Below are 72089 nucleotides of genomic sequence, written 5' to 3'. Positions count from 1 at the left end.
TGTCCACGCGTCTCTGAACGAAGAGCTTGATAATAGGAAATCTTTGATGATATGTCCACGCGTCTCTGAACAAAAGAGCTTGAAAATAGGAAATGTCCACGCGTCTCTGAACAAAAGATCTTGAAAGAAATGTCCACGCGTCTCTGAACAAAAGAGCTTTGAATGAAATGTCCACGCGTCTCTGAACAAAAGAGCTTTGATGATATGCCCACGCGTCTCTGGAGCAAAAGAGCTTTTGATGGAAATGGTCACGCGTCTCTGAACAATAGAGCTTTTGAATGATATGCCCACGCGTCTCTGAGCAAAAGAGCTTCAATGAAATATCCACGCGTTTCCGAACAAAAGAGCTTTGATGATATGCCCACGCGTCTCTGGAGCAAAAGAGCTTTTGATGGAAATGTTCACGCGTCTCTGAACAATAGAGCTTTTGAATGATATGCCCACGCGTCTCTGAGCAAAAGAGCTTTAATGAAATGTCCACGCGTCTCTGAACAATAGAGCTTCGGTGTTTGTCGATCTCTGAAGCTCGCCTGAACTTTATTCCGCTAAAACCAGTATGTCGGTGTTTCCGTAATGAGCCATATCTTAAGCGCTTTAAGCTAAGTGAGACGATCACTTATTGCAATTGTAATCAAACTGACTACTTAATCATGTCAAATTGCTTATAGGGGCTAACTGGCGTACCAAGGAACCCGAAATTGTTGTATGAGGTCGAAATCACCTTTCTGAGAGGCTTCGAGCTCTGTCATTGCTGAGATATTTCTGGCGCCAAGAATTGATTCTGTCGCCGAACGCTGTGATAGGGTCTTCCCTGTTCTGCTGCACTTGTATTTATTTTGACTATAGAACTTTGCCAATCTTTTTAATTATCTTAGGGTTGACCTAAGGCTTAAAATTATCTTAGGGTTGACCTAAGGTTTAATGTTGCTTGACTCATCGACTTGACACGACTCAAGATATAAACTTGACTCGCTGATTGACTAACTCGAGGTTGACTCGACTCGAAGTGTTTGACACATGTGTTAGACTCAAATCAAAGTGATATGACACGACATGACTCAATGTGTACATGACTCGTGTGTGCATTGTAATGTGATCGTGCGACTCAAAAAATGCAAAAAAGCAAACATTTTCCGTCAATTTTGTGGAGGGTACCGACTTTCTCCCGAAAAAGAAAGACGCGAAAAAGAATCGAAAGTTTGAAGATGCATGTTGAATGAGCTTAGTCAAATGTCATTCGATACTATCTCTCAAGGTGCAAGGATTAATTCATCCTAGGCTATCTCAATGGTTGACTCCATGATAAAAGTATTTGGGGAACTTAGGCACGGAGGCTAAGCACTTCATACTTTGTGATGCAATGATGATTACGATTGATGAGCGATTTTGATATGACAAGGCATGCATGCTTCAGCGTTGTATTAAGATTTCATGACAAAGGGTTCCTAAGGGAAGTATATTTGGTCATGTATCTGTGCAGTGTGTGATAGTGACACTAAAGTTAGGCCGCAAGAGCTAAGTGTGTGGAAAAATATATTATTGAAAAGAGTTAAATGGTGGTGACTCTTAGGCTAGGTAAGCTAATGATGTAGGGATCAAGCCCCCAAGTCTAGCTCTAAATGAATAGGGATGAGCATTGGAGATTCCTTGATATGATTATGGTGTAAGTGTGTGAATGTGAATATGAATGCATGTTTATTACGGCCGCACCTCGATGTGGGGTTGCCTACGTATCCGTTAGGAATCAGGCCGAACGTAGCTCTAGCCAAACCTCGCACAAGTGTGTATACCTCAAAAAGGTCTTTTTAAGGGTTGTAACGTGGTTAGGCTAAAGGTTTAAAGAAGAAGGGGATAAAGGCTCAAGACCCTAGATAAGCCCCCAAGGTATGCAACCTTGCTTTTATGCTTGAGTTTCTACTCTTTTTAGCTCTTTTTGCTTTAGCAATTATTTTATTTTTATAAGTGTGAGCAATCTCGATCATGTGGTCTATCACTCACTTGGCATTCATGTTTCTCAGGCACGGTATCGAGCACTCGATAAGAGACGCAATCTGAGACGTGTTCTTATCGAAGATATTTTCATATCAAAGACATTGGAACACTTGCCCTTTCGTACACTTTTATTTATTTATTTTTTGCTTATTTTTGCTATTGCTTTCTTTTGAATTTGCTCAAGCTTTCTTTAGAATGGCATAAGTTGCACACCATCCCATCCCTAGGTTAGATAGATGTAGGTTGAAAAAAGAAAGGTTTATCGTTAGACGAGGCTCAAAGTGGTTTATGAAGAAAGGATTTGTAAATTAGAAAGGCGAAAGGAGATATGATGTGGCTACAAGGGTGCCTCAAATCATTGGTATACCTTGTGCTTAATTCGACATGGTTTTTTTTTTTTTTTTTTTTTGTATCTTTTTGTATTTGATGCAATGCAATGTGATGATCATGTGCAAGGAAATAAATGCTCATTTAATTAGAAGAAAATAAAGAATCTACAAAGTTAATCTAAGGAAAGGAAAAAGGCGCCTATTCTAGACTTATTGGGGAAAGAAAAGATGAAAAAGAAAAGGCCATGAAATCTTGTCGCTGCACCTCACCTCTTGTCTTGTGTTTCTTCCCTTATCATTACTCGCTTTTCTTGTTAACTGGAGGTATGGGAAGCTTGTTGTTATCAATCAAACACTGAATGGCCTCCTTTAGCTTCCAACAGCTCTCAGTAGTATGACCCCTACCTTGGTGGTATTTGCAGTGTTCGTCTGGATTCCAACTAGGCGATCTTTTCTTAAGTGGGGGATCTTTGGTAGGTCCAATGGGAGTAATGATTCCCTTGGCATGGAGTCGATCAAAAGCATCATCGTAGCTAATTCCAATAGGGGTAAATTCCCTTTTTGGTTGTTTTCGATTATCCATGGCTAGGATCTCAGTAAGGTCGAAAGTACCAACGCTCTTACTAGAGTAGGTGTTTTTGGAAGAAGAAGGATAGTCGTTCTTCTTCCTTTTACAGCCACTGTTACCATTGTTGCTAATCTTGGCCTTCTTGTCGCGTGGAGGAACATGAAGGAGATTTGAATCAATGAAATCTTGAACACGATCCTTGAGGGCGAGACACTTTTCAGTAGTGTGACCGCGACCTTTATGATATCGACAATAGGAATTTGGATCCCAATTAGGAGAACGTTTTTCAGATGGAGGTTCTTGACTAGGACCAATGGAGTGAATGAGACCTTGATCGTGAAGACAGTCAAAAGCTTCATTGTAAGTCATTCCTATTGGTGTGTATTCTTCAATAGTCCGTTTTGTTTGTGGCTTAGGAGCATTGAGTTCTTCATTAAACTATTCGCGAGAATTTTGTTCGATGGCCATCACCCGATTTGCTAATCCTTCTACCACATTCAAGAGCATGGCAATGACATCTTGCAGTTTTCGAATGTCCTCTTTTAGACCTGACGAGTCTTCCTTGGTATTATCTAAGAAAAGACTTTCATCCTCCTCGATTATGGCCACTTCATCGAGAGAGTTCATATAAGCTGTCTCGATCATAGGCTCTCCTACAGGTGTGATAAGAAGTGATGGGTCAAAGGATGCTTGGTCATCTTCGATGGCTAGAATCTCAGAAATTTCATTGTCATCGATCAGATCTTGAATAGCTTCTTTGAGTTTCCAACACTCTTCAGTGTCGTGACCCTTTCCTTGATGATATTTACAGTGCTTATTAGGGTCCCACTTAGGTGGTCTAGCTTCTGGAACCGGATCTTTGATGGGCCCTATGGGCATGACTAGTCCTTTGTGATGTAGCTTCTCGAAAGCCGTTTCATAACTTATACCAAGTGGAGTGAACACCCTTTTTGATCTTTGGATTCGTGGTTTAGAGATGTTTGTAGCATGTACCTCATTAGAGGAAGAAGAAGGATGGTCGCTCTTCTTTCCTCTCGCACTATTATCTTTCAGAAGGTCATCTTCAATGTCAATGCCTATATTATAAACAGCTTTGAAAGTATTCAAGTTGTGTTGGTACTTTAAGTGCTTTGAATACTTCCCTTGGAGATTCTTGATAAACATCCTCACAGATTCTTTTTCGGTAGGAGCCTTGACCATATTAGCAGAAGCTTCCCTCCATTTATTGAAGAAGGAAGTGAACCCTTCGTTTTCCTTTTGTTTTAACATCTCAAGTTGTCTGTGGTCTGTTTCATCTTGGATGTTGCACTTATATCTATCTATGAAAGCGTTTTTTATCGACTCCCAAGAAGAGGTTTTTTCTTTGTCGAGAGAAAAGAACCATTGTTGACAAACGGTCTCGAGAGATAGTGGGAACAGAGAGGGAAAAACCTTCTTATCGATACCCTTAATATTCATTATTGTTTCAAAAGCTCTTAGATGGAAGTAAGGGTTATCTGTTGCCTTGAATTTAGGGATGTCAGTGGCGTTGAACTTATGTGGAAGAAGTTCTTTATCCAGCGAGACCCCTTGCGAGCTTATGCCCTGAAATTTGTAGTCACTAGATAGCTTGCTCAAGCTTTCTTGCATGAGGTCCATCCGTTGTTGCTTCACGGGATCATCAACTTTGAGTGTGAGGAGCTTCAGTGTTTCAGTCATGGTAACCAATTGGTTCCTAAGCTCATTGACTTCTTCTTGAGTTGCCATTATCTTTTTAGCCTTCCTCTTTTGACGAATCGGTTTATCAAAAAGCGAGACTTGAATAAAGAAGTTGTCCTTGATTAATCGCCCTTCTCTCCTCGACCAAGTACTGTGGAAAAGGAAATTGGGGATATTTATTGTTAATTATTTGACTCAAACTTTATTCAACATGCAATGGATGGAGGAGGTGAAGAAATATTGGAATAGAATGTGAAGAAGATTTAGGTGGAGGGATGTGAAGAATTAAGAATAGAATGTACCCCCTCAACTCAAATGACGGAAAAAAACCGACTCATGCATGAACCTAAGACATGGCCATGGTGATGTATACTCAAAGTGTGTGCTAAGACTAGTGAGTGTAGGTGACATGTTAAGACTCGTGTGTAAGACCATGGGACTTAGTGCCTAAACTCGAATATTGATTCAATTAAGCAGAATTAACCGAATTAAACAGGAAACTGAGTAATTAGACATTAGGTGATGACTCGACAAATAATCCGAACTGTCGGCCAAGCGACAGGACTGGCGTCACAATATGGTGGTTGGCGCCAGACTTTTTAGTAAATGTCTGGCGCTACACACCATACAGTGGCGCTACAGCCCAAATTTTGGCACCAACATTGGAGCCTCGGTCTGGGACTGTTTTCGATATTATTAGTCAACTTGGGTATGCCTAAAGTCGTACTAGGTCGATTCCGATTAAAAGAAGAAAAAATTTTATTGACTCGAATTAATTAGTTAATTAATTAATTTAGGCAAAGTTCTTTAAGTCATTAATTATAATCTCAAAACAAATCAACAAACGGTTAGGAGGAGCATAGAAAATATATGCACAACAAATAATGCACAATTAGTCAAGTAGGCACAATATGATGCAATGAGTTCGCAACCTAACCATGGCTCTAGTTCTCTAAAGTTCGGGATATGGTTTAGTCAAACAGGGTCCATGGTTAATTGTTCAGATGCACCGCGTAGAAGCCTAACCGTGAAGGGTTAACGCGTGTGGATAGAACACCGCAAGTTTTTAGAAAAAACTCGCTTCCATGGTTTGGTGAATTCAACCTCTCAGATGTACCCTTTGTTCCCAGGAGCGTTCAATCGGGTAGATAGAGCATGAATTCCCAGAGGGTTATGTCCATATGTAAAACACATATGGGTTTCAGAAAAATGAGAAAAAATTCAATCAGGAAGTAGGATCGAGCAAACAATACGAAAAACCGGTCGAAATTAGAACGCATATTTCTGGCTCGGTATTGGAGGAAATTGGCGCCAGCAAACAGAGACTGGCGCCAACTTTTAACTGTAGCGCCTGGCGCCAATACTGGCGTCTGGCGCTACGGCTAAAAGTTTGGCGCCAAGCTCTGGCCCCTGACGCTACTTCCCACATGCCTCAGCAGCTTTCTGTGCTCAATAAAATCATCCAGTCTCGCGCGGTGTTATTTCAGTCCTAGTTGTGAAAGACATTTCTCAAATTTCCTACGTATAAAATCCTATGTTTTTTACTCATTACGGATGGTCTTTCCAATGAGAACCTTTTTATGCATATGACAATAATGTTAATCAAAATTACGCACATGAAATACTTAGAACTTTTCGAGTCTCATCCACTCATTCTAAATCATTGCCGAAACAAATTCAGGAATTAAAATAGAAATCCTCCCCAGTGGAGTCGCCAAAAACTGTAGGGAATAATTTCAAGCCTTAAAAAATCCCACTAGCTTGAACCCCACTGTGATCATACACTAAAGTACGGTGGCGTCCAAAAGGGAAGAAGATAGAGCAAAAGAGTCGCCAACAAGTTTTTAAGGAACTTGTAAACCGTTCACGAGGTGAAGGTTACACCCCTTAACGATCCAAGAGATCGTCAAATCCATAAGGTCATGAACCAAATAAGGGTTCGGGGATGATGGTACAAATCCAACCTAAAAGAGATTGAACCTGCCCTAATAATAGGCCTCTACTTTATTCTGCTCGTATTCATGTGCGCTTTCTGATTAACATGCAATCAATAGGTTAACCCTAAACCTGTTTAATCTATGTTGGTTGAACACTAATGCACAAACAAATCTATTATTGGCGATCACTTGAAATTATAATCACAATAAACCCTAAACAAGATTATTAATTATCTTATTAAGCGTGATTGCAAATACCAATTCCCTTTAACATGCAATAAAGGTGATCAAGCAATAAATAAATATCAAGCAACATAATAAATAATCAATATCATGAATAATAATAATAATAATAATAATAATAATAATAATAATAATAATAATAATAATAATAATAATAATAATAATAATAATAATAATAATAATAATAATAATAATAATAATAACAATTATAATCATAATCATGTTCATGTTAATATTAAAGCATAAAAAATAGCAAGATCCTAGGCATGATACTAACAAGATTAATAACAAACCCTAGCATGTCACTAAGCAATAAAAATCAAATCTTTTACCCTAACATGATACTAACATGAATAAATATTAGGAAGAGAATAGGAAGCATCGCAGGAATCATATTTAATATTAAAGTTACCCTAAACATGATACTAGGAATATCATAATAACGATATAAACATGATTTCTACATCATAATATCAATAAAATCAATTAAAGTACTTACTTGGATGCCTCGTACCTCTTTCTAATAACAAAATACACACGTTAGTAACTTCAAGGAAAATAATAAACAAAACAATTAAATTAAATAATTGAAATAGAGATTTGGGACCAAACCCTCAGAAATTAAAACCTTTCACGTCTAGGGCGAAGGCAACTTCGAATATGGCTAGGTGTTTCTAGATCTAATGAATGCGGAATTTTGTATGAAAACCAAAGTTTAGAAAAGAAAGAATGAATGAAGAGATGAATGAATTCAAAGAATTTGATGAATGATTGAGAGTTGATGAAGACTTAAGAATAGAGAGAATTGTTGAATGATAGATGTAGATGATGAAGATAGTTGATGAAGACTTAAGAATAAGGAGAATTCGTCAATCAAAATGGAGTTTTTGATACGATATTTATAGAGAAAATCATCCAAAAAAGATAATTTATCAAAACAAAGTATGAAGACCACAAATCCACCTTGGCGCCAGGAACTGTGGCTAGCGCCAGGCGCCAATTCTGGCGTCTGGCGCTAATCTTGATTCCAGGCGCCAAGGCCTGGGGTTGGACGCCAAACCGGATTTTAACGCGTTTTCGAAAATCTGATAATTTTACCGTACTGGAAGATAAAATAATATAATTTCGGTCGAAAATGCTATTTGATCTAATTAAAACTCTAAAGAATCTTAATTGAATTAAAAATGATAAAACCTTCTAGAATGTTCTAGAAGACCAAAACCATTCCTAATTACATTAGGAATGATAAATCATATTAGGCCCTCCCCTAGATCATTGGGCCGTACTTAAAACTCAAACCGGGCCCAGTTTAGTAAATTGGCCATAAATTCCTCAATGTTCATCGGAATTGGGCTTATAATATATCGTTGGAAAGGTCTTTGCAAGCCCCATCCAACTACACCACTATTGGACCCATATTATGGACCAACCAAACTGGATTGGCTGTTTTCTTAAAAATAAAGTTTTCAAAAACAGGGAGAAGAGAAAAGAAAAGAAATAAAACTTTCGCAACACTAGACCTTTCCACACTTTCGTTTCATTCGATTATGATTCAACGTGAAAGGTACTCATCACTGGGTTTGGTTTTGGGGAGACAGAAATGGGTGTCTATAGTTACCTCTAGAGACGTGTGCTCGACGGTGAAAGATACGCGTTTCTTAACTCTTTTATCTGTTTAACTAACGCTAGTTTGAAGGTATCGACGTTAAAAGAATGATTTAGGATCGCAGAACGTTCTGAATCATTCTCCGTCCCTATCGATACTTTGACTTTTGTTTTCGAAACCTGTGTTTCTCCAAACTCAGTCAAAGTGGGGGCTTCTGTAGACACCCATTTGTGTCTCCCCAAAACCAAACCCGGTGATAAGTACCTTTCACGTCGAATCATAATCGAATGAAGTGAAAGTGTGGAAAGTTTAGTGATGCGGATAGTTTTAATTTCCTTTCTTTTCTCTCTGTTTTGAAAACCTATTTTAAGAAAAAAGTCAATCCAATTTTGTTGTTCCATGATATGGGTCCAATAATAGTGTAGTTGGATAGGGCTTGAAAAGAGCTTTCCAACGATATATTATAAGCCCAATTTCGATGAATATTGAGAAAGTTATGGCCAAATTACTAAACTGGGCCCGGCTTGAGCCTTATGTGCGGCCCAATGATCTAGGGAGGGCCTAAAATAGATTTATCATTCCTAATGCAATTAGGAATGGTTTTATTCTTCTATATTCTTCTAAAAGGTTCTTTTCAATCCTAATTCAATTAGCATTGATAAATTGACTTTTGTTGACTTTTTAGAGTTTTAATCAGAATAAAAGAATGTTTTTGAGGAAAATACGATTTTATCCTCCTATACGGTTAATTTCTATCTGATTTAAGAAAACGTGTCAATAATTTAATTAGCGCCAAACGCCAGCATTAGCGCCGGACGCTAAGCTTGGCGCTTGGCGCTAGTGTTAGCGCCTGGCGCTAATGTCAGCGTCTGGCGCTAACCTTGTTTTTGCGTGTCAGAATTCTGTTTTGATTTTTTATCTTTTTGGCTGATTTTCCCTATAAATAGCCTTCTAAAAACTCCGTTTTCATTCACCAACTCTCATCAAGAAATTCTTGATTATTCTTCTCTCTCTCTTTCTAAACTAGCCTTTTCTCAAATACAAAATTCCGCACTCACAAGAACTAGATACACCTAGCCATATTCGAAGTTGCCTTCGCCCTAGACGTGAAAGGTTTTAATTTCTGAGGATTTGGTACCAAATCTTTATTTCAATTATTTAATTTAATTGTTTTAATTATTATTTTCCTTGAAGTTATTAACGTGTGTATTTTGTTATTAGAAAGAGGTACGAGGCATCCAAGTAAGTTATTTAATTTATTTATTGTTATTATGATATAGAAATCATGCTTAGGTTGTTATTATGATTTCTAGTGTTATGTTAGGGTGTTTTGATCTTCCTAGTATCATGTTTAGGGTAACAATTATAATTTCTATTATCAAATATGACAATTGTGATTCCTGCGATGCTTCCTATTCTCTTCCTAATATTCATGTTAGTATCATGTTAGGGCTAAATATTTTATTTTTATTGCTTAGTGACATGCTAGGGTTTGTTATTAATCTTGTTAGTATCATGCCTAGGATCTTGCTATTATTATTATGCTTTAACATGATTATGTTAATTATGATTATAATTGTTATAATTTATGATCATGATTATTTTAATGATTATTATTATGATTTATTATGTTGCTTGATATTCGTTGTTATTGCTTGATCACACCTTTTATGCATGTTTAAAGGGAATTTATACTTGTAATCACGCTTAATAAGATAATTAATAATCTTGTTTAGGGTTAATTTGATTATAATTCAAGTGATCGCCAATAATAGATTTATTTGTGCATTAATATTCAACCAACATAGATAAACAGGTTTAGGGTTAATCCTATTGATTGCATGTTAGTCAGAAAGCACACATGAATACGATCAGAATAAAGTAGAGGCCTATTATCAGGGCAGGTTCAATCTCTTTTAGGTTGGATTTGTACCTTCATCCCCGAACTACCAGTCATGGTTCAAGACCTATTGGAATTAACGATCTCTTGGATTGTTAAGGGGTGTAACCTTCACCTCGTGAACGGTTTACAAGTTCCTAAAACTTGTTGGCGACTCTTTTGCTTTATCTTCTTTCCCTTTGGACGGCACTGTACTTTAGTGTATGATCACAGTGGGGTTCAAGCTAGGGGTAATGCTTGAAATATTCCCTACACCTGCTTGTTGGATGATGTTTGAAGGAAATTTCCCTTGCAATTGTTCATACTAATATTATTGAGTTTGATTTGAAATGTGATAATTGTATGACATTCTTCAAGGTGAAGTAGTAAAATGGTAGATTGATTTCTTTTGTTGGTGAAATTTGGTTTGGTTTGTTACCTTGGTAATTATATGGTTTTCATGTTGCTTTATCACTTGATTTTTGTATATGATAAATCTTCGGAAGTGGTTTTGAACTTACTCATATGTTCACAATTTTCCTAAAATTAGTTATGGATTAGTTCTTATGATACCATATGATACCTAATTTGGGTAATTGATGTGAATTTAGCCAATAGAGATTGTGAGATGAATTTTTGAAGTAGGGCATTTGGTTGTTTGTAGGTGCTTGTTTTACAGAGGAAATTTGGATAAGTTGTCTATTGTTTCTATAACATGTCTTATCGATTAAGAGATTTGTTGCCGGGTTCTTCTTCCTGAAACTCACAAAAAGCTTCTTCTTCCCAAGAACCATCCAAGTCTACTTCAAAGCCCAACCCTCCCCAACCATACACAGTTCAATTTGATTCTCAATTCCAAAGCAAATGTTACGATGAATTGTCTAAGCGTCATGTTCGCTCCACAAGATTCTACGACAAATCCCGTTGTCAAACCTTAAGTTTTTACGCGGATATCCTAGACATGGTGGAATATTTGGGTTGGGATTCATTCCTCTCTATCACGGCCCCTTCGGCATTCACCAATACTCCCGAGGCCGAACCTAAGCCTCTTTGCACCAACCGCGAGCTTACATTGGAGTTCCTATCTTCTTTTCAACTCCAAACTACTGAGAGGTGGGGTGTAAATGAGCTCAAGCTTCATTTTAGAATGTTCAAGAAGCAAAAGAAGGTCACTTTGAAGGAGTTAAACAACATGTTTGGGTGGGATTTGAAGAGCCCCGTCCATAGGGTGAATGATATAGCTTGGAAAGGGTATGGGGAGCAATAATGGTGGAACACCATCACCCAAGGGACTACAAAATTCTGCTCACACTCGGCAAAGGCGTCGGAAATCATCCATATGGCCCTTCTCTACTTTCATAGGATAATGGCGTATGATCTTTTCTCGCGACAAGAGCATAGAAACATGAATCAATAGGAACTCACTATTCTATGGTTGGCCACCGATGGATATCTCAACTATGATCACGAGGTAAATTTCGGTGCCATCCTTACCGATCGCTTCCATGAAACAAATTTGGGAACTTCTCTTACCAGGGACATTCAATGCGGCGGTATGATCACGTGGATAGCATATAAGTTCGGATTTAGAGAGGAGTTAGCTAAGCTAACCCCATTCAATGAGCTCTCTTACTTAAACCTTTGCACTCTCCATAAGGCCAGGATTATACATGAGGTTACTTGTCGTATTGATATAGATGCGCGGATTTGGATGGTCCGCGAGGTATCATGGTGCGCACTACCTAACCCTTTCATCTCCAAAGAGCAGCCAGAGGGCGTGAATCAATGGCAAGGTCCCCGCTCTAACATTAGTGAGCTCCATTTGTTTTCAAGGGAGCAAGATCCCTAACATTCATGTCAACAGCATCAGCAACAACAACAACATCAACAACAACAACAACAGCAACAACATCAACAAGATCATCATCAACAACATTTTGAACATCGATAGTTTCAATATGGGGAAGGATCCCGATCTTTTCATATCCCCTCCTTTAGTGTGGAAGGTATGAATTCTTCCACTTCCCCTTTTAATATTGAAACTGCATTTCAAAATCTTAGCTTGCAAGTAAGCCGCTTGGCGGAGGCCGTCGATGGTTACGGGGTTTACAATGCCAATATTTATGATTGGAATGTAAACCAAGGGAATTTCGACCCTCCCGTGAACTATCCCTATTATCCTCCCCAACAAGGGTCGGTTCCTTCTTATGAGGAACCGCATATCGACGGGACTCCCCGTCAACTGGCTTGGCCTTATTGGCCAGGGCCATCTTCTCAAGGTGGCCCTCGTGTGGATTACCCCACCTCGGAGGGGTATGACTATCGGGCACCGGGCGGTTGTGATTATCGTGAGGACAACAATTACCCCATGTACACCCCGGAGCCCATAGTGATGCCCCCTCCTTTTGACCCTCTTATGGATTGGCAACAAGAGCTATATCGGAATCGAGATTTCCAGTGGGTTATACTGGTGGATGGGATCCCCATGGCCCTCCTATCGACGTCGACTATGAATGGCGTCCGAGTAGAAAAGGATCTAGCTCCCATATGGAGGACTAGAGCCTTCAGGCTTTTTTTTTCCCTCCCCCCTCCCTTTTTTTTTACCCATTTTGTTCCAACCGAGGACAATTTTCTATTCAAGGGGGGTGTCCCATTATTGTTTTATTATGAGGGCATGTTTAATGGGGTATATTCATTGCCAATGAGCGCTTATTGCAATTTTTTCTCATCTTTGTTGATGTTCACTTCCTTTATTTTTTCAAAAATCAATGTTTTGATGATGGTTTCATTATTTTGGCTCCCAAAGCGAAATATCCAAATTCCGTTTTAATCCAAACCCTTTTTCTTTTCTTTGTTTCTCTTTAGTAGTTTCTTACTTTTTTTATTTATTTACTTTGATCTTTTTTACATAACTCTTGCTACTAACCAAATATTTTCCGAGTTATTTTGGATTATGTCATTTGTGTAGGGATTATTGGTGCAATTCCTGGAGTGATATAAGCAATGGAGCTTCATTTGTTATGGAAATGTGATCTTATGCGCTTTTGGTTGACAAATTTCCTTCTTAACTCTTTCAATATTTGGATTGGTTGTTTAGTTTAGGTTAATGTAGGTTGGAGTTGATTGTTCGAGGTTATATACATTTGATTCTACGGAATCTGGTGATCGTTGGTATGATGCCAAACGATCTTTGTTTGTCGATTGGGAATTAAATGTTTCCTTGCCCCCCTATGCTTTTATTCTCCTTCCTTTTTGAAAAAAAAAAAGACGATTTTATTGTTTCAAGACAAACCATGAAAACCTTAGTTGTTTCATCTTCATTTTGAACATAATAAAAGATAACTTGTGTGATTGAATGTCTTTTTTTATTGAGTGTTAAAAGTTTGCATGCTTCAGGGTTGCCATCGGTTGACATTAGGATAGGTCATGCTAAGGTAGCCGGTCTAGAACTTGTAAGGCCCATCGAACCCAATTTCCACTACTACCAATTTGGCCAAAGAGACCCAAATTAAGAGACAGGTTAAGTGCATAACAGGTCTCTTATAGAGGAGAGACCGATTATCTTGAAAGACAGGTCTCTCGAAATATCAAAGAGACCCGTCATTTAAGAAAACATGTCTCTTGGAATTTTTTTTTTTAAATTGAGAAAAATAGAGAGACCCGTCATTTTAGATGACAGGTTTCACGTAATATCCAAGAAACCGGTCAATTATAATAATCGGTCTCTTAAATGTTGTTTTTTTTTTAATCTGAGAAATTAGAGAGACCCGTTATTCTATGTAATAGGTCTCTCGAATTGATTCTCCCATATATGTAGGTAGCCATAATCCCATTAATTAAGTCCCAAACCCTAGAACCTTTTCATTTTCTCTTGTCCTCCGCCGCTCTTCATCACTCTCATTTCATTTCTAGTTTTCTTTCTCTCTCTTCTCCCTCCTCACATCTCGATCTATCTTCCTCACTCCTCAACTCATTTTTTTCTATTTCCCAAGCGAATCTCCCACCAAATATAAAAAATAATTACATCATTCACTTCTTTCTCAATCTGAAGAAGTTATCTTCACTCTATAGTTTCAAAATTTCAAGATCTTTGGCCATGGTGAGTTTTGTTTTTCGGTTTTTCTTAATGAAAAATCTAAATTTCTTAGAATTATTGCTTTTCAACATCTTTTTTATTGTTAAAAAACAATAATTTGTCCGATTTTCCGTTTAGCTATGATAGTAGATTGTTTGTTTACTTGTTAATGTTTTCGTTTCAAATGCTATTTTTGCCATTTTATTTATGTATTTTCATTTAAAAACACCTTTCACAGTCAGATCTAGTAATTGTCGTCTTTATTAATTTCGTATTTGATTTTGTATTTCTGTTTCTATTTGATTTTTTTTTTATCCCTTTGAGAATTTCTTGACGAATTGTTCTTTAAGTTGTCTTTGAAATTAGTATATTTTTTCTTGCTTTGATTTTTTATGTGTTCATTGTCATTTAAATCGAATTTTACTTTAGATCTCGTATTTCATTAGTTAAATTGAACAATTTCTCATACATTTTTTTTATTGTAAATAAATTTTATTTTATATCTCGTTTTTAAAATTTTTGTTTTTTTCTTTTTCAATCTGTCATTTTTATGATTTATTTTCGGATAATAATATTTGCTTTGTGAATTTTTTTAACATGTGTATATTTGTGGTTGTAGGTAACGATCTCTCAAGTTTCAAGTTTGTACCGAAGAAATCTGTAATTGAAGATCTGGGAAGTTTAGTCATCATTTTCGGATTTTTTTTTTTTATGTATTGAATTTTCATTCATATCTGTATTATGTACATAATTTTTGAGGTATATGAAATACAAGAATTATTTTTTTACTTCTGATTTTATAGTGGCGAAATAAATAAAATTAAATAAGTTATTATTGATGTTAATATCGATGAATTGTAATTATAAAGAAACCTTTTTTTATTTAAAATGAGACCAAAGAGCCCCGTGAAGTTAAAAAGCGGTCTCACTTTTCTCAAAAAAGAGACTACTTATTTAAATATGGGGTCTCAATTTTCTGAAAATAGAGACTGCTTTTCTTATAAAGGCAGTCTCAATTTCCTAAAAATTGAGACCGCTTATATTTAAGAGGTGGTCTTAGCTTTCTCATTCTAGAGACCGCCTCTAATAAAGCAGTCTCTTTACCAAAGAGACCGCTGCGCTAGAGACTGCCTCTAAGGCAGTCTCTTTGGCTATTTTAGACGGGTCTCTTTGGCCAATTTTGTAGTAGTGTTCACTTGTTTGTGGTAAGCAGGTGTTTCTCTCCTTTGGGGAATTGAAGCCCTAGAGGTAGTTTTTGTAACCTGATGTGAGTTTCATTGTTAAATCCTCCAACATTTCTTTGCATGAGTGGCGTAGGATCCTTACCAAGGCATGTTTGAATCTAGAAAATGGCGTCTAACTCCCAAGATCGCGACCAAACTTACTCATGGATGATAAAGAACATTCTTTCATTCGATGACTATTTTGTTTTCTAGGTTTAGATTTTATCTTATTGTATTTTTGGTTGCATTTGTCTCCTTTGCTTCCCATGTTGAGCCTTTCCCCTCCTTGATTTTAGCACATTATAAGCTCATGGCATTTTATTTACTTTCACCCTTAGGATCGTGAAATTCAAGCCTAGAAAGCTTATAGATGTTTTTATTGAAAATGTGGAGGGTAGTGGTTCTTAATGGAAAGTGAGATTGTGATGTTGTGAATATTTGTTCAATAAAAGCAAATGCAAATCCTAGAAAAAGTCGTCCACAATTATAAAAGGCAAGGACTTTGAAAAAAAGAAGTAGAATGGAAATTTTGAAAAATGAAAATAGAGAATAAAGAGTTGTGAATGATGATGAAAGGAAAAGATGAAGGTTCAAAATTTTTGGCAATGTGATTCAAAGTTGTGGCAATATAGTTTGAAGATTGGTAGAGGTATAATTTTGAAAAAGAGGCTTGATCACCCTTCGTATCAAGATTAGGCTAAGTACCATTTCTAAAATTTTCCACACCCTTACCCAGCCAACGCTACAACCCTTTCAATGTTCTTTTGACTTAGGTTGGTTGAGTCTCTAGTCGGTGGCGGGAGGGAAATTTCAAGTATAGTGAAAGGCATGACTTGGTAAGATGTCGGGTTTCCCCCCTTAATATTGTTTTGATTTTTGTTTCGGCTCCTTTGAGGAGTCATGAGATGCTACCTCCAAGGGTGGATTTGAATCAAGATGAGGGAACGCGGTAAGAATGTATGGGATGCGGGGGGAGTAGCGCATGTTAGAGTTTTCTATGCTTAGCATGGTTTATCCTTCAATCAACCATTATACCGCACCTAAAACCACCATCATGATAGATTGACCACTTATACAATGGCTTCTCTGCCAACCATTCATGTGCTTCCAAGTTCAATTCACAAATCCTGTTAAAGTAGTGTATGAACTTATTCTCTTAATGTGCATCCGCGGCACGACCAAGTAGGTTTTTAAAGTGAGCATTCTTAAATTTGGACTCGAAATTTGAGGCTAGATGACGAATACAAAACCTGTGATGAGCATGTGGTTCTTCCCATCCACTGCCCACAGCGGTCATTGTTTTCAAAATCGAGGCATACCTATTTAAAATACACAAAGACCCTCTTTTTGACTAATAAATTGTCGTATACATAACATGAAACATTCCCATGCATCACCTGTCTCACCTTCAACAACGACAAAAGCAAGAGAAAACAACTAAAAATTAGCATCTGTGGCCATGGCAATGAGAAGGGTCCCCTTGTATTATCCATAAAGATGGGTGCCATCAATGGTAATAACTAGCCGACAATGATTAAAGCCGTCAATAGGTGGCTTTAAAGCCCAAAAAAACTCTCTAGAACACATGAGTAAAAGTTTCTAATGTTGGTGTCATACACTAATGAACTAATGTACCCTCATTTGACTATTTAAAGCTTGCATAAATTTGGGTAACTCTTCATATGATTTATCCCAATCCCTAAAAATAGTAGTAATTGCCTTCTACTTGGCTAACCAAGCCCTCTTGTATGTTATGGTATATAGAAATCGATCTTTAATAACTTGCACTATAGCACAAACTTTTAAAGAAGGGTCGGCTCGTATAAAATCAAGTATAACACCACAAGCAAAATCACAAGACAAAAGGGGATGGTGAAGATTATTAATTTTACCTACACATGTGCTTGCATGAGGTCTTTCGTACTTCACAATTCTAAACGTGGGAAGGGATGGTAACTTGATTGCACACAACCTCCAAAGACATTTGCTCTTTTCCTTTCTTATGCACTCAACACATTTTTCAGGCTACACTACCTTCACTTGAAAAGTTTGATTTTTGGCTATAGAATACTGTTTAACAGCGTCTTTTAACATCTGCAAAGTATCAAACTCTTGACCAACTTTAAACTCAACCCAAAGAGAAAATTTGTTATTCCCCATCCAAGTTCTCCAAGAATCACTAGTTGAAAAAACACTATTAGACACTGACAAAAAGTGATTTTTAGCAATTGGCATGTAGGGCTGCTATTGCGGGGGCTACTAATGCTTATATTATTAGCAAAAGGCATTTGCCAGTTGCAAATAAGTACTATTAGCAGCTGGCCTAGTTCTATGCCAGCTGCGAAATAGTACTTATTTGCAACTGGCGTAGAACTAGGCCAGCTGCTATTAGTGTTTATTTGCAGCTGGCATAGAACTAGGCCATGTTCTATGCCAGCTGCTATTAGTGTTTATTTGCAGCCGGCATAGAACTAGGCCAGCTGCTAATAGTCCATTTTTTTAATAAAAAAATATTCTATTTGCAATTGGCTAAAGACTACACCAGTTGCGAATAATCATTTCTCTAAATAAAAAAAATGAAATTTTTCCAAATTAATATAAAAGCTATATTATATACTATTATATCAAAATCTATGTTAATTGTGCAATATACATTAAATACAAACAAAAACATAAATTACAAGGCTTCTAAAGAAACACAACAAAAGCATCCAAGAACGGCATTTATGAGTAGCAATGAGCAGCAACACTGCCAACACAAACGTCTCAAATCGACTAAATTAGCCATGCATTTTCCTTCAAAAAAAAACACAATAAATAAAATATTAGAAATTCATCTAAATATTATTAAAAATCAGCAAAAAATAAAAAAAAAAATAAAAAAAAAAAAACAACAAAAAAAACCGATTTTAACGAGAAACCATTTAGATACTTGAGTTTCCGGTTTTAACGAGGGAACCATATTTTTTTCATACTTGTATTAGTCCTAATTAAAGCATAACCCTTTGACACTTTTGACATAAAAGTTGATACAAGTTCAGAACCTGAAACGTTGCCATAGTGTTCAAAAATGTTATCACCGCTGACAACACCTTGTGCTATGACAACTCTACTGCAATATATAATAAATCGAAATATAAAGATTAAAAAATATGCAAGTGTATACGATGTGTCTCATGCGTGAAAGGTATGCTATTGGTAATGAATACTAGTTCTGCAAAGATGACAAGCATTGCATGGAAAAAAAATAAGAAAAGAAAAAAATACATGTAAAAAATGTACGATGGAAAAATTAATAATAAAGGAGAAAGAGAGCTACTGAACCCCACCCCCACAAACTGAAAATATCCAAATCTATTCACATTGTTTCAATATGTAATCAAATTCAATCCCTCAATATTCAATGTCCTTATCCTGTTGCAGGTTCAAATGTATGCTACATTTTCATTTAGCTTCAGGTGATCAATATCGTTTGCCATTTGAAGATGTGAGCCCACAATTTAAGTTATCAAGTATCAAATTGTAGTTCATTCATGAACAACCAAATATAGATATGCAATTATGTTACCATCTCTTATAAAATTCAAGTAAATAAAGAATTGATCCATGAATTCAGCATTGATCCCAAGTAACAACATATAGACGATATCATAAGTTCAGCATAGCCTACTGTTGTTATTAGTATGAGTTGTAGCCTCTAATAATATAGTTGTATTAAGCTAGATAAATACATGTATAATGCAAAAGAATTCAAATGACTAGCCTTCTCCTAAAAGTATCATGTATAGCATATGCTTTGAAGAAATGTAATCTCATTTTGTACATGTGTAACTGATGATTCCATTTAGAAAAACAAGTACATTTAAAATGTAAACCACATTCTCAAGCACACTTCTACTCTAATCATAATAGGAAAAGCCACATTAGTTACTGTTAATTCTTATTCCCATATCAAATGCCATATATGATAATCTCAGACATACTATCTAACAATATCTCAAAAAATTCCACATCAAAGTTAACTTAATGACAAATGCAATCGTTACCAATTTTTTTGAAACAAGAGGAAAGGCACTAGGATGCACTACATTAAAAGTTTAAAACACTACCAGTCTACCACTAAAAAGTGAAGAGCTCAAGAAATGAATAAACCGTATATAATGGAACTCAAGAAAAAGGTTAAACATACTCCTCCACTCGAAAATAGTTGACATTGTTCGTGTAAGTTAAAATTTTAGACTAGGAATCTGACAACTAAATCCAACCCGAGACTTCAACAACACATACATACTAGGAATTATATGAAGCAAGAATAATACCTGTTTGGGAAAGGAATTTGACAAATTAGCTCTAGAATTGAGTGAGAGATTTAAATTGGGCATAGAAAAAGACCATGAAAGTAAAGTGGGTTTGTTCATTCGAGGTGGTAACGAGTTTGGTACCTAGAATTTAAAGTAAGAGACCCATTATCAATAGCAACAAGTTAAAAAAGAATGAGAACAAAAAGAGAAAAAGATATGAAAATACTTATAATAGCAGAGTCATAACTAATAAAATGATCATTGTTAGAAACAAAACCCCTAAGGGAACCGCCTTCTTCATAGCCTTCAAGAACTAACAAGGTTGGCATGGGGAATTGTATAGCACTTTGCATGCATAATAAGAAAGGAATCCTAGCTTAGATCAGAAGAAGAATCTAAAAAAAAGATCTGTAATATTAAGAATGAATTGTAAAACTGAAATAATATTGATTTTAATCATTGAGCTTGTTGTCTTGGGGAGCATTGAAGCTTTCTTCTTCTCCAGAGTTTTCTTGCTGCAACTGCTCTTCTTAGTTCTTACTAGCACTACTGATCCTCAAATAAAATTCATACCCAACAAACTAATACATCAGCAAAAACAGAAACTTGAATTAAAAATACCCCCCAAAAAATCAGACTAGTTAATCATCATTTGAAAGAATTCGGACAAATTAAGAAATTTCTTGCTTAAAAACAATCAATTCAGCAAAACCTTATCCACTCAAACCAAAATTACCAAAAAAAAAAAAAAAAAGAACAAATTGCCACCAATCAGATCTGATCAACAACCTACAAAATCAAAACCTAAAACCTAAATAAAGCACATGTATAAACCAAACCATAAATCTACAACTAGCAAATTTAATCGATGAAAACGCGGATAAAAACCGAAAAAATTAAACATAAAATTCAAGAAAGAGTAGTGATTAAAATACCTCATTCCGGGAAGCGAAAGCCATTGTTCAAAGAGGACAAACCCTAGACGATGAACAACAACAATAGCGACTTGGTGAGGAATCGCAAATCTCTTCGCAATTTCTTAAATTAACACAAACAATCAATAATTGATTCTCAAGCATTAAGACCCCAAAATCATTATCAATTTCGAATCAAAATTTAGTTCTGCGGAACTCAATGAAATTACAATTTGCGACATTAAAAAAACACCCAAAAATCGTTAGATCTTGAATAAACCAAGAATCGAAAGTAGCACATTACTGAGGATTTTAGACCTCTTAATTTGAGCCCTAGGAGAAGACGAGAAGAACGCAGAAGCTAAGGAGAGAGAAACCCAAGGAAGTTGAGAGAAAATAAAAATGAGCAGCTAGAAATTAAAGTAAAACTAATTAGTGAGCCTTTTAAGTCCAGTGACAAACTGACAGACTGACAGTCACGGAGTGTTACGGTCAATCTTTATTTGACCGAGTATTGTAGCTGGCGTCAAATAGGCCAGCTACTATTAGATTTATTAATTTTCAGTTTAATTATTATTTGCAATGTACATTGTTACGCCAGCTACAAATGCTTTAGTATTTGCAACTGGCATTAGATAGGCCAGTTGCGAGTATAAATTTTAATTTATACCTACCAAATACTAGCAACGCACATTTTCACGCTAGTTGCTAATGGCATATTATTTTGTAACTGGTGTTATGGGTAAAAAACTACAAAGGATAGTCAACGACAGTCAATGAAGGTCAATGACGAAGACTCTTCTAGACGAAGGCACAAGCTCGACGACGCACCATCAGCATTGACGGAAGACGAAGTCAAGTAACAACCTCCTATTTTTTAGGAAGAGGATAAGTAAAGACTTAGTCCAAACTTAGCCTAATCAGTCCGTTGGAATTCAAAACAGAAGAAGGAATATTTTCAGCAACTGAAGTCCGAAAATCATGGGCACGATTCTATCTCCATGCAACGGCTAGAGTTTAACCTAGCAACCATCTATATAAAGGGCAGAGCAACGACGAGTAGGACACATCCTCGTCCAGTAATATACACATTGTATCACATCTAGTAAACTGAGACAATTATTTCTTGCATAGTGAAAGTTTGGTAGATCCTCATTCTACCCGCGGTTTTTACCTTCATTGGGTTTTCCGCGTCACCAATTCCTTGTGTCGATTATTCCCTTTCTTGCCATGTTTTATTTTCTTGATTTTGCTTAGTTGATCCGTAGCCTAGATTTTGATATTCAATCCCACTTAACAAAAATTAGCATAAACAATTTGGCGCCCACCGTGGGGCTACAACTAGGTAAAGTCTAAAAATCCCTCGTTAAACCCTTCAATATGTCAGCTGACGAAATGACCCCAGAGCAGCTAAAAGCCGCTTATGAGAAAATTCAAGCCGACCTCGAAGCAGCTAGGGAGTCCAATGAGCGCCTCAGCAAGGAGAAGGAGGCGTCAGAATCTGATGCAGCTACCCTCCGTCAGCAATTGGAATCCACCCAGAGCAATCGTCGTCGTCAGCCTATAATGCCATACTAAGACGACCCTGGATCCACCGATTGAAAGCCATTCCTTCTACCTACCACCAATAAATCAAATTTCTCACCCCACGGGGAGTCTAAGAAATTAAAGGAGAACCCCATGAAGCCAAACACTGCTACAAAACAACCCTTAAACCAACCATCAGAACCGCATAGCAATTACAGCATGGCCCGACACCAGACAATCCCAACGACCTCGAATTTGACGAGATACCTTTAGATCCCAAAAAGCCAGATCAAACCATCCGTGTCGGAGCCAACTTAACACCTGAACTCAAAAATTCCATCCTAGCCTTCCTCCGAGAGAACAAAGATTGTTTCGCCTGGTCTCACAAGGACATGACTGGCATAGACCCAAGCATCATCTCGCATAAGCTGAACGTCGACCCAAATCATAAGCCCGTCAAACAGAAACGTCGAAAGTTTGCTCTGGAAAGAAATAAAATCATCAACGACGAAGTACAGTAGCTTATCGACACTGGAAAAATAAGAAAGGTCAAGTATTCAGATTGGCTCGCAAATGTTGTCGTCGTCAGTAAAAAGAACGGCAAATGGAGAGTGTGCATCGACTTCACCGATCTCAACAAAGCATGCCCTAAAGATTCGTTCCCGCTCCCGCACATCGACGCTATGGTAGACGCGACAACAGGTCACGAGCTCTTGACATTCATGGACTACTCCGGATACAACCAGATCCTAATGCATCCCGACGATCAGGAGAAGACGGCCTTCATGACTGACAAAGGTATATATTGTTATAAAGTCATGCCATTCGGACTAAAAAAATGCAGGTTCGACGTACCAGAGGCTAGTCAACAAGATGTTCAAAGACCAGCTAGGAGATACGATAGAGGTATACATCGACGATATGCTAGTGAAATCTAAGAAGTCGAAGGATCACGTCGATCACCTCCGACCAACCTTTGAGGTATTGCGAAAATATGGTATGAAACTTAACCCTACTAAATGCTCATTTGGAGTATCTGTTGGAAAATTTTTGGGCTATGTAGTAACACAAAGGGGAATTGAAGCCAGCCCTGACCAAGTCAGAGCCCTAATAAATATTCAATCCCCCCGAAATGTTAAAGAAACCCAGAAATTGACAGGACGAGTGGCAGCATTAAATCGCTTCATCTCTCGATCGTCAGATAAATGTCACCTATTTTACAAAGTTTTGAGAAAAATAAAGGTTTTGAATGGACTGACGATCATGAGAAAGCTATGCAAGATCTAAAGAAATACCTAATGACGCCACCCCTCCTGTCGAAACCCAAAACTAACGAACCTTTGCAACTTTATATTGCCGTCAGCACTGTGGTCGTCAGCGCAGTCCTGATGAGAGAAGACGACGAAGCTGGGCAGCTCCCGGTTTACTATGTAAGTAAAACCCTACTCCCAGCCGAGGTAAGATACACATCCCTAGAAAAATTAGCCCTCGCTTTAATCACTGTTGTTAAAAAGCTAAGGCATTATTTTGAAACCCACCACGTAGTGGTGATGACTAATTATCCGCTTAAGTCTGTTTTGAGAAAACCATATCTGACAGGACGTTTGGGTAAGTGGAGCATTTCGTTGAGCACGATGGACATCGAGTACCAACCCAGAAAAGCAATAAAATCCAAAGCCCTAGCAGATTTTGTGGCTGACTTCAGCCCCGACTTACAGGCCGTAGCTGACAAAGAGGTAGAAGAAATCAACAACGTCAAGAGCGAAAGCAAGTGGATCTTGTTCGTTGATGGTTTGTCCAACCAACGGGGAGTTGGCCTGGGAATGGTGCTAAAGTCACCACAAGGGGACATGATAGTAAGGTCTATATCTTGTGATTTTAAAGAAACTAACAATGAAGCATAATATGAAGCTTTGATTGCAGGAATGACCGTCGCGAAAGACCTAGGTGCCACAGCCTTGGAAGTATACAGCGACTCCCTCTTCGTCGTCAACAAGATAACAAGTGACTTCGCAGCAAAAGACTCCAAAATGACAGCATACCTCGACATAGCCAAAGAAAAAGCAAAACATTTTGATCCTTTTACCATCTCGCAAATCCCAAGAGACTAAAATGCCCAAGCCGACGCATTGGCAAACCTAGCCTCCGCCCTCAAAAAGACCACCTTCACAAACATCCCCTTAGTCCATTTGCAAAAGTCGTCCGTATCCTTCAAAGAAATCCTACCAGTCGACGACGCCTGGACCAGACCCATCGTAGACTACCTGACCAAAGATATCCTCCCCAGTGACAAAGCAGAATCACGAAAACTAAAATACAAAGCCTCCCGATACCACATCATTGACGGTGTCCTGTTCCACAAATCAGCGTCGGGGTTATCCCAAAGATGCATCCAAAAACATGAACAACAATCCATCCTTAGCCACTTGCACGATGGGATATGTAGTAGTCACGTCGGAGGGAGGAGATTAGCCAAAATCGCAAAAAGATAAGGATACTTTTGGCCAACGCTTCATGAAGACGCAATGCAATATGTGACCAAATGCGACAGCTGTCAGCGGTTCGCCAATACCGTCCATAAGCCATCGGAGCCCCTCCACCAGAACTTATCTCCATGGCCCTTCATGAGGTGGGGAATGGACATCGTCGGGAAGCTACCCGCAGCACCAGGACAAAGAGTCTATATGTTAGCACTAACCAATTATTTTTCTAAATGGATTGAGGCAGTTGCTTTGAAACAGGTGACGGACAAGGAGGTCATTACATTCATATGGACTAACATTATATGCAGATTTGGAATCCTGTCGACGATCGTCTGCGACAACGGGTCACAGTTTATTAGCGACAAAACTCGTTCTTTTTTACAGAAGTTTCGCATAGAGTTGAGGACATCGACACCAAGGTACCCTCAAGCCAATGGGCAGGCCGAATCCAGCAACAAAGTCGTCATGGAAGCCATCAAGAAGAGACTAAAAGCAGCAAAAGGAAAATGGGACGACGAGCTCCCAGCAGTCCTGTGGGCCAATCGGACGACACCAAGAGAAGTGACGGGGTAGACACCCTTCTCCCTAGTCTACGGGTGCGAAGCCGTTCTCCCAGTCGAAGCCGATTTTCCGACGACAAGATTCGGTCTCATGATGGAGGAAAGAAATCAAAAGGAAATGGAAGACAACTTAGACGCAATTGAAGAATTAAGAGAAACAACGTTAATCAAAATGGCAGCACAACAACAAATCGTCGCAAGAAGCTTCAACAAAAACTTCAAAGCCAAGACATTTCAATTAGGAGACTGGGTACTAAGGAAAGCGTTCCAAAATACGAAGAATCCGGCCGACGGAAAGCTCGCTCCCCCATGGGATGGACCATACGAAATCACCCAAGTTATCGGCAACGATGCTTATCGATTGACCGACCAGCAAGGTAACCCCGTTCCAAGAAGTTGGAATGCAACTCATCTCAGAAAATACTACTTTTAAACAGACAGTCGAAAGCGTTCGTCAACGAAACGGTAATGTTCTAAACAAAACGCTCAGCTTATTTCATTTGTTGAAAGTTTCTATTTACGACTAAGTGTACTGACTTAAGCATCGGAGGGCCGTTGGCCGTGCCAACGACCAACGGTGCTTTAACCATGTTGGTTTTGCAGCACATCGATCGACGAGGCATATAACTAAAGGGAAGGAAAAATCTAGCCTTGATCCGACCACAAAAAGCAAACGACGACAAACGTCAGCTACACTGACACCCTTTAAAAAGGATGAGTAAAGTTGTCGTTCAAACGAAAATCGAAGCACGACGAAGCCCGAGGCAAACCTAACCATAGCGTCCGACACCTGAACTACGAACTAGTCTTCAGTGTTCAGCGTTGACGCTGGGACGCAAGGGGGATTGGCAAACAATGCAACGATAGGCCTAAAATCACAAAGTCTTCGACGAAGCATACTGTGTAGCTACAAAATATTTTTTTATTTAAGCACCTTCCTTTGTTTAACATATTATCCTTAAATTAATAAAAGTTGGAGCTTTTTGAAATTTTTTGACATATCATATTCTCTTTAAAAAACAAATTTTTAGTAAACTTAATGTTATGTTTTGCTTCACATCTACAGACCACAACTCGAGAAAACGACGAAAAGCGAAGAAATACTTAGCATAAAAAGAAACAGAGCAAATTGTAAGACACCACTTGCCATCAAGTGGAGTAAAGTACAAAGACAACCGAAACATAAGTGTTTAGCAAAAGTAAAAGATTGTTTGAAGCATACAAAGCAACAGTCTAAACCATCACAGACGATGGCCTTCAAGCACCAGTTCCGTCAATAGAGAGCCCATCAACGACCTCCTTGACGATCTCATCAGCACGGGCATTTTCATCAACAACCTCGACCTGCAACTCCTTGGCACCACCGACAGATTGGTCAACGGCAACAGCAGGCTGGTCGTCGGCGGTAGCAGGCTGGTCGTCGGCGATAGCAGGCTGATCTCCAACGACTGGGGGCTGAACATCAACAATGACGATAGGTGGAGCAATCGCGACAGATGGGCCAGGACCCGAATCCGCAGTCGACGCCACTGCAGCGTCCACTTCCAGCTCGTCGAGGGTTCCACCATTGGCCAAAAAGCGGTTAATCACCTCCTGGGGATGCCAATCCGAAGCTTTCCCGTCCAGGAACTGCTTCATCAACTTCGTTCTCACCTTGATATCCATTTCGGCATAGTCGTCCAGCGCATCCTCCAACTCCCTTTGGGTCGATGCCAACTCCTCCTAGACCTTCGATAAAGCCTCATCCTTAGTAGCAATAACCCCCACCTTATCTTCCAAGTGCTTAGCCTGTTCCTTCAACTGATCCTTGAGCATCTGAGTTTCCTCCTCCATCGTCTTCGACTGAGCCTGCAGCTGCCTTTCCAGATCGTCCACCTTCTTTTTTGCCTCATCCAACTCCTTCTTGGTCAGTTGGAACACATTAACGGCAGTCTTGCGCTGAGCCTCACTGTTCTTGGCAGCACCATCCAACCTTTGCATCTCCTTAGCCAGCCCGATCACCCTATTCCTCAACACCAGAGAATTTTGCAAACACTAGCTAAACACACCCCCAATTACAAACCGTGGAATCAACCTCGACAAATAAAATTAAACCAAAGTAGGGACTTATGTATAAGTGAACCGAAGCAGCTTCAGAGGCTATATCCAGGACGGACGTCCCAGCCAAGACCTCCCTAGACTTGGGAAACAGCAGTTGGTTCAGGGCGGGAAATAGAGAGTGTTGGTCGTCCTTCCGACAATCCAAGAAATTGGCCGGAAAGCGCATCAAGATATCGGGAGCCGAAGGTTCGTCATCAATCTTCTGTTGCATGCGCGGAGGGGTCGCCGACAATGTGAGAGTCCCTGATTCATCGACCGTCCGCTTAGACGACGGAGTCAAAATAGGTTCCGCCTTCTCGACCGCAGGTGACGGCTGCTGTCCTTGGGATGCCAAACCTTGCTTCCTTCTCATTCGTAAATCAGCCTTCTGTTGGGTCAAGCTACGTCCACGACGATTACCTTGAGCAGCTGACTCTGTCACAACGCCAAGTCCAACAAAACAAACGCATAAGCAAAGATACGACGATAAACAATGTAGCAATAAAGAGACGACAACGCAGAACTTACGAGTCGACATCGTTTCTTCGGAATCTTCGACTTGTTAAGAAGTAGTTGACGACGTCCCTTGCTTCTGCCCCGACTGGTCACCAGCAGTCTTTTCTTCCTTGCAAAAGTTCTCACTACAGGACTAAGTGCTAAGAACTTCTTCACGTTCGGCGAAAGTGTCTCCGACGTCTCAAGGAACCCCAAATCCAACTCTGCACAAGGAAAACCAAGATCAAACAATTTAGCCAACTTTAGCCCAAAGGAGCACGTATTCAAAGAAAGACACTTACCCTTTACCAGCCATCCCTCCGTCAACCACGCCCCGTCCTCACCTAAGGACGATCTCTTGACAAAGAGAAACCATTTCTTCCAACCCCTGTAATTCACGTCAGTGTTCAAAACCAACCTATCTCCTTTTTTGCACAAACTGACAAACCCACTTTCCGCCATTTTTATCTCGTAACCGATGGCCAGATCCTCCAGAGTGAAGGGATCATCCCAGTCCATCGTCTTCTCTGATATCAGCGACAAAATCCTCCAACCAGATGGCATCACTTGTCCGGGGCTGATATCCAAAACTTCAAGAAAAGAACGAACCAAAGGAGGGAATGGGAATGTAACCCCCGTTTCCGCAAAAGGGTACTTAAAAAACGCAACGAAACCTTCCGGACAATCTTCCACCAACTGTCCGGATCCTGGGATATGAGCAAAGGTAGTGTCGGGAAAGCCCGCCATTTTGACGAATTCTTTCGTCATATTGGGCGTCATTGACGATTTTTGCCGAGACATCGATTCTTTTTTGAAATAATCGTTCCTCTTTTTTCAACAACGCGAAGAGAAAACCTAGTTCTAGTTTTGGGAATTTTGTTCGACATTGTGCTTAAATTGAGTAATGCAAAGAAAAATTAAGTGAATTACCTAGTAATTGACGATGTTGGAAGTTCGAAATCACCGCTGCACGCTGCCACCAAACCGCCGGGGAAATTTCACAAAAGAAAGAGGAAGCAAGAAGAGAAGTGTAGAATGGAGTAGAAGTTTGGGGAAGCGCGAAGCGTGTTGCAGTAATTAAAGGGCGAAGTGACGGTTAAGAGTAAAGAAAGTGGGAGAAGTGGAGTAACTTCCCTGAAGAACGTGCATAATAAAGGGCGAAAACGCCCCCCAAATAATTTGAATTTCTTACGGTTATTAATTTTTTAGTTTTTGTTTCTTTTTGGTTTTATTTTGCATTTTTATTTTTTAAAAGTAATTTCCAAAAGTGTATAGTTATCCACGTTTTAGCAATTAGGGGCAAATTTTTATGGGTAAAAAACTACAAAGGATAGTCAACGACAGTCAATGAAGGTCAATGACGAAGACTCTTCTTGACGAAGGCACAAGCTCGACGACACACCATCAGCATTGACGGAAGACGAAGTCAAGTAACAACCTCCTATTTTTTAGGAAGAGGATAAGTAAAGACTTAGTCCAAACTTAGCCTAATCAGTCCGTTGGAATTCAAAACAGAAGAAGGAATATTTTCAGCAACTGAAGTCCGAAAATCATGGGCACGATTCTATCTCAATGCAACGGCTAGAGTTTAACCTAGCAACCATCTATATAAAGGGCAGAGCAACGACGAGTAGGACACATCCTCGTCTAGTAATATACACATTGTATCACATCTTGTAAACTGAGATAATTATTTCTTGCATAGTGAAAGTTTGGTAGATCCTCATTCTACCCGCGGTTTTTACCTTCATTGGGTTTTCCGCATCACCAATTCCTTGTGTCGATTATTCCCTTTCTTGCTATGTTTTATTTTCTTGATTTTGCTTAGTTGATCCGTAGCCTAGATTTTGATATTCAATCCCACTTAACATAAATTAGCATAAACAACTGGCATTATTTTAGCCAGTTGCAATTAGTGTTTTAGCAACTAGCGTACTTAGTGTCAGTTGCTAATAGGGCGCTGCTAATAGCATTTTTAAAAATGAATCAAGAACTTTTGGGTCTATATCTGGAATATTGTTAAAATCCTGAGTTGGTGCACTTTCCTTAATAAGAATCTCATTGGCTTCTCTCACATCATCATCTTCACCCACATCACTCTCCACCATAACATCATCACCTAGCGCATGCATCTAGCTCGGGGTGTAATGAATTATAATCACCAAAGGAAGCAAAGCATGTATGAGGTGAGGGAGTTGGAGAAGTCACATCCGATAAATGATGAACAACATAATGATCATCAGTAAGCATTCTTGTAAATGATACTCTCCCTTCATTAGCAATTCTTCCTGACGAGTTTGGGACCATACCCGACAAAGATTGAACGGTAGGAAAAGAACCCGTGTTATCAACCACACTTGCCTGCTTGGGAACCAATTCTAAATACAATTGAATGTTAGATATTGAATATTGTCTTACAGCAACCCACATGTTTTTTTAATGAGGTATCATCATTCAATCAAATGGGTGCGTATGAGTTGTGTATGGGATACCTCTTATCATCTTCAACTCAAAATATCGAGAATCACACCCCATAACTTCATATATCTTACTTAGAACCTCCGAGAAACCCATAGAACTACTGACAAGCAAAAATCTATTCTCCTCACCAATATATGACACGTCACCTCTTGTTTATACAAGGGGATTGTTTATACAAGTTCCCCTTGTATAAAACAAAGTAGAGGGAAATATGACATCTCCATATTCTAAATAAAGAATTTTAGCATGCAAATTACACAAAGCCACAATTTAAAATATGTAACTTCATAACCAAATTAAGAATACATAAATTAAAGAATTATTGCATGCATTGATATTGTTTAAAGAACCAAATTACTAGAACAGAGGTTGCACATGAACAACTTCTACCACTCAAGTAAAGCATCAAATTATACTCATAAAAATATTGCATTATCACCATGAAAGTTTAGAAATTTACGCTCATACATACGCATAGTATCAAATTAATTTAGGAATTACACTACATTATACATGATGAATGAATAAAATTAAAAAGGAAAATTAGGGCTAACCTCTCACAATTGATTGTAGAAATATACAATTAGGACAAATTATGGGCGCCATACCGCTGCTGTGGAGATGTATGGACGTTGCCGACGTGAACCGCTGCCAGGGTGGTCGTTCGTGGTGGTCGCCGCTATGGAGTTTGGGTGATGCTCTCCTTTTTCATTTTTGTTTTTCGTATAATATGTCAGAGGAGATTACAAAGAATATTATAAGTAAGTGTGGCATTACTTAAATATTATAAAAAAAACGGCTAATGTCGTTAGCGGTTCTTATCTAAAAACCACTAATGGTTTTAGCGATTCTTTATTTAATTAATAATAAAAAAAATAACAAAGTTGGTACGAATCCTACGTGCACAGTACCGCGAGAAGAAGTATTTAAACCAATGTAATCAGGGAATTAATTTATAACTAAACAATTTCTACGGAAATCGTTCCTTTCTTTTATATGAAACTAAGATTGTACATCTGAAATGTCTATTTTATATAGTGTTTTACCCCCGTCCCGTGGTCATTTTTGGTAGTGTTTTTGGCTCTTTCGGGCCACTTTTATTACTAATTTGTGTGTTCTAGTGTTTTCGTAGTTTTAGTTATATTTTACAGGAAATTGCACTCTTGGAGCATTTTCCCGGGCCTTATTGGATTGACTACGGAAGCTAGAAGGACACGACCACTTTCGGAGCCCAAGATCGGTGAGAGTCGGTGACTAAGGGCTCGGTTATTTGGATCGCGAGGCATTTAGACCATGTATTCGAGACCCGAGAGGAAATATGGATTGGGCCGAGAAATCTAGCCCAATCGAAGTCCAAGCCTTGAAGATGAAGACCGGGCCCGATCGGGCAAGCATACGCCCGATCGGGCGGCTGCGCGCATGAGTGCCATGAAGGAAAGGCGCGCCCGATCGGGTGAGCGTAGGCTCGATCGGGCGCAGCACATTAGAAGGAGCGTTGTAAAAAAAGGCGGGCCCGATCGGGCGCCCCTTCGCCCGATCGGGCGTGTGTTTTTTCCTAGAGTCTGATTAAGTTTAGTTAATTCTTGTTTTAGGAGAAGTATTTATACGTTTTGTACGGATTATTTACTTACCTTCTTTCTCTTAGACTTTCTCTCTCTAATTAGTATTTTTCTCTCTCTTAAATTCTCTCTAAACTCTTGTTCTTAATTCCTTCATTAATTCCAGATTTAGTTTGGTACAATTTCTTCCCTTTTTAATTTCAGCTTTTTAATTGTTTTCTTGATTATATTCTTATTTATTTATTTGATGGGTTTAATTATGATGATTAGTGAGTAGTTTAATTCTAGGGTTTATGGGAATCCATAATTAACTTTTGATATATAAATGATAATACAATGATTCTAATTGCATTGGAAACTACACTTAAAGAGCTTTCCAACGACAGGTCACACGCAAAAATCGGATAAGAAACGCAAAAGTTATGGCCTGTCGAAGTTGACTAAGTTTGCTGACGCGTACGCGCGCCCGATCGGGCGAGCTCTGCCCGATCGGGCCCGTGCTACTGATTTGACGGGGCAGCTTGCTGCTGCTAATTTCCCCGGGATTCCTTTAGCCCTTCGATCTTTTCTCAACTTTTCTAGTATCTCTGCACAAAATCACACTCCCACAAATATAAGATATACTCTCCTCTACCTCTCTAAAACAAAACAAAAAGAAAACACACAAACAAATAAAAAAAAAATCGAAAAGCAACAACATACGGGTTGCCTCCCGCAAAGCGCTAGTTTATCAAGGTCCCGCTTGACCATAATCCTTCTCTCAATCGGAAGAATTCAATGCCTTGAGTAACTTATCAAACGCTCCTGCAAACATTTCATTAAGCACTATATAGGGCTTAATAGCAAGCACATTTATCCCTACAAAGAAAAAGTTAGGAGCACATAAAGAGAACTCAAGGTAGAAAGAAAAATCATAAGAGGGAGATAAAAATACACCACAACCTTCTACTTCCTCCGCTAAAAATTTAGAATTAATAGAACGAACATGGAGGTAGTCATTGTCTTTATCATCCAATAATGACTTTAAAATTTTACCCTCACAAATAACCTCATCATCAACAAAGGAATTATCAACCACCGTTTCTACAACTAATGATTTTTCGATCACCGATTCGTCAACCAATGATTTTTCAACCACAAATTCTATAACCGATGGTTCTTCATCCTCAATAACATTTGTATTATTATAGTGTCCGTAAACTTTTTCATCAAGAGCCTTCCAATAACTTTCATTAGCAACTAATCGTTTCCGACTATGATCATATGTATATGGAAAGACTCTAAAATCATCCGGTGCACGTACAAAAAACTCACTATAAGGGCATTCAGGATTTTCATGACAAAGACGTTGACAACTACAGTAGTTAGGTGCTGCATAAAAATTATATAATTCTTGTAGTGACATAAGCATGGATATTTTCAACTCTTAAAAAAAATAAAAAAAATCTAGACTCTAATAATAATTAGAAATAAAAATAAAACCGTTTCCCAGGCAACGACGCCAAATTTTGGCAGGGTAAAGTCGTATCCCCTAATCAAAAGTAAATACCTAAGTCCTCTAACTAAAGTAGATAGGGAAGTAGGGTCGAACTCCACAGGGAAACAAGTCTTTTTACTCCTAATTAATTATTATAATCTAAATTATCTAAGTAACCAATATTTTTGGGAATAAATTCTATACTACGAAGAATAAGTTTAGGGAGAAAAACAATAATAAGAAGGCCTAGGGTCACAGGTTCACCAATAATTAATATTCCGGGATAAAACATAATAATTAATAATTAACATTGCACAAATAACATGATTAACAGGCTCTCGCAATTTATTAATCAACATAGATCTAACAGGCTCTCGCAATTTACTAGATCTAAGTTCCTATTAAAAATAGCCTTTAATATTAAATTAACATCTGCTCGATTCATCAATTCAATATTGCTAAACATTCACAATCAAATTACATCTGCTCGATTCATAATCTAATTGCAAAGAATTAAAATAATTCAATAAGAAATTATCATGCAATACCAATAATCAATAATAACAAATTATCCCTTCATATTAATTATGGATTCCCATAAACCCTAGAATTAAACTACTCACTAATCATCATAATTAAACCCATCAAATAAATAAATAAGAACATAATCAAGAAAACAATTAAAAAGCTGAAATTAAAAAGGGAAGAAATTGTACCAAACTAAATTTGGAATTAATGAAGGAATTAAGAACAAGAGTTTAGAGAGAATTTAAGAGAAAGAAAAATACTAATTAGAGAGAGAAAGTCTAAGAGAAAGAAGGTAAGTAAATAATCCGTACAAAACGTATAAATACTTCTCCTAAAACAAGAATTAACTAAACTTAATCAGACTCTAGGAAAAAACACGCGCCCGATCGGGCAAAGGGGCGCCCGATCGGGCCCGCCTTTTTTTACAACGCTCCTTCTAATGTGCTACGCCCGATCGAGCCTACGCTCACCCGATCGGGCGCGCCTTTCCTTCATGGCACTCATGCGCGCAGCCGCCCGATCGGGTGTATGCTTGCCCGATCGGGCCCGGTCTTCATCTTCAAGGCTTGGACTTCGATTGGGCTAGATTTCTCGGCCCAATCCATATTTCCTCTCGGGTCTCGAATACATGGTCCAAATGCCTCGCGATCCAAATAACCGAGCCCTTAGTCACCGGCTCTCACCGATCTTGGGCTCCGAAAGTGGTCGTGTCCTTCTAGCTTCCGTAGTCGATCCAATAAGGCCCGGGAAAATGCTCCAAGAGTGCAATTTCCTGTAAAATATAACTAAAACTACGAAAACACTAGAACACACAAATTAGTAATAAAAGTGGTCCGAAAGAGCCAAAAACACTACCAATAATGACCACGGGACGGGGGTAAAACACTATATAAAATAGACATATCAAACTCCCCCAAGCCAAACCTTTGCTTGTCCCTAAGCAAAGAGCTCATCAATAAACATATAAAACATACTTCACCCCAATAAACAAATCAAAAGCCAACGATTCAAGGTAAAATTGAATAAACATGCTTCAACATCAATCAATCTTATTCATCTAATCACCCTTCCTCCCCAACAATTGTCAAGTAGAGCAAACCACAAGAGCATATAGAATTCAAGACTAGTGCTCACACACTCGACCCTCATTTATGTGGCGAGTAAAGAATGTACTCGATCGCTCTCCACCCAACCCCTTTAATGTGAACAATGCCCTCCCAACTCACACTCTCGTGTGTATAAAAACATTGAACGCTCATCCTACTAGTCGACTCGAAATATGCCAAGTCATAACTTGCATTGAAAAACAACACTTTCACATTTACATAACTTCTATGCACAAGGTCGGAAGGTCTTTTAAGCTTGTAATGTAAGGCTAGGGTAAAGGTAGGATAAATTTGGGATTATGTGAGAGAAAAGCTATGCATTAAGGGAGCCAAATCCTAATAAACCCATGATAAAAAATAATGATCATACACATCTCCAACATAACCAACTCCAACAACAAACCACCAAATATATACTCCAAACAATAAAAACAATCCCAACACTCACAATTTCACTCATAAAAATATGATAATGTAGAACTTGAGTGAAAAACAAACCCTTGAACTCATAACTTGAAATATTTACATTGAAACTCAACTTTTTTTCTTTTCTTTTGATTAACCTTCACTTAGAACATTTGAACATCAAACATTTTTCTTTTGCTTTTTTTTTTTCTTTTCAACTCATATTGGAAATTTCAACTTTGAAACACAACATCAATATTTTCCAATCAAATATCAAAGAACAATAACTCTTTGAAACACAACATCAATATTTTCCAATCAAATATCAAAGAACAATAACTCTTTGAAACACAACATCAATATTTTCCAATCAAATATCAAAGAACAATAACTCTTCTTTTATTCCCACATTGTGCAAATAATATGCACACCTGTAGACACCTAAAAATGTCTCCCCAAAACCAAACCTGATGATAAATAACCTTTCACCGCCACTATTGGTCGGGTTTAGTATTTAATCCCGAGAGTGCTTAAAAAATCGTATTTTATTAAATTCTTATTTTTGAAAGGTCCATGGATTAGTCTTGGTATTTGGTAAAAGCATAGTTTTAATTTTAGCCCAAGCTTGTTAATTAATTTTAAGCCCAAACCTTTTTATTTTATTATTTATTTTTCGCCCAAATATTTTATTTATTTTTATTTTATTATTTTCTTATTTTAGCCCGAATAATAAAAGTCAGAAAAAAGCCCGAAATTATCAATCGGCACTTAAAAAGCCGAAAGAAATTAGGGTTAAAAATGAATTTAGACGGAAAAATGGACTGAAACTGACCGTGTCACGGTACAGCCTGACCGTGTCACGGGAACCCCTCTCGTCTGACGGTGGGACTTCCCGTGACACGGGAGGTCTGCCGTGACACGGAGAGTTCCGTGTCCTTTCCGCGTAAACCCTTAACGCGTTTTCCGTTCCGTTTTCTGAAAATTTCCCGCGTCACTCCAAAACTGACCGTGTCACGGGAACTTGTACCGTCTGACGGTATAGTCTGACTGTGTCACGGTACAGTCTGACCGTGTCACGGGATACTTTTTTAGGGTTTTTATCATTTTAGGGTTCCGTGCGCTCCCTCAGCACATTTCCCTATAAATACCCCCTCATTTCTGATGTACGGGGCAACCAGAATTCTATTATTCTTATTTTTCTCTCTTCTATGCTCTTAACCTAAACACTAGCCTACCCTTTTCACTTCAAAATTCCTTCTTCAAGCACTCAAAGGAGTCCATATTTTACTCGAGGTTATGTCCTTAAACCAAGGCGTGAAAGGTAAAATCGTTTGAGGGTTTGGCCCCAAAATCAACCTTATTTTATTTAATTTAATTTAATTGTTATTTTATTATTTCCTTGAAGTTACTAACTCGTTTATTATTTTTTAGTTGCAAACAAACAGATTCAAAGTAAGGATCATTCTCTTTTTATTATTATTATTTTTTCTAACGATTTTTATGTTGTTGGAATTATGATTAAATTGGTTTTATATTAATCTTGATTCTATTATTTATTTTGATCACCATATTGCATGTTAAAGGGAATATGTAATTGAAAATCACGCCTAATAAGATAATTTGGACAACCGATTTAGGATCCTTTTTAATCTTGTTATTAATTGAAGTGATCACCAATATTTTAGAATAATGTGTGCATTAATATTAAACCAATTTAGCCTAATAATAGTTTGGAGCGAATTGAATATATGTTTGTATGCCTTTGAGATCACATGAATGCTTTTCAATATAAGAATCGAGTAGAGGCCAATACGGGCGAATGTGACTCCATGACTCACTTCATACCATCATCCCCGATCCTCCTTTCGTGGTTCCGAACCATATGGATTTAGTAATCTCATGGATTATGAATGGGGTGTAACCTTCACGGGTCAATCGTTGTTGCCTATCGTTGTCCCTTTATCGTGGTTGCCTTTTATGATCCGTGAACGGTTTACAAGTTCCTTAAAAACTTGTTGGCGACTCCCTACTTTCCTTGTCCCTAATCGTGTCCCTTATCGTGTATGTCAATTCCCACTTCCTATGAGTGCCAAGCATATTCACAACATGCTTTTAACGTAGGCGCACTTCGAGCGACGCCTACAACACCACAACTCCCTCACCTCACCAACTAATAGCTCCCCCAAGCCAAGCTTGGGACTAGTAACCAATGGGGCTCATATAGGCTTGTAATGTGGCTAAATAAACAATAAAAGGGCACAAGCAACAACATGGGTAACAAGAAGGGAACAAATGTATCTAATACTCTGAAGGCTACCTAAAAGAATGAACGTCTTCGTCCTCCTCATGTGCATAATAATAAGTCATGAAACACTACTCATAGTTGCAAATCAATACTCAAATTCATTGACATACCAGGAATTATGGAACTATCACACATTTCCTAACCAAATCAACTAGTCAAGCACTATATTCACAAGTAGTTGGACAAAATTGACGCATGTTTAGGAATCCAAACAATTAAACTTCAAATCATGACCAACAAATCCACAACGCTCATCATCAGATACCAAGAATCAAAACAAATTTTTCTCAAGTATGGGGCACAGGGAAGCATGATTTACAATTCATTGGAACAAAACTAACCTAAGAAAGTAATAAAATTTATACTAAGAAAAATAAAAATAAAAAGAGAAGAGAGAGAGTGAAAGATGTACCATACGAACACGAGAACCTCCCCCCAAGCTAAATCAGACAATGTCCTCATTGTCTTAAAGGGAAGCTAGTAGTCAAGGTGACTACTCTTCATCATCACCACATCAATGTCACCAAAGCCTCGAAGATTGCAATGCATCTCTTTGGAACAAAATTGGGCAAGAAAGAAATAAAGTGTTAGTGGGAAAAAGTCCAAATTTGAGTCAGGTACACTATTCTGATCAACATCCGAGTGCACCATGCAGTTAAATAAATAAAATGCAGAATGAACATTCAGGTGTTTGAAAAAGAACATACAAGTATTTGACAAAGAACATACTTATGTTTGACAAAGTACATACTTATATATGTTTGATAATATGTTCTTTGAGCATAAACTATATATTTTTTTTTACATTATAACTTATTCTTTAACATATGTTAATTAAATATGTTTTTATATAATAGAAACATATTACCATTGTATGTTTTTCAAATTTGGCTCGTGTGTTCTTTGAGGTAATGAATGACGCACAAATTCTATTTTTTTATTATTATTGTATGTTCTTTGAGTTTTTTATTTTTATTTTTTGATAGGAAATGCTCTCAAACTCTATTAAGACATATTCAAAACGTCAAAGGTTACAACATCTAAAGCACTCCAAGGGAGTTCTTCTAGCCACACTCGTAGATCATCATAACACTTGCTTAACTATGTAAGCCTATGAGCCACACCATCACCTAATCTTCCCACATGAGAGAAACAAATAAAAGAGCAACTATTTGTAAGAACTAAAATATCTTTAAGGCAAATTTGTTAAAAAAAACCTTTTAAATGTCTTATTTTGTAAGAAAAAAACTTTTAAACGATTCTTTGTTAAAAATAACCACCACGATCAATTTTTTTTTCTAAAGAAACCTCCCCCCTTCTTTTCCGGCATTGACTACAACTTTCCGGCGTTGGCTTCTTATTTTCCCCAGTTGCCCTCAAGCATTTTTATATTTGCACTCCCCCGTTTATTTTCCCCTCTTATTCTCTCCTCTTATTTTCCCTCCAATTCCCATGTACTCTCTCTCTTTTTTCTTCCATGAATGCTCTGCAATTCCATCAAATCAGTTTGGGTTTCTCTCTCTGTCTGTCTCTCTCTCTCTCTCTCTCTCTCTCTCTCTCTCTCCTATGCTGCTCACATTTGTGAACAATAACCTAAGGCAAGATTAAATTTATCATCTAATTACTAGAAATAGAGTAAAAATTGGGGCTTTTTTACTCAAACTTGGAACTAACGTATTTTCTGTTTTCAATGGATAAAGGAGGAATAATAGGTCGTTAATTTGGACGCAAATAAAGTTTCTTAATTACTTTGTTCAGTACAAACCGAGGTATATTCTTCAATTTTGCACTCAATTGCATCCATGAATTGAATAAAAGTTAGGGTTTAATTCATAAATAAGAGGGAAAAAAAAAATAATTTACCTAATGTTGTAGAATTTGCACTGTGATGTTGAGGCCAAACCCACAAAATTTTATGGATTGTTAAATTTGTTGCCTAAAATTGTTCAAATGTTGCTAATATGTTGAATTTCTTCGATTTCGTTTTGGTTTCTTTGTTTGTCAGGTTTAATGGTAGAAAAAAGAACTCACAGTAAGAGAAAAATTACAGAGGAGAGAAGAATGGTAGAGAGAACCCTAGAATGGTGAAATCACCACTACAATTATGGAAGAAATACATGAAGAACCCTAAATTACCTTTTAGTTCTGTGAATTAATTTGGGGATGCTTGTCCTAGATTATAGATAAAGGGAAAATTAGGCTACCCAAAAAAAGAGGGAAAATCACCAAACAATGGGGTGCAAAAAGGGAAATTAAGAGGTCAGCCCCTGAAAGTTGTAGTCAATTCCGGAAAAGAGGTGGAAGGTTTCTTTAGACAAAAAGTTGATCGTGGTGGTTTTTTTTTAATAAAGAATCGTTTAAAAGGTTTTTTCTTTCAAAATGAGCCAATTAAAAGGTTTTATTAACAAATTTGCCTATCTTTAACCATCAAACCAAAAGCCGTATTGTCAAATTTGCTTTCCACCAAGTGGTTAAATAGCTTAAGAGAGTTAGTTTCAACAATAAGCTTGTGAAGACCAGCTTCAAGGGCGATAGTAAGGGCATGTCTTGTTGCCATAGCTTCACTAATATCAGCTTAATAGCTTCCCTAAATGTTCCAGCACGTAGCTGCCATGGCATCTGCAACCGAATCTCGAACAACACCCCCAAATCCAGTAGAACCATTGTCAGGTATTCTCTATGTATGAACTGTATGCTCTTTACATTATAACATATATTCTTTTAACATATGCTATTTTGAATTTTGAAATTTTATTTGAAAATAAAATCTTGAATTATTTTTAGCTCAAAATAATTTAAGAGAGAGAAAACTAAAATTATCATGGGAAGTTGAATTTTTGGAGAGAGAAAAAACTATTTTTGAAGAAATAATATCTTTGGTAAAGATTTTTTTTCCATTAATATGTAATTTTCTATGAAATATCAAAAAAGTTTTTATCACGTTCTTTTTGTAATGTCTTTATATTTTTTGGTAATGCATCTTCTTTGTCAAACACAAATATGTTTTTTGTCAAACACATATATGTTCTTTTTCAAACATCTGTATGTTTTTTTTCAAACACCTTTATGTTCTTTCTGCCTTTTTTTTTTAACCGGTTGTATGATGCACCCGAGTGCACACATTATTCATTACCACAAGGATTGTTTTCCTGTTGTTTCGTTTTCTTAAGTTGTAAACTTGTAATATCGTCCAACTTAACCTTGCGTGCACATTCTTTAGTTGGATTTCTTTAGCCCATGAATTAAATCCATTCTTTATTTGGATTTCATTAGCCCATGAAATAAATTTGTGCCCAGAGTACCTTTAGCCCATGAATTAAATTTGTGCCCAGAGTACAATAGGTACTCCAATTGTGCTTTCATTTTGTTTTTTTTGGGTTTAAAGCCTTCTGTATTGAGCATGATACTCTAGATATACCTAATACAAATTGGTAAGAGTCCAAATTATGTAATAAGAAATTAACCACAAACAATCCTCTTTTTCAGCAAACTACTCAATGAATCAAAAGCTTCAAAACTTGATTTTGGATCGACTTGTGTTGGATATCGAAAGAAAGTTTTCTATACAAAACATTAAAAAAAGAGAGACAATTTCTACGAAGAGGGAGTGCCTTACTCTGCTTCACTAACACATCCATAAGCTACTAAATCTACTGTACAAACCTACATCTACTGTATTTTGTAAGTCGCCGTCAATCTGGAAGGCCAATAGTATGTTTCACATTTTCAGCCACCAGGTTGATTGTCTATCCATGACCCTTTTCTCTAATTTTGAAGAAGCCAAGAGTTTCAGTTGAAATTTTGAGTAGTTCAAGGAGCTACCTAACAAATTCCAGGTATGAAACAATTGCTACCACCTGAACTGCCTATACTACAAGATAAATCACGGACGAGAAACTTGATGCTGTTTTTTCCAAGATATTCCATTATTTCTAGACACTCTTGTAAATCTGAATCACTTACTAGCATCACCCATTCCTCTTCATCATCAAGGTACTTGAGCTGGAAGGTTCCTACCTGGATCTTAAATCGAATTGCGACTTCTTCGTACAGGTGAAGACATCCAGTACAGGGCTCAAATTTAAAGCGGACCGTATCATCCTTATAGGTGGCTTTAATTGCAATTCGTGATCCACCATCTTCATGGCTCATTTTATCTTCGGATTGTCTCTGCTTATGATTACTGTTAGGTGAGCTAGACGTGGATCCAGAAGCTTTTGACGAGTCTGTCATGCCTGAAGAAGTAGCCTGATTGTGCTCAGTCACTCCGTCGTCACTTTCCATCTCATCTGGAGCAACTGTACATCCAGGGTTCTGGGAAACAAAATGACGATATTGACTGTGATCCCTAAGATGAAGTGATCCAATGTCTAAATCAGACTTTCGCACCTCTTCAATACAATCACTCGATGTAATTGATTTTTTTTGTTGTCCAATTACACAAGAATCATTCTCCAGCTTAACAGCTGGAATTTCTCCGACTAGACATGTGGAAGGGAAGCACAGTTCATCTTGCTTACCAGTTTCACACTTTCTAACAGGTAAAATTTTGCAGGGCAAAAATAGATTATTCCGAGCATCAAGCTCCTGTATAACGGATCCTGCTGCCACAAGCTCCCCTGTCGTAGGATCAAACTTTAATCCCCCTTCTACTCCCTCAACAGAATCAAGAACAGTTTGGATTTTCCTCAGTGAACGATTCACCTTGTTTATCTTCCGTGAAGGCCATCTTGATATACCATGCTGTCTGCATATCCTTTTTAATGTGGTGGGGCAAACTGCAAAATTATGGGGACTTTAGAGCTCTATTCATTAGCTTATTTAAACATGTTATTTTGGAAAGATCAACAATCTTGCGGCAATGATGGGCTGACACTAGGTTCATTAACAAACTTGATTGACAATAATAACATACTTTAGACTGGGTGCAACACATAAAATAAGTACCACTTCAAAATACATGTATAGAATGCATACATTCCTGCGTATTAACCTTGAGCACACTACAAACTTGAAATTTTTAAAGAGCTAGGAAAAAAGAAGAAATGTTCAATATGCAACAGAAATTTATTAATGCATAAAAATAGCATTACTAATAAATAGCTATAGCCTAGGTGCTCTTGAATAACGCAGCAATTAGTGAACACCGACAATATAAAACTGGGTAGTGCAACAGGAATTAAGAGAAAGTAAAACCTAAAATGCAAAAACAAATATTCTATCCAATGATCAGATGAAACATTTCATTCGAGAACTATAATCACGAAAAAATCATAATACTTTTTTGGGAAATTATCAATGATACACTCCAGGTTCGACTTTTATCAATGATACACCTCATTAAACTTTCATTATTAGTTGTACACCTAAACTTTTCCCTAATTAAGTACAGTAACCAAACGTTAAGTAAACGTTAATTATGATTAGTTAACAGCGTTTTAAAGGTTAGGAGGCTAAAGATACTGAATTGCCCCTCTCATTAAATTTCCCTCCAAAGTTTCCTTGCATTTTTCTCTCCGTTTTTGTGAAATTTCCCCTACTTATACACCTTTCTGTTTGTATGCTCCCTTTCCATTCATAGTCTTTTCTTTTTACTTTCTTTTTTTTTTTTTTTTTTTTTTTTTTTCTGAAAAATCAATGGCTTGGAGGGAGATGAACAATCAAAAGTTTTGTATTTAATGTTGTTGGTTGGGCTTGGAGGGAGTGTTAATGAGTGGGTTGGGACTTGGGAGGAGGGGGGGGGGGGGGGGTGGCATTTTAGTCAAGCCAAGTCAGACCAAAATTGCTATCAACTAATCACACTTAACGTTTAGTTTACGTTGTTAATTAGGGAAAAGTTTAGGTGTACCGCTAACAATGAAAGTTTAATGAAGTGTATCATTGATAAAAGTCAAAACCTGTAGTGTATCATTGATAATTTCCCTACTTTTTTTTTTTGAAATAATAAAATCATTATACTTAGCTTCAAATTACGGAGTACATCTTAATTTTAGACAATATCCAAAAAACTAAGTAAGGAAATATTACCACCAATGCTTTTTGCAGCATCCTTGAGACTCCCAGAAAAGTACTGCTGCAATACACTTAGGCTTACTGTCTTCTCTGCTGTACTTCGCTTTTTCTCCATTGGTCTTCTAGAACCACTTGCCTACAAAAATAATAAATTATCATTGAAAACTCTGTAACGCCGGAAAAAAAAGGGTCTTTCTCACAAGGTCGACCACTTAAAAAAGTCAACGCCGGAGTTCGGTCAATGGACCCTCTACACAACCCAAAATGGATAAAAGGACCTTTTGTGCCACCTTTTTTATAAAAGGGTCTTTCTCACAAGGTCGACCGCTTAAAAGGACCTTTCTCGCAAATTTTCCTATATATTTTAATTATATATATAGTTTATTTTTGTAAATTTTAATAAAGCATAATCAAACATAGTAATGGCCAAACTAGTAAGTTGGCAAACGTGTATACTCAAAATGATGAAAGCATTGAGAAACAAAGGAAGTAAATATTAAGACGTGTGTATTTAAATGTGGCTCGTGAGCATGATGAGATCATGAGAGTACATCTACCTTGCGATCTGTCACAGGAAACCCTTCTTATTTGAGCTTTTTAAAATTAAGTGTAAGAATTAGATATTAAATTTTTAAAGTACAACAAATAAATGAAGTTCATCAAAGACAGTAGTGTGAAGCCATCAACGTAAAAAATGTCAATTAGTAAGTGGGATTTATGTTGCAACGCCTATATTCAAGACACAAAAAACAATCCCATCAAAATAATTACTAATCAACTACTCCTAACAAAATCAAGCAGATGCACATTACAGCACAAAACAAATACACACTAATAAGCTATCATAATTAAGCGGCAAAACAGTCAATTTAACTGTTCTCAGTAAAAAAAAAAACCCCTCCCCACAACTCAAAAAATTATGTTCATTAAATGACATAGGAAGCCTTGTTTATATTGTGGTGACTAGGTACTATTATTTCAAAACTACAGCTCACTACAAAATGAAATCATCTATTTGATATGAGTATATCGAAGAATTATCACAAAATATCAAAGTTTTAATTAGGGGACAGATATGGACAATACCTTCTCAGAATGGCCATCTTCTTTGATTTGATCATTTATTATGCTAGGGGAATCAAAAGACATCTGCTCAGTTCCAATTGATCCGCTTTGAGCAAATAACTGTGGTAAATCTCTTGGAAAAAAGCTTGGTGATGCTTCACGATTTTCAACTTTTGAATCTGGAGAACCTACCAGTTCTGCATCTGTAACAGTCCTTAAGCTCTTGCATATTCTTTGCATGGTACCTGCAAGGCTATCCAACAATAGCTGCTGCTCCTTATTCCCTTTAATATTAAGAGGCAGAAAGAACTCCAATATGTAGTCAGCATTCCCAGTATAAGTGCTCCTTAGTCTAATTGCAACAGCAGCACCCAGCCCAAACTTCCGGGCATGTTGGACAAGTGGATATTCACTAATATGATAATTTTTTATGTCAGGGAAGAAAAATGGAAGATTTGATTGAAGGGCTTTTCCAGCAACACCTTGTCCTTCTTCAAGACAATGTTCTACACATGCAGTGACAAATCCTTGCATTTCTTTATCAATCACATAGCAAGCAGTCTCTTCAATGCACAACACAGACTTTTCATTCAGATTTAAACTATTATCTTGAACATATACACTAAACTTTTTTTCACCATCTTCCTCCTCATAAGTGCAGGGGATCCATGTAAGAGCCAAAGGCAATCTGTGTGCATGGCACACAGCTCTTAACACATCAGTTATTTCTGCCAAGGCAGTCCTCTGGTTTAATGAGAGGTGCTGTAAGTACCAAATTGAAGAAGTGTTGGATTAGGCTTGCAATTTTTAAAGCACATGCAAGGAGTAAAATACAGGAAAAAATCTATATAGCTTCATAAATCCAGAAATATACCTGATGAAGAAGCCGAGGAGGTGTAGCTGTTCTCAAATTTACTGCCTGAAATGATAGAGAAGATTTAAGAAGCTTCACACCAATTTTGGATGCTGTAAAATATTTTAACTGATACTTCCCTTGTTTTTTATTAGATGCATCACTTTCTAAAAATAGAAGTTTTAATTTAGATGCATCACTTTCTCTTTATGTTATTAAATATTCTCCATCTCTCTCCTATCACATGGACCCTCATTCTTTCTCTCTCTCTACTCCAAAAACTGCCAAGTAGTTTGCAATTAAATAAATGATGTATCTAAATAAAAACAGAGGAAGTTGTAAAAATATGCTATTTATCCAAAGGACTCTATAGGACAAAGGCCAAAAATTAAAGGGCCCACGGATCCCTAGGTAAGAGTCAATACTTGTTTACAGTTTAACATATACTTACCGCCGTTTTTATTAGTTGACACGTATTCCTTTTTAGGAAGTTTTTTTAGTTGACACTTTTTTTTTTTTTTAATTAAGTTTTATACTTTGCATTTACTAGCAACCCCACTTGCTTTATCATTCTCTCTTACTCTCTCTTCTCTTCTTAATATGTGTGGCTAAATTGAACTTGTCAACTATTTATAAATGGAGGAAGTAATCAGCAGCAATGATCATGAAAGATCACATTAGGATGACAATTTTAACAGAAAGCTGTCAAGATGCATTGTTTCCCTGAGACGCTCAATAGAATTAAACATGGAGTGATAGATGAAGACAAGGAAACTGTATGGATCCGGGTCTAAGGATATGTTAATTGAAACAAATATAAGCGAAAGGCCAATTATAGGAATCCTAATGGAAACAAAGATTAGATTAAACGAAGATGGACACTAGTTAATAGATTAATGGGGGAATTAAAGTCAGGAGAAGTGGACACTTGGTTTCAAATTACGCCAGAAGTTGACATTACAAATTTACAACCAAAGTTCAAAATCATAATAACATCTCAACATAAGCGTACGGCAAAAAAAAATCACCACATGTCAAAACAACATAAATAGATGCATTGAAAATTTGATAGCCCCAAAATTAAGGCTCCAACCTAAACCAGTTAATGAAGGAACAAGTTTTCTAGGATGCGCAAAGTAAAATGACAAACTTACCTCAAGAGCATGGCAAACAGATTCCATCTCTATATCAAAGTTGGATTTTTCTCTCACAGTAACGAGCTCCAACACAGCAACACATGAGCTTTCATCAGGAGAAAATATTGGTAATGCAACAGATCCACGAACTTCATGATCAAGAGCATGTTTAACTCTTAAGTATTCAGCAGAACTATAATAACTTATATTTGAAGTCCACTCTGGTAACTTGGAAATAAATACACGCCCAGGAAGCCCAGGAAAGGAGCCCGGTTTCTGTTCAATAGAGAAAGTATATGACCTGGATACTTCGCGATAACCTAGCAGCATTTGATCAAGCAAGTACGGCTGTTCACACGTGCTCAATATATAGTGATCTCCAGATCTAATAGGAACCCACACTTGAGCCAAAATACCTCCCCCAGATGACTCTTTAAATAATGATAACATACGAAGCATCCTCTCAGGCAGTGAAAGCCCAAGAGGCCGAGGAATTCTATTCTGCGACAGCATAAATATGTTCTCTTGTTTCGAAGAAGAATCATTATCCTCTGATGAACCTACTGGAGGACTAAGCTGTGCATCTTTATGTGGCAGCACCAATTTATCTACATTATTAAGAGGACTTCCAAACACATTCAGAGTACTGCACCCACTGTCATTCATAGGAAATGCAGAATTGGCATTTTCAGCAAAACTAAGTTGATCATAAGCAGCATAATTCGTAGGCATAAATGGAAGTGATGATAACACATAAGATGCTAACAACTGCTCATTTGAAGAGGGGCTGTTGCACCATCCACCATAACCATCCAAACTCATCATGTCCGACATGTTTACAAACTGATGATCTTCAGTCGAATTCATTGTTTCGCCATTAACCGACATAGGGATATCTGATTGAGGACTTGTAGAAGCCCAAAAACTATCTCCTTTTTCCTTAGGAGAAAAGGAGTATTCCATGAAAAAAAAACAACAAAATTACCTCCTAAAATAACAGGACTAAGACAAAACATACATAACGTAGACACCACCAAAATTTTCTCTTCCACAGCTGAAGTCTTCAATATATTCGTCCCTTAACACCAAGTTAAACCAGGCAGATAATCCGCAGAAAATGAAAACTTGTTCACAAACTTGCAAATTGCAATTCAACCACTTCAAAACAAAGACCTAAGGAAAACAATACAAATAAACAATATAAGCTCACATATATTTAATTTTTTCATCCAGTGATCATCTAGATAGTAATCAATATATTAGCCAAGATCATATTTATAACTATTTATGGAAGTTTATATGATAGAGTTTTATATTGTATAGGTTATCTTTTGTAGGCTATAAATATTAGCCAAGATCATCAATACAATTCAACTCATTCTCTCATAAATAATTTAGCATATTTCCATCCACTCGGGCGTGAGGCACGCACGGGGAGGATGCCTGAATATGTTAAATTTTACAGCCGGGTATAGGATGGACTAAATTGACAATAAAATTATATAAAGCAAATGCAAAAAAATTAATTTGTATTTACCCTTTAGACAAAGTCAAAATCATTTACTCAATTACTAAGCATCACCTAAAAATAGCAAACATATAATAACAAAAAAAAATACCCAAAAAAAAATTACGATTGATTATAATGATACCTTAGTCAACTGATGTTCAAAGTCAGACACAAGATGAGAAATATCCAAAGTTGCATAGATTATAATCACAGGAAATCTTCAAAACCCAGCTGTTAAAATCACCAGAAAAATCAAATGAAATGAAAAAAACTGGAAATTTTAGCGGGAAATGAAGGAACTGTTGAAGCAAATAAATAAATCTTGCTAGAAGAAAACCCTGAACATGAGGAAAAGATTTAACACTAACATTATTAGAGCTGTTGTAATCAAACAACCGACTATTGAACAATAGTTCCTGAAAATCTGACCAAACTTAAGAAATGGGGTGCCTTGAAAATTGAGGAGTTTAATACAGTATTGATAATGGCGGCTGTCCAAAGCATAAATAATAACGGTTTTTTTTTTTTTTTTTTTTTTTCCTATGAAAATAAGGAAATGATGATGATGAAAAAGAAAAAGACGATGATATAATTAGAAGAAAAAAAAAAAGGGTAGGAATTTGAGAAAGAAAGAGTCAAACTATGAAATTCAGTGCTTTTAAAAATCGGTTGAAATTTGTTTTGTTGTTGGGTTTTGGATTTGGGTAAGGTTGTAATGTAAGGGGTGATGTGAGGAGGTGTTTACAGAAGGATTGATTTAGGGGGAAAAAAGATTTGTTGTCGAAGGACGGAAGGTAGATCCATAAACACCGCTTTGATCTATATGGGATGGGACTTCATCAGTGTGGCCAAAATTGTTGGCGTCACCATTTTGTGGTGTGGGTTCCATATTTATCGTATTCTTTCTTACTTCTCTCCTAGATTCTCATCCCATACTTGTTATAATCTTACTCGTTTCATGTAGTTCCACGGTACGCTTATCTCGCTTTTAGGTAAGAGGTGTCAAAAGCACATCCGATTTGATTTGATCCGAAATTGATCCAATTTATATTTGGACTCGCGTAGATATAATAATTTAGTATGATTTAACTTTATAAATTTACCTGACCTTATCCGACCATATCAAATCAGATTCGATCATCCGAATTGACACCCCTACTTTTATAGGGTGTTTGATTCATTATATTGGAATGGATTTGTATTTATACTTACTAGGGATATGAATCTTAAATCTCATACTAGTCTAAAGTTGTATGGTTTCATTGTTGAAATGGGTTTTATACTTCATTAATGAAATGGATTGTAAATATGAGAGAGATAGTAGTAGGTAAGGTGAAGTTAGAATTCTTTTAGTATGCAATACTATAGTTAAAAAGTTTAACCAAACAAAAAAATAAATAGAATTGTATCTAATTTCATTTCAACCCATTACAAAAGATCTAACCAAATGATCCCTTAAACTTTTAGTTGTAATACTTGAATTTCACACTTGTTAATGTGTAATAGATTTTAAGTATCACTAACTAGTTTGGGACCCGGACAATGCCTCAAGTTATGTTTAAATACAAAATAAATAAATAAAAAATTACCTTGAATGCAAATAATATCTTGGAACTATAGGGAATATTTTAAGCATTATCCCTAGCTTGAACCCCACTGTGATCATACACTAAAGTAAGGTGGCGTCCAAAGAGAAAGAAGATAGAGTAAAAGAGTCGCCAACAAGTTTAAGGAACTTGTAAACCGTTCACGAGGTGAAGGTTACACACCTTAACGATCCAGGAGATCGTCAACTCCAATAGGTCTGGAACCATGACTGCTAGTTCGGGGATGAAGGTACAAATCCAACCTAAAAGAGATTGAACCTGCCCTAATAATAGGCCTCTACTTTATTCTGATCGTATTCATGTGCGCTTTTCTGACTAACATGCAATCATTAGGGTTAACCCTAAACCTGTTTATCTATGTTGGTTGAATATTAATGCACAAATAAATCTATTATTGGCGATCACTTGAATTATAATCAAATTAACCATAAACAAGATTATTAATTATCTTATTAAGCGTGATTACAAATACCAATTCCTTTTAAACATGCATAAAAGGCGTGATCAAGCAATAACAATAAAATATAATCAAGCAACATAATTATCATCATAAAAATAATAATAATAAATCATAACCATGTTAAAACATAATAATAATAGTTAGATCCTAGGCATGATACTAACAAGATTAATAACAAGCCCTATACTAGCATGTCACTAGACAATAAAAATCAAAGCTTTAACCCTAACATGATACTATTATGAATATTAGGAAGAGAATAAAAGGTATCGCAGGAATCATGATTGATATAAGAAAATCACCCTAAATATCATACTAAAGAAAGCATCCTAACATGATACTAGGAACATCCTAAACATGATACTAGGAATCAATAAAACATCCTAACATGATACTTGGAATCAAAATAATAATCTAAGCATGATTTCTATATCATAAAATCAATAAATCAATTAAAGCACTTACTTGGATGTCTCGTACCTCTTTCTAATAACAAAATACACACGTTAGTAACTTCAAGGAAAATAATAATTAAAACAATTAAATCAAATAATTGAAATAGAGATTTGGGACCAAACCCTCATAAATTAAAACCTTTCACGTCTAGGCTGAAGGCAACTTCGAACAATGCTAGGTATGTCTAATGCTAACGTATGAGGAATTGTGTTTGTAAAAAGGGTTGGTTTAGAAAGAGAGAGAGAATCAAGAAATTCTTAATGAGAGTTGATGATTATTGATGAGAATTGATGATTGAAAAAATGGGAGATATGACCTTTATTTATAGAGAAAAAAGAGGGTAGAAGAATAAGAAAAGAATCCGAATTCGAATCGAAATAAAACTCGACGGACAACAGTTTTTGCGGATTTTGTTTTTATCATATCTTTTGATCTAGAAGTCCAAATAAGGCCCTGTTCTCTTCACCTTAAAAAAATAATATTAAGTAAAATTAATTTCAGTTCAGTAAAATAAGTTTAGTTCAGTAAAATTAATTTCAGTTCAGTAAAATTAATTTCTGTTTAGTAAAATTAAGTTCAGTTCAGTAAAATTCAGTTTTCTTAAAGAAGAATTATAATAGAAAATCAGTAAAAATAATTTCAGTTTAGTAAAAATAATTTAAGTTTAGTAAAAATAATTTAAGTTCAGTAAAATTAAGTTCAGTTCAGTAAAAATAAGTTCAGTTCAGTAAAAATAATTTCAGTTCAGCAAAATTCAGTTGAATCAAACAGGGCCTAAGACATATAATATGTCGTTGGAAGGCTCTTGAAGTCTACTTTTCAACCCAATTGGAATCAGATTAAAATCTTTTGTAGATAAAAAGATATGGCCGAAATAGTGGGACGGTGTCAATTTTGGATAGAGTTTCATGTCTCATTCATATCTTTTTCGTTATAACTCGGATTTAATATTATAATATATCACTGGAAAGATAATTTCAAGATCTATCCAACCATATAAAATTTGGATAAAGATTATGGGGCACGAAAATAATATCTGATTGTCTTTGATAACTTTAAATTCGAATAAAATTAGGATTAAAAAAAAAGGAAAGTTTTAAAAAAGGAAAGTTTTTATTTAACTCAAATTCTTTAATCTTATCTTTTCAAAAAGGATAATTAAGATCTTTTAAAAACTTATAGAAGCTTCTAATTAATCCTAATTAGTTTAGGAATAGGATTAAACCTTTGGACCCTCCACATGATCATTGGGTCGTAGGTAAAATCAGGTTTGGGCCCAGTTTAGTATTTTGGCCATAACTTCCTCATTATTCATCGGAATTGGGCTTATAATATATCGTTGGAAAGGTCTTTTCAAGACCTATCCACCTACACTATTATTGGACCCTTATCATGGACCAAACTAAACTGGAATGCACGTTTTTCATAAATAGGGTAAGAAAAAAAATATTTTCAAAAACAGAAAGAAGAGACATTTAATAAAAACATCCTCATCACTAGAATTTTCACACTTTCGCTTTGTTCGATAATCAAATGAAATGAAAGGTATTCATCACTGGGTTTGGTTTTGGGGAGACACATTTGGGTGTCTACAGAAGCCCCCACTTTGATTGAGTTTGGAGAAACGCAAGTTTCGAAAACAAAAGTCAAAGTAGCGATAAGGACGGAGAATGATTCAGAACGTTCTGCGATCCTAAACCACTCTTGTAACGCCGATACCTGCAAACTAGCGTTAGTTAAACAGATAAAAGAGTTAAGAAACGCGTATCTTGCACCGTCGAGCACACGTCTCTAGAGGTAACCGATTTGTTGTGAAGATCTTCCGCAAGCTAGAGAATACCGCCTGAAGACTGCTATGCCTGTAACTGCCTCCAATTTCCGCTGTGATAGTCTTTGAAAAGATCACTGCTTGTTGATCCTTAATGCTGCTATGCCAGTACGTCGGCGCTTTGCTGCTTGTGAACCAGTATGTCGGTGCTTTTTTTGTGATGACAATCCTCTTTTCTTTGGGAATAGTTGCCAACACAACTCTTGTATGACGTATGACAATCCGATTTAGGGAAAGTTGTCAATGCTTCGTAAAAATCCATCCTTGGAAATGTTGCCACGATGAAGCGACAATTCGTATCTCGGAAAATTTGCCAAAATCCAATTTTTGGGAAAAGTTGCCAATGCTTCGTAACAATCTGTCATAAGAACTTTGCTACGATCGACAATCCACATCTTGGAATATAACCTTTGAAAGCAATCCACCTTGGAAATTTTCCAACGCTATGCGATAATCCTTTTAGGAAAATATTAACACAATTGACAATCCGCGTCTTAGAACATTTGCCAAAAAAGAGTTGATCGACAATCCACTTTTGGGAAACTTTGCCACTTGCTGAAATGAATGACAATCCACGTTGAGGAACTTTTGCCGAAATTTATGATGAGTAGAGACCTACGACAATCCTTTGGGAAATTTTGCCATAGGGAACTGGGTGTATGACAATCCAATCTCAGAAAACTTGCCAAAGATCCATGAATGTATGACAATCGGAACTTGGAAAAACTTGCCAAACAAAGAAGGAGCACGACAATCCACGCTTGGAAACTTTGCCAGGGATGACAATCCAATCTTGGAAAAATTGTCGTTTGAAGAAGATGCGTGACAATCCATATATTGCAAATATTTTCAGTTGGAGATGACAATCCAATCTTGGAAAAATTGTCGTATAAGTGATGCGCTTGCTTTTGAACCGATTCCTTGGTGTTTGTAATGAGCCAATGCTTAGGCGCTTAAGCTAAGTGAGACGCTTTTTTGTCAGGTTAATCACTTACTACGATTGTAATCGAGCCGACTACTAATCATGTCAATTTGCTTATAGGGGCTAACTGGCGTACCAAGGAACCTGAAATCGCTGTATGAGGTCGAAATAACCATTCTGAGAGGCTTCGAGCTCTGTCGCTGGTGAAATATCGCTGGCTCCAAGAATTGGCTCTGTCACCAGACGCTGGGATCTAGCGCCAGGAGCTAAACTTTATCGCTAAACGACAGATGTTGTCGCCGGGCGACAGCCTTGTCGTCTGGCGCTGGAGTCGGGTCTTCCCTATTCTGCTCTTGTTGCCGCTGTTGCTTGGTTTTGCTCCGAACTTTGAGCTTGGTCGTTTCCTTTCAACCAAATCAGCTCAAATATTTTGTAAATTAAAGCTCTTCATCTCTAATTTACCGATCAATGTAACTCCTCTTATCTTGGAGGAATCTCCTTCATCATATTCGCGTTTTTTAAAAAAAAAAATCCGGGAATGTCCTCACTTGCTGGGATGCACCTGCATTTATATCTTTGACCATAGGACTTTGCTTATCTTTCTTTAGGGTTGACCTAAGACTTAGTGTTGACTCAATGTGATAACACGACATGACTCAATGTGTACATGCCTCGTGTGTGCATTGTAATGTGATTGTGCGACTCGAAAAATGCAAAAAGGCAAAAAAATTTCCGTCATTTTTGTGGAGGGTACCGACTTTCTCCCGAAAAACAAAGACGCGAAGAAATAAAGAAGCAAAGTTTTTGAAGGTGCATGTTGAATGAGCTTAGTCAAATGTCATTTGATACTATCTCTCAAGGTGCAAAGGTTAATTCATCTAGGTTATCTTAGTTGACTCAATGATGAAAGTATTTGGGTAACTTAGGCATGGAGGCTAAGCACTTCATACTTCGATGCAATAATGATTATGATTAATGAGTGATGTTGATATGACAAAGCATGCTTCAGCGTTGTGTTAAGATTTCATGACAAAGGGTTCCTAAGGGAAGTACTATTTGGTCATGTATCTGTGATGTGTGTGATAGTGATTCTAAAGTTATGCCGCAAAGGCTAAGTGTGTGGAAAGATATTATTTTTTAAAAGAGTCAAATGGTGGTGACTCTTAGGCTAGGTAAGCTAATGATGTAAGGATCAAGCCCCCAAGTTTAGCTCTAAGTGAATAGGGATGAGCATTGGAGATCCCTTGATATGAACATGATGTGTGAATGTGAATGTGAATATGAATGCATGTTTATTACGGCCGCACCTCGATGTGAGGTTGCCTACGTATCCGTTAGAAATCAGGCCGAACGTAGCTCTAGCCAAACCTCGCACAAGTGTGTATACCTTAAAAAGGTCTTTTGAAGGGTTGTAACGTGGTTAGGCTAAAGGTTATAGAAGAAGGATATAAAAGGCTCAAGACCCTAGATAAGCCCCCAAGGTGTGCAACTTTGCTATTGAATATTTGTATTTTCATGCTTGAGTTTCTACTCTTTTTTAGCTCTCTTTTCTCTCTCTCTCTTTTTTTTTTTTTTTTTTTTTTTTTTTTTTTTTTGCTTTAGCATTTATTTTATTTTTATAAGTGTGGGAAATCCCGATCATGCGGTATATCACTCACTTGGCATTCATGTTTCTCAGGAACGGTACCGAGCACTCGATAAGAGACGCAATCTAAGACATGTTCATATCAAAGACATGTTCATGTCAAAGACATTGGAACACTTGCCCTTTTGTACACTTTTATTTATTTATTTTTCTATTTTTTCTATTTTAATCTTTTGAAGTCACTCAATCTTTTTATGATATTGAAAACTGCATAAGTTGCACACTATCCCATCCCAAGGTTAGGTAGATATAGGTTGAAAAATGACAAGTGTATCGTTAGAGGAGGCTCAAAGTGGTTTATGAAGAAAGGACTGTAAATTAGAGAGGTGAAAGGCAATATGATGTGGCTACAAGGGGTGCCTCAAATCATTGGTATACCTTGTGCTTAGCTTGACAATGATTTTTTTATTTATTTATTTTTATTTTTTTTAATGCAATGTAATGAAATGATCATATGCAAGGAAATAAATACTCATTTTATTAAAAGGGAAAAAGAAAGATTCTACAAAATTAATCTAAGGGAAAAGAAAGGTGTCTATGCTAGACTTATTGGGGGAAAGGGTAAATAAAAAAAGAAATAGAAAAAAGAGGTCATGAAATCTCGTCGTTGAAGCTCGCCTCTGTCTTGTGTCGTTTGCTTCATCATCACCCAGTCTTCTCGTTAGCTAGAGGCAATGGGATCTTATTTGCTTATATGAGATCTTGAATGAGATTTTGAAACCTATAGCATTCATCAGTAGTATGACCGCGTCCTCGATGGTACTTGCAATGAGAGTTGGGATTCCATCTTGAAGATCGATTTTCTGGCGTTGGATCCTCGGTAGGGGCAATAGGTTAATCCTCGATCGTAGAGACGGTCGAAAGCAGCATCGTAGGTCATTCCAATGGGTGTGATTTCTCTCCTAGGTTTCTTTTTATATCCTTGATTTTCCATGGCTAAGACACCGTTATGGTCAAAGGTACTAACATTATTACTAGAGTGGGCGTTTTCGGAAGAAGAAGGATTATCGTTCTTCTTTCCTTTCCAGCCACCGTGGTTACTATTGTTAGTAGCTTTTTGCTTTGCGAGGTCATCTTCGATTTCAATTCCGATGTCATAAACGACTTTGAAAGTATTCAAATTATGTTGATACTTTAAATGCTTCGAATACTTCTCTTGGAGATTCTTGATAAACATCCTCACAGATTCTTTTTCAGTGGGCACCTCAATCATCTTAGCGGAGGTTTCCCTCCACTTATTGAAGAAAGAAGTAAAGCCTTCATTCTCTTTTTGTCTTAGCATCTCGTGTTGTCAATAATCGGTTTCAACTTGAATATTGAACTTATACCTATCAATGAAAGCGTTCACTATTGACTCCCAAGTAGAGGTTCTCTCTTTGCCAAGGGAGAAGAACCATTGTTGGCAAACAGTTTCAAGAGATAGAGAAAATATAGAGGGAAACACTTTCTTATCAATACCCTTAATACTCATTATTGTTTCAAAAGCTCTTAGATGAAAATAAGGGTTGTCAGTTGCCTTGAATTTCGGGATGTCGTTGGCATTGAACTTCTGTGGAAGAAGCTCCTTGTCCACCGAGACCCCTTGTGAACTAATGCCTTGAAATTAGTAGTCACTAGATATCTTGCTCAAGCTCTCTTGCATGAGGTCCATCTGTTGTTGCTTCATAGGGTCATTGATTTTGAGGGTTAAAACCTTCAATGCTTCATTCACGGTAGCCAATTGATTCCTAAGTTCATTGACTTCTTCTTGACTTGCCATTATTTCAAGCATTATCCCTAGCTTGAACCCCACTGTGATCATACACTAAAGTACGGTGGCGTCCAAAGGGAAAGAAGATAGAGCAAAAGAGTCGCCAACAAGTTTTAGGAACTTGTAAACCGTTCACGAGGTGAAGGTTACACCCCTTAACGATCCAGGAGATCGTCAACTCCAATAGGTCTGGAACCATGACTGCTAGTTCGGGGATGAAGGTACAAATCCAACCTAAAAGAGATTGAACCTGCCCTAATAATAGGCCTCTACTTTATTCTGATCGTATTCATGTGCGCTTTTCTGACTAACATGCAATCATTAGGGTTAACCCTAAACCTGTTTATCTATGTTGGTTGAATATTAATGCACAAATAAATCTATTATTGGCGATCACTTGAATTATAATCAAATTAACCCTAAACAAGATTATTAATTATCTTATTAAGCGTGATTACAAATACAAATTCCTTTTAAACATGCATAAAAGGCGTGATCAAGAAATAACAATAAAATATAATCAAGCAACATAATTATCATCATAAAAATAATAATAATAAATCATAACCATGTTAAAGCATAATAATAATAGTAAGATCCTAGGCATGATAATAACAAGATTAATAACAAGCCCTAGCATGTCACTAGACAATAAATATCAAAGCTTTAACCCTAACATGATACTATTATGAATATTAGGAAGAGAATAAAATGTATCGTAGGAATCATGATTGATATAAGCAAATCACCCTAAATATCATACTAAAGAAAGCATCCTAATATGATACTAGGAACATCCTAAACATGATACTAGGAATCAATAAAACATCCTAATATGATACTAGGAATCAAAATAACAATCTAAGCATGATTTCTATATCATAAAATCAATAAATCAATTAAAGCACTTACTTGGATGTCTCGTACCTCTTTCTAATAACAAAATACACACTTTAGTAACTTCAAGGAAAATAATAATTAAAACAATTAAATCAAATAATTGAAATAGAGATTTGGGACCAAACCCTCAGAAATTAAAACCTTTCACGTCTAGGTCGAAGTCAACTTCGAACAATGCTAGGTATGTCTAGTGATAATGTATGAGGAATTGTGTTTGTAAAAAGGGTTGGTTTAGAAAGAGAGAGAGAATCAAGAAATTCTTAATGAGAGTTGATTATTATTGATGAGAATTGGTGATTGAAAAAAGGGGAGATATGACCTCTATTTATAGAGAAAAAAGAGGGTCGAAGAATAAGAAAAGAATCCGAATTCGATTCGAAATAAAACTCGATGGACATCAGTTTTTGCGGATTTTGTTTTTATCATATCTTTTGATCCAGAAGTCCAAATAAGGAATATAATATGTCGTTGGAAAGCTCTTGAAGTCTACCTTTCAATAAAATTAAAATAAGATTAAAATATTTTTTATATAAAAAGATATGGCCGAAATAGTGGGACGGTATCAGTTTTGGATAGAGTTTCATGTCTCATTCATATCTTTTTCGTTATAACTCGGATTTAATATTATAATATATTACTGGAAATATAATTTTAAGATATATCCACCATATAAAATTTGGTTAAAGATTCTTAGGCACGAAAATAATATCTGACTGTCTTTGATAACTTTAAATTCGAATAGAATTAGGATTAAAAAAAGGAAAGCTTTAAAAAAGGAAAGTTTTTATTTAACTCAAATTCTTTAATCTTATCTTTCAAAAAGGATAATTAAGATATTTTAAAAACTTATAGAAGCTTCTAATTAATCCTAATTAGTTTAGGAATAGGATTAAAACTTTGGACCCTCCACATGATCATTGGGTCGTTGGTAAAATCCGGTTTGGGCCTAGTTTAGTATTTTGGCCATAACTTTCTCATTATTCATCGGAATTGGGCTTATAATATATCGTTGGAAAGGTCTTTTCAAACCCTATCCAACTACATTAATTTTGGACCCTTATCATGGACCAAACTAAACTGGAATGCACGTTTTTCATAAATAGGGTAAGAAAAGAAATATTTTCAAAAACAGAAAGAAGAGACATTTTAATAAAAACATCCTCATCACTATACTTTTCACACTTTCGCTTTGTTTGATAATCAAATGAAATGAAAGGTATTCATCGCTGGGTTTGGTTTTGGGGAGACACATTTGGGTGTCTACAGGAACCATTACGTTAAGATTAAAAATTAAAAATAATTAGGAAAATTTTAATTTTGGTACCTCAAAAATTGGCCTATTTGAATTTTCGCACCTGTTTAAATTTTTTTTTTAATATTGATACCCATCAAATTAAATTTTAAAACTGTAGCTTTTGGTACCTCCGTTTGTTTTCTGTCAACTTTACCGTTTGTGGATCCCACATATTTAACTTCCCTCCTTTTACCCTTTCTCTCTCTTCGAATTTAATAAACTTCCCCCCTTTTTACCCCAAGTCTCTCTGAGCCTTGTTCCTCCATAATCATCTCCCAACCAAATTCATTAACTCCATTGTTGAATGTGAATCACAACTCTCTCCCTTGTCAAATTGAAGCCTTCATTTTTCTCTTTTTTTTTCATTATAGTTTATCCAATTGACTTAAGCGTGTGTTGTTTTGACTGGAACAAGACAACATCAACTGGGAAAGACTGGACCTAGGATTCGTCATCTTCATTGACTGTGGTAGGAGATTCTCCTGACAACAACCAGGTATGATTCCTTGAACTATTTGTAGCGGTCCACTAATGGTTAATTGTGCAATTGTGTTGAAAAGTTTGGGTATTTTTGGAAAATAAAGAAGTAAACCCTAGGGGACTGTGTTTGGATTAAATTAAGCATTTTATTGTAATTGATGGTTTTAGAAGCATGTGGTAGGGTATTTGTGTCGGTGGACTCACTTAATTTTGTGCTTTAGTGTTTTGAACTGCTTTAGGTTGTCACATGCTTTGTTTACAGTTGTTCTTAGTATGGATTTGTTTCTTAACTTGTAGATTACACATATGGACCAACTTGATAACACTGTTGACATTAAGCTAAGATTGTTTGGGGGGTTTTGTGTTTAAGAAAAGAAAGTTGACTGAGCATCAAGTTTATGAGGCTGCTTCTGTGTATTGGAAGTTGGGTGTACCTCTGTCCTTTATAACTGTGGGGCACTTGAGATGGTTAATTGCTGAATGGTTTAGGAACAAGGGGTTGGTAGTCCCTTACATATATGTGTTATGGTACAAAGAGAAGGGACACACATGGATGACTGGGAAAAGAAAAATAGAGGATGATGAGGCTGTAAAGGGGTTTCTTGAGGCCAAACAAAAAGATGGGCACCTAGAGTAGTATTGTACTGTATCTGAAGAAAGCCCTGAACAAACTGATCCAGTTGAAACAGCAGGCCCAAATCAAACCCAAACACTTAGCCCACCCAAGAACAGTGTATCCAAGCCAACACTTCAAGCTAGCAGGCCCACTAAACTTACTCCAAAAAAGGCTTGTACTTCAGTAGTTAGGAGGAGCCCTAGGTGGCAATTATCTAACCCAACAGAAAATGTTATAATAGTAAGTGAGCCAATACTTAGGAGGAGTCCTAGATTTTCACCAAAAACTGATAAGAGGGTGGGAGTGTTAAATGAGAAGTTGAAACCCGCAGATGATAAAAGGAAGGGGAAACCGAATGAAGAGGTTGGGCTAAGAAACAAGAGACTGAAATTAGAGGAGAAGGGAAAGGGTAAGTTTTAAAAGAAGCTATTCATTGATGATGAGGAGTCTGATCCTGGATCTTCAAGTGAGGATTTAAGTGATATTGATATTGATTGGAATCCAGGAGAGGAGGAAGATGGGTATTTTGAAGATGAAGGGTTGGATCAGGGTACCGGTAAGATTCTAGGAGAAGTCAAAAGGAGTTTGGAAATAGTGCAGCATGGTGGTGTTTCAGGTCAGGGAAGCCATGAGAAGTTGGATCAACTAGTTAAAGATCTTGGGCAGGGTGAGTTTGAACTTAAGGAAGAAGACAGTGATGATGATGAGTTGAGGAGTTACATGGCTCTGATGAAGAGGAAGATTACAGTCCATGGTTTCGAGGGGAGACAAATTTCAAGAAACCTGTTGTGTTGGTGAAGAATTAGAAATTCAGCAACATTTTGGTGCTTAGGAAAGACATAAGAACTCATGCAATTGAAAATAGATATGAGTTCTATTTCCTGCAGAACAACAAAGAGAAGTTAACCACTTTTTATTGGAGGAGATGTGGTTGTGAATGGGATTCAAAGAGGAGCAAGCTACCTCTGTGTAAATGCAGTGAGGAAGTTAGGAGGTGTAGGTACAAGGTGATTGCTAGGCCTCTATTCCAGAGTAGTGCTTGGTAAATTCAAGATCTCAGGCTAGAGCATAAATGTATGAGGAGAAATATAAATGCAAATGTCACTGCAACCCCAGTTGGAAGATTAGCAGCTTTAGGGACAAAGTGTTAAGTGATTTGGGAATCAAGATTGGGTACTACAAGGCATGGCTAGCCAAAGATAGGGCAAAATTTATGACTTATGGGTCATCTTCTGAACAATTTTCCAAGTTTTGGGACTATGGGAAGGTTGTACAGAAATATAACCCAGGGACTGTGGTGAATGTGGTGGTTGATCAGTTGGACAGGCGAGAACCACCATTATTCTTGAGGATGTATGTGTGCCTTTCCCCATTGGTTAGGAGTTTCTTAAAAGGATGCAGGACACTGATAGGGGTAGATGGTTGTCATTTGAAAGGTTCTTATCCAGGTCACATTCTAGTGGCTGCGGGGAAGGATGGGAACAACAACATCTATTCCTTTGCTTGGGAAACTGTTGAGGTTGAGAATAAGGAAACATGGTGCTGATTCTTGGAATGCCTGAAGAAAAGTCTTGATGATTTAGCAATGGGAGGTGGCTTCACTTAGATGTCAGATAGGAAGAAGGTAGGCTCAAACATAATAGTTTCAATTTGATCAGTTATGTAAATGTTAGTGCTTATGATTATGTTATGGTATTGTGTGACAGGGTTTGCTTGAAGCTTTTGAAGAGATGGTCCCCTTTGCTGAGAAGAGGTTTTGTGTGAGGCACATATGGGCCAATTTCAAACTTCAATTCACGAGCTCAACATTCAAAGAGTTATTCTGGAATGCTGCCAGAGCTACAACTTGGGTATGAAACAATTTGACTTTTTCAAGCTTCTAAATAAGTCTGAAATTATACTGTTATTGTGGAATTGTCTTGGGATTTTGTATGTAATTACTTTGGATTATTATTTTTGGTTTGTTTGAGTTTGACTAATTACATGATTATTATGTCTAATTACTAAGTTTATGTCTAATTACATGATTATTATGGTTGGTTAGTTTATGTAATTACTTTGGATTGTTATGGTTGGTTAGTTTTGATTGTAATTACTAAGTCTAATTACATGATTATTATGTAATTACTTTGAATTTGACTATTAGCATTGTATTTCTATTGGCATATTGTAGGGTGATATTGAAATTGCAATGGAATCCATTAGGTTCCTAAGTGAGGATGCGTATGAGTATTTAGCTAACACCTTTTCCTAGCATTGGTCTAGGCATGCCTTTTCCAGTTCTTGCAAGTCTAACATGCTATTGAAAAATATGTGTGAAAACTTCAATGCTTGTATTAGAGAAGCTAGAGATAAACCTATACTAACCCAAATGGTGTGGTTATGGAGGTATGTCATGAAAAGGCACAATGACAAATGGGAGGGTGTGAAGAGAGTGGAAGGAAAGTGTAAGTGTCGTTCGAAGTGCGCCTACGTTAAAGCATGTGTGAATATGATTGACACTCTTAGTAAGTGGGAATTGACGTATACGATTAGGGACAAATAAAGCAGGGAGCCGCCAACAAGTTTTTAAGGAACTTGTAAACCGTTCACGGATCATTTAAGGCAACCATGAATAAAGGGACAACGAAAGGCAACAACGATTGACCCGTGAAGGTTACACCCCATTCATAATCCATGAAATTACTAACTCCATGTGGTTTGGAACCACGAAAGGAGGATCGGGGATGATGGTACGAAGTGAGTCATGGAGTCACATTCGCCCATATTGGCCTCTACTCAATTCTTATAGTGAAAAGTGATTCCTGCGATCTCAAAGGCATGCAAACAAAGATTTAATTTGCTCCAAACTATTATTATGCTAAATTGGTTGAATATTAATGCAACATATAATTCTAAAATATTTGTGATCACTTGATTTAATAACAAGATTAAAAAGGAACCCAAACCGGTCGTCCAAATTATCTTATTAGGCGTGATTTTCAATTACATATTCCCTTTACATATGCAATATGGTGATCATAAAAAATATAATTAATATTGGAAGCAACTTAACAATAATAACATTGGTCAAATAAAATATAAATAAACCTAATCATGATGCTAGCAATATTAAAATAAATAAGTAATTAAATTAATTAATTACTCACATTCCGCGCGTTCCTTTAAATTGCTACATCATGAATAAATTGTTAGTATTTTCAATAAAAAATATAAATCAAATGGAAATTAAATTAAATGTATAGTTGATTTGGTCCAAACCCTCAGTCAATTATACTTGTCACGCCTTGGTTTAAGTATAGAACTTTTGGTATTGTATGGACTCCTTGGAGTGCTTAAGGGAAGAATGGTGTAATTAGAAATATAGGTTTAAGGCTTAGAATATGAGAGAGAGAGAAGAGAATGATTTTTGGTGTAAAAGAGAGGAAGAGAGAATTATTTGATGATCAAGATTGTTGATGATTGAAAAAGGGAAGATATGACCTCTATTTATAGAGAAAAAAGAAGGGTCCAAGAATCAAGATAAAATCCGAATTAAATCGGAATAAAACTTGATAGACTGCAGTTTTTGTGGTTTTTGTTTTTATCATACCTTTTTATCCAGAAAATGGAATAAGATAAATAATATATCGTTGGAAATTTGTTGAATTCTACTTTCTAACCCAATTAGTATCAGATTAAAATCATTTGTATAATAAAAGATATGGCCGAAATAGTGGGACGGTGTCAGTTTTGGATAGAGTTTGATATTTCATTCATATCTTTTCCGTTATAGCTCGGAATTGATATTAACATATATCATTGGAAAGATAATTTCAAGGTCTATCCAACCATCTACAATTTGGATAAAAAATATGAGGAACAAAAATAATATCTGACTATCTTTGAATGTCTTTCAATTTGAATAGAATTAGGACTTTCAAAAAGAAAAGTTTTATTCAATTTCAAAGTCTTTAATCTTATCTTTTCAAAAAGGATAATTAAGATATTTTAGAAACTTATAGAAGTTTCCAATTAATCCTAATTGGTTTAGGGATGGGATTAAAGCTTTTGGACCCTCCACATGATCATTGGGTCGTAGGTTAGGTGGGCTTAGGTTCGGTTTCGGCCCAGTTTAATATTTTGGTCATAACTTATTCGTTATAACTCGGATTTTGGATTATAATATATCGTTGGAAATCTCTTTTCAAACCCCATCCAAATATTCAGTTATTGGACCCATATTATGGACCAAAATAAATTGGACTAAACGTTTTTATAAAAAGGACACGAAATGAATGATTTTAAAGGATAGGAAATGAATTATTTTGGGTTTAAAGGCACGAAAAGAGGAAAATAAGTTATGGTTTGGGGAAATGGGATAGGAATTGGGTTGATTTATTAAATGTATTGGGATTTGAATATGGATTTAAGCACTCCAAAGATTAAATACTCAACCCGACCAATAATGGCGATGAAAGGTTGTTCATCATCGGGTTTGGTTTTGAGGAGACATTTTTAGGTGTCTACAGAAAGTTTATGCCATATGTTACTAAGTTGTTTGAGAGAATACAGAGGGTGTCAAGGAACTTCATAGTGCAAGTATCAAGGGATGATACTTATGAGGTTACACTAAATGTTGATCAAGTGATTGTTGACCTTCGAAACAGAACTTGCACATGCTATCATTGGCAATTAACTGGCCTTCCTTGTGTGCATGGATTTGCTTGCACACTTGACAATAAAAACTGATCCAAAACAATATGTGGACCATTAATACACAAGGGAGAGGTATATGATATGCCAGTACAGCCTATGCCAGGTCCCAAGCACTAGGAAAAGATTAACATGAGGGAGCCACTACCTCCCCCTATGAGAGTGATCTCTGGAAGGCCTAAGTCCAAAAAAAGAAAGAAGGAAAGGGGTGAGGGTGCACCAGAGGCAACACAGGGCAGTACACAGAAGAAGCAGAAAAGATGCCAAAAGTGTGCTCAGTTTGGTCACTATGCCAAGACATGCTCCAATGTAGCTGCAGAAGTACCCCAACCTTCATCACAGCCAACCACAAAGGGCAAGAGTGTTGTAAACACTCCATGGGTGGTTGAACAAAGGAGAATTAAAGCAGCTAGAGCTTTAAACAAGGTGAGACAGGATCTTTAGTTCATGTTCTTTTAATTTGATGCTAGTTGATTACAGTTATAAATGTGTTATTTATTTCCAATTTTTTGTGTACAGACTACTCTTGGGGCATCAGCAGGTCCTAATAGCATTGGGAAAAAATTCCCTCAAGAGGAGGCTAAGAAAAAGGCAGCAGCTGCAACAACTTCAAATCAGCAGGGGCAGCAGCTGCAACAGCTTCAAAAGCAGCTTCCAAAGCAGCTTCAAAATCTACAGGGGCATCAGCATCAACACCAAAGCCACCAACATCATCACAAGGACCAAATACAAGGTCAAGGGAGTCTGCAGGAGAGGAACCAATCCTGTGCAGCTAGGCATCAACAAGTAATACATCTAAGAAGCAACCAGGATCCAAGTCAAGCAAGAATTTTAAGTAGGAAATTAGTGTTAAGTTAAATCTTTGTTAGGGCCTGTTGATTTTACAATTTAACATATATATTCATTGTACTGAACGTATTTTATAGTTACTAATTATACTGTGTGGCTTACTATTGAACTTATACATATTTATATCATATGAATCTAATTAACAAGACTTTTGGTACTATGTGGCTTACATTTTTACATATTTATATCATATTTTAAACATACTAATTCTACTATGTGGCTTACATATTTATATCATATGAACATATACTTATTTATATCATATGAATCCAAGCCGGCATCTTTTCGGGGTGGTATTTTTCATTTTTAGGAAAGTTTGTTTCATTTTTGTTTTTGGGTTTACATTTGCCTTCTTGCAACCATTTGATCCTATTACCTACTTTCAAGCCACATCTTTAGATCTTTGGCCTTTTGTTTCATTTTCTTTATTTTCTTGTTTTTTGTGAAGAAATTGATCAATCTTGATGGAGTTTGTGGTGAAAGAGTTGGGATATCTGGTTCCCTTGATGCAAGCTTGTGTTATATCTTATTTGTGAATAATGGAAAATGAGTATGAGTAAAAGCCGTCCTTAATTATAAAAGGCATGGACAAATAAGTGCAAAAAATTGAAAAAGTCGTCCGAAGTTGGAAAGAGGCAAGGACAAAGCATAGCAAACAAAACAAAACTAAATAAAAATTTGAATAAGTGAAAAACATTCAAAAATATTTTGATGTATTCTTTTCTCCTTCTAAGCATTGAGGACAATGCTTCATTTAAGTTTGGGGGAGAAGCGTTTACGCTTTTTGTACATATTCTTGTGAGTTTAGCTTTGAATAAGCTTGGGGGTGTTGTTGTTTTTGTTTGGTGATTTCTTGATCCTGATGTTGAGGATTGATCACCCTTTTGCTTCACTATTTAGGAAAACCGCCAAATTTTAAATTTTAGCCTACCTTCACCCTTTATGCCTTACGTTACAACCTTTGGGAAAGCCCTTTCAACCTAGAAGTTCAGTCACTATTCGGGGGAGGGAATCATGGGTCATTTCCTAAGGAAAGGGGATGCATAGTCAAGATTGTCGAGTAGCCTAAATAAATCTCTTTTTCCGGTTCCTTCGAGGAATCATTGGGATGCTCACTAAGGGGAGATTTGAGACTAGTGGGGAGAACGCGATAATATCGATTGGGATGAACGTGGATTGTGATGTCTAGTTCCTATGCTTAGCATACCTTATGTTTCAATCAACCTTGGATATCTTGGAACGTGCATACCTTGATTGCTTGAGAAAGATTTTCATTCATTTGCAATGTAGTCTCTTTGTAAGTCCATTTCGCAAAGGTTTTGTTTTCCCTTTTCCCTTTTCTTTTCTTTTTATGGTTTCCTTTTTCTTTTCTTTTTATGGTTTTGCCTCTTGGATGTTGGAGGAGAGTTATGGGTAAACTCTTAGGATACCCTTACGAGAGCATTACTCGTCCTCTGGGGCGATCTAGGGGTTTAAAATGGCTTGTTGTAGCTAAAAGCAATCGTGATTCCTACGACAGTGAGTCTTAGTTTATATTCTCATCTTGAGTCTTTCTTTTTCTTTTTGAATAAGTCTTTCATCATTATTCTTTCTTGCTTTGTTTTGCTCGAGGACGAGCAAAAGTTTAGCTTGGGGGAATTTGATGAGTGTCATTTATGGAACTCATTTGGCTTCTTTTAGGATGAATTTCATGGTATTTTATAGCTCTTTTCTTTAGTTTCCCTTAATTTTGTTCTTTATTTCTTTAGTTTGTGCTTTCCTTAGTTAGTTTTCTTTCTTTGTGCATTTCTTTGTTTATTTGGTCTTTTTCCCTTTTATTTGCTTGTTTTTGTGTATTTTCAGGTTATGATCGTGTTCCGAGGATTCCCGAGCCTTCCTCTCATATTTCTCATCATTTTGGACGCCTCTTGCTTGTCATTTAGAGCTCAAGTTTGAAGGAATGCAAGGAGCAAGTTCATGAGATCGGTGCATGCATGCGGTGGGGGCATCATCTTTGGCATGAATCCACCAAAATGGCCATTTCAAGACTGCCTACCTTAGTGTTCATCATCATCACCAAGACGAGCGCACGAGGATGGGCTAAGACGAAGAAGAGGGGGGCTCCCCTGCTGCCAGGTGCGGGCGCGCACGAGGGTGGTGCGGCCGCGCACCTGGGTGGTGTGAGCGCGCCTGCCAGAGCCCCTGTTCCGTACCCTTTTCCCGCGGCCGCGCCTCTCCCTTGATGCGACCGCGCCTTCCGGGGTTTCTCCCTTGATGCGACCGCGCCTTCCGGGGTTTCTTTTGGGACGATCTAACTAACTCTTCTTTTGTATCTTTCCTATATATAGTTTTTCCTTCTATTTTTAAAGAAAGTGAATTAGAAGAGAATTAGATCAGTTTTTGATGAATTTAGAGATATTCTTAGAGAGAGAAACTCTAGGTTTTTAGAGAGAATTTCATGGTGGATTGTTGACGATTGAAGATTTCTCCATTTCCTTTGATTTTTGATCAAGTTTGTAAGGATTCCTTTTCTTTAATGCAATCTTTAGTTTGATCTTTAGTTTGATTTCAATTATTTGTTGAATGTTCAAGTTTGATTGAAGTTTGATTGATTTGTGTTTGATTTTAGCTTGTTTGATTTTATCATGATGAATTTGTTGCTTAGTGTTGTCTTGATCTTGATTTCAATGGCTAGTAAGTAGATTGCTTGCTAGGGTAATGGTGAAGCATGTATGAGTAATGGATTAATGCTAATTAGGAAAATTGATGGAGTTGACTATGTGATTAAATTGGTTGATGATCATGTGCATGTGTGTGATTAATTAAAGAGTAGCTAATTTTGATTGTTGCAATAGATTTCATTGTAAGTTCACATTGATACGGACAATTGATTTGTGGCTTGCATTTATCGATTGAGGTGTCTTGTGACGTTCCAAGCTAGAGTTTATCGTAGTTGACGCTAGTTAGACCTCTAGGAAAATAGCTTCATATGCTCTTTTGGTTGCATGATTGGTCTTCCCTCACATTGCTTGACTTAGTCACTTTGACCTCCCAATTAGTTGAATCTGTTACGATTTCATGTGGATCCTAGCCCTAGCGTTTTACATACTTGATTTCAATTCATTGTTTAGTCATCCTTGTCCTAGTTTACATACCTACACCCTACCATTTCGGAGTAGCTTGACTTAGGCAATAGATAATCGCCCACCGTTCCTTAGTGGTTCGACCCTTAACTTGCCATTATACTTGTGTAAGGGTGTGTTAAGAGATTACAAATTTTGTTTGGCCTTGGGTAGGGGTTAGTTTCAACGACCTAGTCTCGACCCACGTCAGATAAAGCTTGAGCCAAGCGTGACCATCACAAAGTAATGAAATTGAAATTTTCATAAATAACTCCACAAAGAACATGGTCTTTCTTCACAAAAACCTTGATGCCATTTAAAAATGACTCGAATAATGATGGATCACACCCCTTCCTATAAAGTTCTTACAGATTTGCAAAGGACTAATGTTACCCTAAACAAAATGTCGGAGCTAAGAAAGGACACCATATTCAGTTATTGATAGAATTAACTTCTAAACGTCATTTCAAGTATATGTCTAAAACTCTTAGCCACAGTGGGAGTTCACTGGCTCAGTGGGAGCTAAGTGACTCAGTGGAAGCTCACCGGCTTAGCAAGATCTAGGTGGTTGAGTGGGTGCTTAATGGATCATTAAAGGCTAAGATAGGTCAAGTGGGAGCTAACAATTTGTTTCAAAACAAACTTTTACCCAAAGACAATATACTTGTCTCTTCGTAAGCTTTCAAGTGAGACTACGGAAACTACCTCCAAAACCTAAATGAGAACATAATGTTTGTTTCTCTAAGTGGTGTTTTTTTGGAAAGTAACACATTTCCAAAACTACAAGTGGGAGGAAAATGAACTCGATGACCATCGAGATTAGCAACAAAATATAACTGAGAATCTCAGAAGACCTTAAAAGGGCTTCGTAAGAATACTTGATCAAGAATACTCAAAAAGGACTTTACAAGTGCCTTAAAAGAGAATTCATTACTCACAAAACTTTTGAAAAGTTGGAGTAAGATCAAGATAACAAAGGGCTTTGGAAGGGCCTTGAAACTCAGTGTTTGATGCAATAACCCCATATAGGTATAGAATTTACCAAAGGCTTGGATTGAATCTGTAGGGAATATTTCAAGCATTATCCCAAACTTGAACCCCACTGTGATCATACACTAAAGTACGGTGGCGTCCAAAGGGAAAGAAGATAGAGCAAAAGAGTCGCCAACAAGTTTTAGGAACTTGTAAACCGTTCACGAGGTGAAGGTCACACCCCTTAACGATCCAGGAGATCGTTAACTCCAATAGGTCTGGAACCATGACTGGTAGTTCGGGGATGAAGGTACAAATCCAATCTAAAAGAGATTGAACCTGCCCTAATAATAGGCCTCTACTTTATTCTGATCGTATTCATGTGCGCTTTCTGACAAACATGCAATCAATAGATTTATCCTAAACATGTTTATCTATGTTGGTTGAATATTAATGCACAAATTAAATAAATCTATTATTGGCGATCACTTGAATTATAATCAAAATTAACCCTAAACAAGATTATTAATTATCTTATTAAGCGTGATTACAAGTACCAATTCCCTTTAAACATGCATAAAAGGTGTGATCAAGCAATAAATAATAAAATATAATCAAGCAACATAATAATCATCATAACAATCATCATAACAATTATAAAAAATAATCATATTTATCATAATCATGTTAAATCATAATAATAGCAAGATCCTGGGCATGATACTAACAAGATTAATAACAAACCCTAGCATGTCACTAAATATCAAAGATCAAAGCTTTAGCCCTAACATGATAATAGCATGAATATTAGGAAGAGAATAGGAAGCATCACAGGAATCACAATAAGCATATTTGATATTAGAAGTTATAGTTGTTACCCTAAACATGATACTAGGAATAATTATTGTCATTCAAAACATCAAGAATCCTAACATGATACTAGGAATCATAATAACAACCTAGACATGATGTCTATATCATAATATCTAAATCAATTAAAGCACTTACTTGGATGCCTCCTATCTCTTTCTAATAACAAAATACACGCGTTAGTAACTTCAAGGAAAATAATAAATTAAATAATTGAAATAGAGACTTGGGACCAAACCCTCAGAAATATTAAACCTTTCACGTCTAGGGCGAAGGCAACTTCAAATTATGCTAGGTGTGTCTAGTGCTAATGTATGAGGAATTGTGTTTGTAAAAAACTAGGCTTAGAAAGAGAGAGAGAATCAATAATTTCTTGATTAGAGTTGGTGATTGAAAAAGGGAAGATATGACCTCTATTTATTGAGAAAAAAGAGGGTCGAAGAATAAGAAGAGAATCCGAATTCGAATCGAAATAGAACTCGATGGACAGCAGTTTTTGCGGATTTTTTTCTATCATATCTTTTGATCTATATGTCCAAATAAGGCATATAATATGTCGTTGGAAAGCTCTTAAAGTCTAATTTCCAAAACAATTAGAATCAGATTAAAATATGTTGTCGATTAAAAGATATGGCCGAAATAGTACGACGGTGTCAGTTTTGGATAGAGTTTTGTATCTCATTCATATCTTTTTTGTTATAACTCGGATTTAATATTATAATATATCATTGGAAAGATAATTTCAAGATCTATCCAAAAATATAATATTTGGATAAAGATCATGAGGTACAAAAATAAAATCTGACTGTCTTTGAACATCTTTAAATTCGAATATAATTAGGATTTAAGAAAAAGAAAGTTTTTAAAAAAGGAAAGTTTTTATTTAACTCAAATTCTTTAATCTTATATTTTCAAAAAGGATAATTAAGATCTTTAAGAAACTTATAGAAGCTTGTAATTAATACTAATTAGTTTAGGAATAGGATTAAACCTTTGGACCCTCCACATGATCATTGGGTCGTAGGTAAAATCCGGTTTGGGTCCAGTTTAGTATTTTGGCCATAACTTCCTCATTATTCATCGGAATTGGGCTTATAATATATCGTTGAAAAGGTCTTTTCAAGCCCCATCCAACTACAGAATTATTGGACCTATATCATGGACCAAACTAAACTGGAATGCACGTTTTTCGAAAATAGGGTAAGAAAAGAAATATTTTCAAAAACAGAAAGAAAAGATATTTTAATTAAAACATCCTCATCACTAGACTTTTCACACTTTCGCTTTGTTTGATAATC

The 72089-nt window shown here is 36.8% G+C and overlaps 2 protein-coding genes and 1 long non-coding RNA gene across 3 annotated transcripts; 1 reads left to right on the top strand and 2 right to left on the bottom strand.

Moving 5' to 3' along the window:
- Positions 1-18142: 18142 nt before the first annotated feature.
- Positions 18143-21164, bottom strand: LOC145586383 (uncharacterized). Its single transcript, XR_014100937.1, has 3 exons — positions 20787-21164; positions 19870-19992; positions 18143-18346 (listed from the first exon to the last, which is right to left on the bottom strand). It is a non-coding gene; the product is annotated as an uncharacterized LOC145586383 (long non-coding RNA).
- Positions 21165-41268: 20104 nt separating this feature from the next.
- Positions 41269-49147, bottom strand: LOC145556046 (protein NLP9-like). Its single transcript, XM_081617727.1, has 7 exons — positions 48715-49147; positions 48489-48577; positions 46855-48009; positions 45722-45766; positions 44869-45609; positions 43798-43918; positions 41269-42548 (listed from the first exon to the last, which is right to left on the bottom strand). The coding sequence occupies exons 3-7, from the start codon at positions 47797-47799 to the stop codon at positions 41593-41595; spliced, it is 2808 nt and encodes a 935-aa protein (XP_081473853.1). The 5' UTR covers positions 47800-48009; positions 48489-48577; positions 48715-49147; the 3' UTR covers positions 41269-41592.
- Positions 49148-61376: 12229 nt separating this feature from the next.
- Positions 61377-61850, top strand: LOC145632771 (uncharacterized). The gene has a single exon (XM_081685111.1). The coding sequence runs from the start codon at positions 61377-61379 to the stop codon at positions 61848-61850; it is 474 nt and encodes a 157-aa protein (XP_081541237.1).
- The last annotated feature ends 10239 nt before the right edge of the window (positions 61851-72089 follow it).

Source organism: Chenopodium album, chromosome 1 (genome assembly GCF_948465745.1).
Source record: "Chenopodium album chromosome 1, dcCheAlbu1.1, whole genome shotgun sequence".
Classification (NCBI taxonomy): Eukaryota; Viridiplantae; Streptophyta; class Magnoliopsida; order Caryophyllales; family Amaranthaceae; genus Chenopodium; species Chenopodium album.
This window is presented reverse-complemented; position numbering and strand designations above follow the sequence as displayed.

Coding starts and splice junctions, on each gene's coding strand:
- LOC145556046 (XM_081617727.1), bottom strand. CDS start 47,799: ATGGAATACTCCTTTTCTCCTAAGGAAAAAGGAGATAGTTTTTGGGCT. Junction 45,767..46,854: donor CTGTTTGCCATGCTCTTGAG/GTAAGTTTGTCA, acceptor CTATCATTTCAG/GCAGTAAATTTGAGAACAGC. Junction 43,919..44,868: donor AAGATGGCCATTCTGAGAAG/GTATTGTCCATA, acceptor TTATTTTTGTAG/GCAAGTGGTTCTAGAAGACC.
- LOC145632771 (XM_081685111.1), top strand. CDS start 61,377: ATGTATGAGGAGAAATATAAATGCAAATGTCACTGCAACCCCAGTTGG.